Here is a 71414-nt window from a genome sequence, read left to right as displayed (position 1 = left end):
AGTGCCTTGTCCAATGCAAGCCTTTCAGTTGTTTGCAATAGAGCTGAACCAGTCCAGGGCAACAGACCCTGTCCTTTGTCTCTTGGAACTTCCTCAGTAGTTGGAATGCCTCATTATTAAACTTTATTGTAAGAAGACAGGGCAAGTAATGCCAGAAGAAATTCTGTCTCCATCTGAAGGTCATGACAAAAAAAATATATATATATATAAATAAATAAAATCTCTGACTAACAGGACAGCTACACTGAACATAATGAGATTCTTTGGCATTATTAATTTTTTGACATCACGGAAGTGTTTTATGTGGCAAAGTAAGTACAAAACAACCTTCCAAAGGACTGCTGAGAGAGAGAAGGCAGCAGGCAACCTAGGAACCCATTTCTGTATGTTTCTCATGTGCTGCAGGGTCAATCTGCAAGCCTCAAAGCCATTCCTGCGTAAGCTCCGCTAAAGTAGATGTTAACTACACAAAGCATGAATGTACCTCAGATGAATGCAGAAAATAGACTTCCTCATTAGCAAACATGAACACTGGTGAGACAAGAAAATACAATTTCATTTCATTTCATTTCATTTCATTTCATTTCATTTCATTTCATCAAGAATATTGTCCTTCAGTGTTTGAGGTCAAACAGAGCAGGAAGATGAAGCAACACCGTCTGCTGTCAAGCTGTTGAGTAGCTATGCAATTGCTTCTGCTGGTGCAAAGAAGAATTACCCTATCTTCTATATACAGCCTTTGCTAATAGTTGGCTTGTAGGTTTTATTGCTCTCCCTTCTGTGCTTCATAATAGAGAGAGAAAATAAACTCTTACATTCTTACAAGGGTCAGCGTACAGTGTTGCTCAGTGAAAAACTAGGGCTTCCAGTTGAGTGTGTAAGCCTTAGCTATGACAATAAGCACCACATATTGCAGCAGATGCTTTCATGAGGCCGTGGCTGAAGTAATGGCTGTGCAGTTTTCCACCTCCTCTCCCTGTCACATTGTTGCGAAACAAGGTTACTGCTGGATATTGAATGATCCCACTGTTCTGTCTCAGCATAGAAGCAAATTAACAAGTGCCATTCCAGGTGCTGAAGCAAACAGTGGGCAATCATGCTGTAGATAAATGTAGTGGGAAACATCAGATCAATACAGACAAATTTAGTGGGAAATGTCATCTGAGGGCCTGTTTCCAGGTAATGTAAACTTGCCCAGCTGAAGCACGTAAGCCCACCCCTGTAACCAATTTCAACTTGTAACTAATTAGGGAGCAGTGAGCCACATGCCTTTTTACAGCAACTGCCAGACGTATTAAAAAGATAATCTGTATAACTAGAAAGTCAAAGGAATGGCAGATTTGATTTCTTTATCTTGCCCTGGACTATCAACAGTGGTTCATTCATCCTCCTGCATGTGCTTCTCTTCTTTCTTTCCTATAGAATGGTTCCTTCGGGCTCTGTAGATGTTTGTGTAATTCCAAACCATAAAGAGATGCTACCAATTAACTAAGCAATTTGAAATTATCTCAGTGACATGAAGAACCTTGTCCTGAAAGCCAGACTCAGACAAGTTCTCTCACCATCTAACTCCTACATGGTTATTAATTATTAGAGGCTTCATGTTTAGGCTGTCTTGCAATCAGAAAAGTTAGTGCAAGAGCTTCAATTCTGTGACTTCTGCCACCTCAGCTAGGTAATTCCCATTCACATAGCCTATATAGAAAAGGGAGGGAAGAGAGGATGGAGGGAGTGAAGAAGCATCAGTAAAATAGATTTATACCCCTTCCTTGAGTGTGAAATAAATATCTCGGGCTTGAATTTGTTATTACTGACAAAAAAAAAAAAGTGAGTGACAGACTGCTGAAACAGCAGGGTTGCAGTAGTGTTTCTGGAAGACAGGGAAAACAAGATGTGCATTGCAGGGAGACACAATGTCCTGTGGGACCAACTATTATTACTGTAGCTGGAAAAAGAGAAGAAATACTATGTCTCGTCAGTTGCCTTGTCAATGACTGTATCTAACAGGCTCATATGGAAGCAGTTGTTTAGTCCTTCATTTGTGGGGTCCCATGTGTTGTTTATATATGCCTGTTTTTTTGTTTGTTTTCCTAATGCTACAGACACCACTGCTGTGCTCATACACAAATAAAAACCCAAGATACACTTTCTAACCTCTGTTCTGTGGCAGTCAGTAGCCACAGAGCATTCATGGTTTCAGCCAACTTTGTTGGAGAGATAACTAACTGGCTATGAACAACTGAGCAGGCATATTTATGGGCCAAAGGTAGAATGGTAGATGAATGGGAAAAATCCTGATAGTCCATAAAGGGTGTATTACTGGGAGATACCACCAGGTCAGCATCTATGGCTCCTGAACTGCTACGTTCATGCTCACAGAAGAAAGCCACTGCTTGGCCTGTGCTGAGGTGAGGAGATTCTGCACCCTCTCATGGATTTTCTCCCAGCTGAGATCCAAACTAGAATTCAACCTACTAGATAAGACCCAACAGTCACATCTCAGTTCCCCACTACAGTGAGATCATTTTATCTCTTTGTGTGCTTTTATATATAATGCCCTATTCATCATATCTTATAAAACCTTCATGTAAAGGCACAATGGTCTCTTCATCCTCCCCTATCAAACGACTGAATAGAAGCACACACATATAATTCCTATTTTATCCCTTGTGATATCTCAGTGAAACGAAGACCCTTATCCTGAAAGCCTGACTCAGACAAGTTCTCTTGAAACCAATTTCAGGGAATACATCTGTGGCATTTGTCTACCTGAGGCATCAGTCAGTTGTGGAACTTGTCAGATAACTAACAAAAATTATTTAGTGATAGTGAAAGTTTCTTATCAAAAGAAATAAAAAATTGCATGGGACATCAATCTCACATTTCAGCATTTAAAGGCAGCTAGCAATTGATAGGGGTGACAAAAACATTCTTTATGGTATTTCTTTCTGCAGTTGTATTCAACATGAGTTTTCATGCCTCCTGCTAAAATGTTTGATACTAGCCCCTAAGGAGACCTTCTGAATGAACTTTTCCATATATCTGATCTTATTCTGCATGTGAAGAACGCATTTCCTGAAGAACTGTTACAATTTTTTCTACTGAAATTTATCTAACAATCCTAAATTCATGTTGCATAAGAAGTCAAAATGTGAATCTTCTTGGTCATTCAGCTTGTGTTCTACAGCACAAAGTCACTCAAGTAACTGTTTTTGAGTAAGAATTTGTAACCTGTTTTGAAAAGCAGAGGGACTCCAAACAGATCTTGGTGACTTGTGATGTTGGAAAGTAAAAGGTGAAGCTACACTGTGAAAAGGTGAATCCCCCTGACTGGGAGAACAATGTAAGCAACTGACAGGTTCATCTGTTCCAAGAGATGATGAATCATATTCAGAAGTAGTCTATTCAGATGGTTCTTTGACAATCTAGGGACTAAGGAAGCAAATTTCCATAATTGGAATTTACATATGACATAGGAAAGGAAAGAGTGCGGGGGGAAAAAAAACCAACAAAAAGGCAGGTAGATGCTATCACCCAACTTATTGAAAAGAAAAATAAAGGGAATCTTATAGATGAGCTGAAAATTCCTAATGCCAAACATAAAGCTTTCAGGTAGACTCATTATGAGGCACATGAAATGGAAGCCCTTAAGACTACGACACAACAAATACATGCTGAATTCCTCATACTGATGAGTAGCTAACAAACGCTAATCAAATTTATTGTTTTAGCCAGAAACAATCACATTAGTAGAAAGGCAAGACACCACAGAAAAGATGAGCAAGCTGCTCATACCTTCATGTATAAAAGCTTACTTTGCTGCATTAAACTAATGAGCATCCCTCCCAACTAGTCATGCACATTTATATGAACCTCTACAGAAACAGCACCGACTCATTATTTTCATAGAATAATCTCCATTAACAGATACTAATTACTTTATGCTCCCATTAATATAAGGTAGGTTTCAACTCATGACTGACAGCAAAGAAACCCTCTCTCATATTGCTATAATGACATGTTGCCACTGCAGCTTTTGTGTGGAAGACCTATGTACATTTGAAACAACTGTAACTACTGTATAGTCAGAAGTATCAGTGACAAACATGACAAAATGCTGGCCTGGTCTCAAATCAGTTCAGGTGTTCCAGCAGTAACGTTCTTTAGCAACTATAAAAGAAATTCTAGACCAAAAATTGTATTTGCACAAGAAATTCTCATTCAAGATCATATACACTGATTTTACTACTGTCGATAGTCAAGCACATTAGACAAGTGCTAACACAAGTATGTTTTTACTTACCACATCTCCACATGAAATGTAGACATTGGTCTATTAGTTGTAGACCACTTACATGTATAAGCTAGACTTCACTATAGATTTGTTAAAATATGGTTTGTAGATGTCCTGTTGTGTGGAGGAATCGTTAAGTGAGGCAGGACATGTGAATGTTGAGCAGTTGGGAGACAATGGGCTGGTGAAGCACCGTACTCAACTCACATGAGCCTTGGCACGTATGCAGCTGGCTGAGAGCCAATCAGGCTCAAGGACACGATGCCCTTGGGCCATCGGGAAAGTCCCTAAGGTGGGACAGGTAGCCAAAAGAAGGAGGACCAGACTGAAAAGCCTGGGAAGTGTTAACCAATCCTGAGCTTAGTTTCTGCAATATGTATGAGTTGATTATGTTCAAACTAGATAAAAGACGACTGAGCTATCCATTAAAGTTGAAGTTCACTGTTCACTCATATTGAGCGTCTGGGTCTTCCTTCTGTTGGCAACACTGTTGTGCATCTACATTGGTGTCCTGGTTTCAGTTAGGACAGAGTTAATTTTCTTCCTAGTAGCTGGTAGGGTGCTGTCATAAATGGCTCAGGATTCAAATTAGGATTAAATAAAAAATAGGATTTATTAAAAGAATATAAAGGAATAGAGGTAAGCAAACAGCGCTGGGTGCACCGGGAGTCTCCGCTCCACCAGGACGCACACCAGTTACATCAAGCAGCTGATTTTTATGCACCTAGACTAATACATATTCATTACTACTTCTTAAAAATTGATTATTATAATTAGCTTCCGGGGTCCAGTTCCTCCTACTGGAGCATGCGCATCAGTCTCCTCTGGGGGTCTCTAGGGGTCTTTCATGCTGAAGGCTCGTAGTCTTCCTCTCACCCTTTGTACTTACTCGGCACTATTCCAAGTTTATGGAACACTCTCTGTACACTCTCCACAGGTCTTGCCTCCCAGCCATCCTTCAGCTTCTTTTTTCTTCCTCTTAATCTCTTGGCCCCCCTGGCCAGATATCAAGGATCCACATAGTACCTCATAACAGTCACCAGCAGTCACCAGTTATTATCAGTTGTTCTGAAACTCCCAAACAGCTTGACGACTCACGAGCAATTAAAACATTCTTTCCCAGCTATTCACAGTCATCTATATAACATCTATAGCAGTGTTAAATCAATCTCGAAGAAGACAGAAAAAAAAACTGTAACTGTTAGAACTAGAAGTCAGGAATAACAAAAGCAAACAGGTTCATAAATTTAAGGAGTGTTTTCTGAAGACTTGATAAATTGACTGGAATGAGGGGGAGACTGGGACACACTGCATCTGTGGTTCAAGAATTAAACTGCCAGTGCAGGGCCCAGAGGCAGACAGGATTCAAACAGAATTGTTCTTTATGGACACGAATTTATGGACACGAATTGGAATTGTTAAAACATTCCTCACAATCCCTTATCTTCTTTTTAATATCCCCAATTCGTGTCTCTTCTGTTATTAATAATTGGATTTCATCAGTTTGTTCTTGGAGGGTCCAATCCTTAAGCATCATAATTGACATATTCCCTTCCTTTTTTAATGAAGTTATTACCAATGTACTATTTATCACCCGGCGTATTAATAATGTAAAACAAGGTATCATACAAGGTACAAATAATAACGTCATTACACCACATAACAATAAAAATAACACTCTTTTAACCCATGGTCCACCAGGCAGCCATGAAAATAAATCCCATTCCATATCCTTCCAGGTTTGTGTTTGCTCGCTCACCTCCCCCTTCTCCTCCTCTGGGATGGGAGAGAGAAACGGGAAAGTGAAGCCTGTGAGTTGAGATAAAAACAAGAAAATAATAATAATAATAATAATAACAATAATAATAATAATAATAATAATAACAATAACAATAATAATGATGATAATATTACTACTAGTAATAATGTATACGAAACAAGTGATGCACAATGCAATTGCTCACCACCTGCTGTCCAATGCCCAACCCAACCCCGAGCAGTCCGGCCCTCCTCCCAGCCTGCCTGCTGGCAGGACAGTGAGAAGCTGAATTTGGCTTGGTCCTTGGCTTGGTGTAAGCACTGCTCTGTAACAATTAAAAACAATTAAAACATCAGCATATCACCAACATTCTTCTCATCCTAAACCAGAACATAACATTCTATCAGCTACTAGGAAGAAATACCCTTTTTATCAATCTTTAAACAGCAATTACTAAAGCTAAATTTTCCACAGACTTCTCCTTCTTGTGCTAGTAAATAATGCAAAGCTAGGCAATTTTGATACAAAGCAGTTCTCATCATTTATAACTATTTCTATTACAGCTAATAACCTAATTATTCTATTAAGTATATATACTGTGTATAGGACCGCAGGATCAGGCTGGGAGTGCAGCAGGAGCTGGGAGGGGACAGACCCAGAACAGCTGACCCAAACTAGCCAAAGGGGTATTCCATACCGTATGGGGTCATGCTAAATAATATATAGGGGTGGCTAGCCAGGGTGGGGGGGCCGGACTGCTCGGGGTTAGACTGGGCATCGGTCAGCGGGTGGTGAGCAATTGCATTGTGCATCACTTGTTTCGTACACATTATTATTATTAGTACTATTATCATCATTATTGTCTTTATTATTGTTGTTATTATTTTTCTATCTTAATAAGCTGTCTTTATCTCAACTCACAGGCTTCACTTTCCCATTTCTCTCCCCCATCCCAGAGAGGGACAGGGGAGGATGAGCGAACGGCTGTGTGGTGTTTAGCTGCCGGCTGGGTTAAACCACAACAGCTGGGCAGATACTGGGCAGTGAAACTTTAATACAGACTTTCCTTATATTTTTGCAAAACTACGGATTTTGACAAAATTCTTTCTAAGTTTGCATGTTTCTGTGGGGCTTTTATCTTCCAGAAGCCAAAGTATCAAGTCTCTCACACTTTGTCCAAGACAGATAACTATCATTACTCATTACTATCTTCTGAATCATCAGCCCTCCTCGTGGAATTGTTTCATTAGAATTCATAGATTAAATTGGTAGCAGAAGAGACATGATTTTCCACTTGTTAGCCTTTCATTACCTTAACTGAGGTATTTGATGCTTCACAGTTATCAAAAGATAAAGCTAAAAAAAATATTTTTTTAAGTGTTTTAGTGACTATTATTAGGAATTAATCTTAGGTTTGTGTTCAATAGATTAGCATAAAGGCAGAAAAGAAAACATGCCAATTGTTTCTTACAGGAAAACGCTCTTTTGATTTCAGTTACGTTACGTACTTGTGTTACTGTCTTTTCATGTGGAGGAACTACTCCTGTGAAATTACCTTCATTAGACAACGCTTCTTAGATTTCTGGATATTCTGAATAAATATACATGAAGAAGAAGGACTTATTTCTATCAAATTATTTCCCAGAACAGAAATGCAAAGATTTTCTTGGATTTTATGACTTTTTTGTCATTTCCCAATGTGCTGATTAGACTATGAATAGTTTGCGTAAGATAAGGGTGCAGAACAGATGATGCATGAAAATTCATACAATGTCATATTGATGCAGGGATTCATCCAAACCCCCTTAAGTATTTCAATTCACATGAGTGGACTTTGTATGAGGACCTTTAAAGGTTCAGGACCTTTAAAAGTGTACTGAAACAACAAATAATTGGAGAAAGAAAGACAACATCAGTGAAGAACAAACACAGAAAGATCCTCTTTTCTTGAAATGACTTCAAGACCAGAGGCATACGTCACATAAGAAGGGCAAAATCACTTTCTGGAACTTCCTCCTACATATTCATATTCTACCACATCAAGCCAGGTATTGCTACTTGTCTGTCTCAAACAGCGCTTTCTTCTGTGAACAGTTCATCTGAACTGAAAAACAGCAAAATACTGCACATATTTTTTAAAAATATTTGTTTGAGGTAGGTAGTAATATCAACATTGTTACTTGACATGTTCTATTGTTACCAGAAGCAAAATATAAATACCTTGGTTCATGCAGCATTTAAGAGAATCTCTTGCTGATCTCACACAACGTTTCACACTGTGGTGAAGTAATGGTGAGGTTACTTTACTGAATGATTTAGAACTGTCCACCTATAAACAGAGAAATAATAGGAAGATGCACTTGTTAACATACAAAAACTTATTTGAATGAAAAGCATCTCCAGCCTTCACAAACAATATTAAATTCACTCATTTTACCTTTTATTTTTTATTATTTTTTTTCCCCCTGAAAAGCACCAAAGTATTTACATGGCATAATGCAAACATATTTGTAAAATTGCCTCCTTGAAAAACACAGTTTGCTTGGCCTTCTCGGTTTAATTTCAAAACTAGAGACTTCCCAGCAGCTTCTCTCTTCCTCAGAGAAGCACATCCTTGGCTCACAGTTCTTGTCAACTTGCTTCCTACTCCTAAGTAAGGAACAGACTTATTTCCCTACTCCAAGCACTGATTATATCAACAGACAGCCCGTTTGCGCTAGACCAATAGCTCTGATAGCCAATTGCTACTCGCACTGCTTTAAATGCTAAAACGTAAATGCCCTCAAATGACTGGTAGTGTTCCCTAGTGCCAGTTACGGGCTAGAGCGTTCACGTGACCCCAACAAGTCTCACTGTCCACTTCTTTAGGATATTTGGCAGTATGATGGCAAAGAATGTGAAGAGAAAATGTATGTCAGTGAGATGAAGAGACTGTATCTGTTGCTAAATATTGTGTGATTGTTTCAGCGAGGACATGGAAAGTTGACATCACTGGACAATTCAGAGTGAGAACGGTACATAGCATATGTTGCACAAGAAGCAGCATAGAAGGAACCTGCACTTGCCAGCATAGATCAATAGGGAACCCCTGATTGAGCTAAGCATGAAAACTAGGTACACAGTGGGAGTGGTGATGGACCAATGGAGACAAAAAAATATAATTCTTTGAGCCTGTGAGGATGGCATCAGAAAGACAAAGCTCATCTGAAGTTAAAACTAGCAAGAGACGAGAAAGGCAACACAAGCAGATTCTGTAAGTACATTACTAACAAAATAAAAGCTAAGGTAAATATGAGCCTGCAGCTTCACAGGCAGAGAACCGTGATGAAGGACACAGAAAAGACTGAGGTACTCACTGAAAGTTCTGTCTCAGTTTTCACTGGGAAATCAGGCTTTTCATGCTTATGACCCCTTTAGCGGGGTCGTGGGGAGTGAATCTGGTACCCCCAGTTAAAGATCACTTAAGAATACCTGATACCAAGAAATACAGTGGGTCTTGAGGAAATGCATCTGAGGATGCTGAGGGAACTGGCTGATACCACTTGCATGGTGGTTCCCATTTTCCTTCAAAGGTCACAGCAACTTGGCAGCGCCCTGACAGGGAAAACGCAAACGTCACACACATCTTCAAGAAAGGCAAGGAGGATGATACAGGGAGTTACAGACCAGCCACCTAACCTTGGTCCATATCTCAGGAATTTTTCCCCCAAAGCTTGAGGTGCCCTTACAGAATCATTTGACCCCTCTGCTGACTTAAAAGGAAAGACACGCTGCAGGAGGGGCAGAGCTAAGTAAGACAGCCTGATCTGCACCCTGCATAACAACTAGTGCAACTAAGAAAATGTGACGTGTGCTAGTAGTAGGAGACTCTCTACTGAGAGGTAGAGAGGCACCCATCTGCCTACCTGAACTGCTCTTGAGAGAAGTCTGCTGCTTACCTTAGTCTGCAGGGGCTCATATCAGAGATATCACCAAGAGGTCTCATACAACCTAATGACTATTATCCGCTACTGCTGTTTTACGGGGGCGACGGTGTTGCAGCTAGGAGCTGTCTGAGGAATATCATGAGGTATTACAGAGCCCTGGGAGCAACAGTGAAGGACTCTGGAGCACAGGTAGTCATCACAGTCAAAAGGAAGAGGATTGAAAGGCCCAATCAAATCTGGCAAATCAACAGATGGTTACAGGACTGGTGTCACAGACAGGGGTTCGGCTACTTAAACCACGGGACTCACTTTGAGAAACCTAGACTGCTGGGAGCTGATGGGGTAAACCTGTCAGAGAAGGGGAAGAGTATCTTTAGCCATAGGCTTGCCAAGCTTCCGAAGAGGGCCTTAAACAAGAGTTGCCAGGTGACCTCAGTCCATCCCACTCCTCCCAGTTTGATGGCAGTGTCAGCGATAGATGCACAGAACCTGGAGAAGGGTCACAGGCCACCAGGAGAGCACATGAAAAGCAGCACAAAGGAATTCCAGCCACCCCACCAGTAAGTCAGCTTCATCAAGGGCTCAGCTTAAACATCTCTGTGCTAACACACATAGCATGGGGAATAAACAAGAGGAGTTGGAGATGTATGCAAGCCTGCAGGGCTGTGACCTAACTGCCATTACATGGTGAGATGGCTTCCATGGCTAGAGTGTTGGAATGGAAGGATACAGGCTCTTTAGAAGGAAAGGCAGGAGAGATGAGGAGGGGGTGTTGCCCTCTCTGTCAATGAGCCTCTGGAAAATATAGAACTCTCCCTGGGGATGTATGAGGAGCTGGCAGAGAGCTTATGGGTTGGGATTACAGGGAGGGCAGGGACAGGGGACATTATAGTGGGGTCTGCTACAAGCCATCTGATCAGGAAGACCAAGCAGATGAGGAAGACCAAGCAGATGAGGCCCTCTATAGACACACAGAAGCAGCCTCATGGTCACAAGCCCTGATCCGGGAGACTTCAACCACCCTGATATCTGTTGGAAGGACAGCACAGCAGGGCACAGGCAATCCAGGAGGTTCCTGGAACATACTGACGATGACATTCTTCTCCAAGTGATAGAGGAGCCAATGAAGAGAGGTGCTGTGCCAGATCGCATTTCCACCAACAAGGAAGGGCTGGTGGGGAATGTGAAACTTAAGGGCAGTCTTGGCTGCAGTGACCATGAAATAGTGGAGGCTAAGATCCATAGGGCAATGAAGAGGGCACATGGCAAATTCACTACCCTGGACTTCAGGAGAACAGACAGTGCCCTCTTCAGGGATCTGCTTGCTAGAGTACCATTAAATAAAGCCCTGCAGGGAAGAGGGTCCGAAGAAAACTGGTTAATATTGAAGGATCACCTGCTCCAAGCTCAGGAATGATGCATCCCAACAAAGAGGGCAAAAATGCCAGGAGGTGGGCATGGATGAACAAGAAGGAACACCTGCAGAGCTATCACCTACCTGGCATTACATGCTGAGATGGCTTTCATGACTGGAATGTTGGAACAGACAGATACAGGTTCTTTAGGAAGGAAAGGGAGAGGAGATGTGTCAGAGTTCATCTGAACTGAAAAACAGCAAAATCCTGCATATATTTCAAAAACATACTTCCCTATCAGACGACTGAATAGAAACACACAAATGATTATACTTTTATCCCTTGTCTCCTTCAGGCTGCTTATCACTTCCTGCCATTTTCTTTACGTTACACACTGCCAGTGGAGTTCTCACACACTTTCCTTTGTCTCCAGCTCCGCTTTCATCACTGTCCTCAAGACTTGCTCTCTTTTCCCCTGGATTCAATGCTCTCTTTCCTCCATACACATGCTTCCCTCCCTCAGTCTTTCCTCTAGTCCTCTCTTTTCCTCTATGTATTATTTCTTGAAGGCTCTTCCCAGCCCCTCTTTCTTGGCTTCCTCTCTCTCCTTTGACACTACTTTCTTCTCCCATCCTCCCTTTTTCTGCTAGCTGCCCCTTCCCAAACAAAGGTCCCATGTGGCAAAAGCAGTGCTTCCACACCTGTACTCCTGTGTAAACTACAGTGTCTACACCTTTGTTAGAACACAAGATGGATATGTCTGTCAAGTATCTCAAAGCAAAAGTATTGCTATTGCCACTGCCTCTGTGCAGTCCAGACATATAAGCTGTCCAAGACTTTAACTGTCACAGGAATCAGTATCAACTTAAAACCAGGTAAGACCAGAGCTAAAACCTTCAGTAGACCCACATTCTCCTGAGGAAGCAGCAGTAGTACACGCATGATAACCTAGGGCATCTCAAACAGCATCAAGCTCCTGTGTTTGGTACCTATATCCCTCACCCGGTTTCCTGTCTGCTCTGCTATTGCCTTAATATTCAGCTGGGGGGAAGATAAAGAACTTCCCTCTCACCAACTTTTATTATGTGCATGAAACAAACCAGTGCTTTTGAATGCCCGTGACAGAATACTATTCTTCAAAGCAAAACTGCAAAGTCCGAAATATATGCAGGACTCTGGATAACAAAAATGTATTAGTCCCTTATAAACAATGCCACTCCAATACTTCCACTCCAATATCATCTCTTCCTTGCAGTCCTGCAACAGGAGGCATGCAAAGGAGAGCATGACTTTGCAACAGCAATAAAACAGGTTTAATGAGGATTAGAAATCCATTTGAGAAAAGGCAGAAGAGTTTCTAGAAAAAAATGAACCCAAATAAAATCCATACACATAACAGGAGTGACTATATTCTTTTTTGAGGAAAAAAAAAAAAAAAAGCATCACACTTCTACACTTAAAAAACAAAACCAAACCAAACCTGCAAAATTAAGAAAAAAAAGACACAATTTTTGATACTCCTCTGGATTTACTCTTGAAAATGATGGGTTAATGGAAAACTGTTTTTAGTGTGAGTAAAATCGGAATGAAAAGTAAACTGCTGATGCTGAAGACAGCCCAGTCCAATCCAGACATCACTTTCCTAAATTCCAGATCAGCCCTAATATCTACATTGGACGTGGAAGTCAGGTCCTTGCCAGGCACAGAGTGGTCAGCCAAAGTCATTCCTGACCATGGGATTCCTCCACCAAAGGTATCAGGACCTCATGAAATCAGTCCCATGAGTCTTCCTGTTATTTCACTTTATTGAAATTCAGATTACTTTCATTTCAGTGCTGGAGTGAGGTCTCAAGAACTTGTCAAAAAACATAGCCTTTCAAGATACAAAAAATACTTGATTTTCACATATCTATGTGAGTGTTTGTACATAGATGGGTGTGGATGGAATTATGAATTCCTAGTATGGTTAGTATACTGCGTGAAAAAAAACCCTGTCCTTTAAATACAGTATGTATATCGGGAAAAACATTGTTACTCAGTGCCTAGTATGATTAGATCCATCTGCAGAACAACAAATAATTATGGGTGCCATTCCCTATTTTGTTATGAAAACCAAAATACGCTCTCCTGTCTAGTGTAGAGTTTTTCCACATCTTTGAAAATTACTTTTGTGAGAACAGAGTTGAAAACCTGCAGCCTTCCAAGTTGTAAAGAAGTGGTTATCAAAACCTGTTTCAGCCACTGACCTGCTTGCAGAGCCAGGAGACACTAGAAAAATTCTATTGCTTAAATTTTTGGGTTGACATATTTTTTCATCCCAACTACTGCCAAAAATGAAGGAACAGTACACTCTCACTTGTGCAAGGAAGCAAGGCAATAGAGATTCATTTGTGTATAGCTCCTGCGGCACTTTTACAGACTGTTTGCTGCAGGGCCAGACTGCATTTGGGGCTTGTTTATAGGGCCTGCCTAAATCAAACTGCCTACACAGTTTCTCTTTTCTCCTCTTAAGAAGTGAATAAATTTATACAAGACTTGATCCGTCTGAGTTGTGAAAGTTTTGCCAAGGTAGATGGCAGGTGCTGTACTACAAGGGACAGAAAACAGTTGCAGAATGTCAGCAACATTATTTGATCTGTCTATAACACAGGACCTGCAATACTGAAAAGCTCTGATTCAGTAACTGTGGTAAGAGATGGATACCTAACCTCAATTTTTGTTCAAAGAAATTGGTAGTATTTTTTTTTAATGAAAATTTAGTGAATATCATTCAAAATACCAAGAATGGTTGCTTATAGTCACCTAAAAACTAATCTTAACCCTGTGTGCTCATTCCACAAAAACTTCCTGACCTAAACTATCACTCATAAATGGAATATCTGAGAAGCTTCCTGAACAAACCAAAGGGAAGGATCATCCAGTTCTAATAGAAATACACTGTTCTTTCAGTGTACTGAAATTCAGATTGCATATGTTTCACTAGTGCAGTAAAGACTCAAGGAGCAGCAATAAAAATGTTCTGCTCCAATCCTGCACCTGGGTCAGAACAGTTCAGAGCACAGATACAGACTGATGAGAAGCATGACATGAGCCAGCCATGTGCCATATGAGCTGCATCAAAATAAGTGTGGCCAGTGGGTTGAGGGAAGTGATTCTCCTGTACTCTGTTCTTGTGAGATCCCACAAGGAGTGCTGTGTTCAGCTCTGGGGCCCCCAATATAAGAAGGACATGGAGCTATTAGAATGAGTCCAGAGGAAGGCCACTAGGATGAGCAAAGGGCTGCAGCACCTCTCCTACAAAGGCAGGCTGAGGGTGTTGGGGTTGTTGAGTCTGGAGAGGAGAAGGCTCTGGGGAGACATTATAGTGGCTTTCCAGTATCTAAAGGGGGCCTACAGGAAAGCTGGTGAGGGACTTTTTCAGGTAGGGTTGTAACAGGACAAGGAGTTATGGCTTTAAACTAAAAGAGGGTAGATTTAGATTAGATATAAGGAAGACATTCTTCACTCTGAAGGTGATGAGGCACTGGAACATGTTGCCCAGAAAAGTTGTGGATACCCATTCCTGGAAATGTTTAAGGCCAGGCTGGATGGGGCTTTGGGCAACCTAGTCTAGTGGAAGGTGTCCCTGCCCAGGGCAGGGTGTGTGGAAAGTGGTGATTTTTAAGGCCACTTCCAGGCCAAACCATTCTATAATTCTGTGATTCTAAAATAGAAAAATCCCTACTATTTCCTGATGTGACTATTTAAGTACATTCATCAAGGTTATTGGTTATATCCCTATCACATACTATGTACATATGTTAATGTAGAAATAAATGATGAAGCTATGTGGTTTTCAGGATATTGGAGGCAATTTTCTGTTATTAAAATATTTTCCCTGTATTTATAAAGATGTATAGCATCTTTGTGGAATGTAATTCCTTGTGGTTTAAGATTTAAATTTAAGTTGAAAATTCAGAAAGGGACATCACCAGGTAATAGTGCTGGTGCACATATTCACTGGATGGCCAGAAGTCTTCCCATGCCAAAGTAACAGACGCCAAAGTAATAGAATCATAGAATATCCCAAGTTGGAAGGGACCCACAAAGATCACTGAGTCCAATTCACTCCACACAGGTCTACCCAAAAATGCAGACCATATGACTAAGAGCATAATCCAAATGCTTCCTAAACTCTGACAGGCTGGGTACTGTGACTACGTCCCTGGGGAGCCAGTGTACAACCACCTTCTTAGTGAAGAACCTTTTCCTGATACACAACCTGCACTTCCCCATTGCAGCTTGACTCCATTCCCTTGTGTCCTATCGCTGGTCACCAGAGAGAAGAGATCAGTGTGTGCCCCTCCACTCCCCTTTGAAAGGAAGCTGTGGCAAGGTCTTCCCTCAGCATCCTCCTTTCCAGGCTGAACAAATCAAGTGACCTCAACCGCTCCTCATATGTCTTCCCCTCTAGGCCCTTCACCATCTTCGTAGCCCTCCTCTGGACACTTTCCAATAGTTTCATGTCCTTTTTGTACTGTGGTGCCCAGAACTGCACGCAGTACTTGAGGTGAGGCTGCACCAGCTCAGAGTAGAGCAGGACAATCACTTCCCTGGACTGACTAGAGATGCTGTGCTTGATGCACACCAGGATACGGTTGGCCCTCCTGACTGCCAGGGCACACTGCTGGCTCATATGAAAAAATCACAGAATCATCTAGGTTGGAAGAGACCTCCAAGATCACCTAGTCCAGTCTCTGACCTCACACTAACAAGTCCTCCACTAAACCATATCACTAAGCTCTACATCTAAACGTCTTTTAAAGACCTTCAGGGATGGTAACTCAACCACTTCCCTGGGCAGCCCATTCCAATGCCTAGCAACCCTTTCGGTAAACAAGTTTTCCCTAATATCCAAGCTAAACCTCCCCTGAGAGCAACTTTAGCCCATTCCCCCTTGTCCCATCACTGGGCACATGGGAGAACAGACCAATCTCCGCCTTGCTACAGACTCCTTTAAGGTACCTTTAGAGAACCATAAGGTCACCCCTGAGCCTCCTCTTCTCCAGGCTGAACAATCCCAGCTCCCTCAGCCGCTCCGTATAAGATTTTTCTCCAGACCCCTCACCAACTTCGTTGCCCTTCTCTGGACTCTCTCGAGCACCTCAATGTCCTTCTCGTAGTGAGGGGCCCAAAACTGAACACAGTACTCAAAGTGCGGCCTCACCAGAGCTGAGTACAGGGGGACAATCACTTCCCTAGTCCTGCTGGCCACACTGTTTCTTATACAAGCCAGTATGCTGTTGGCCTTTCTGAGCACACTGCTCGTTCATATTCAGCCAACTATCAACCAATATTCCCAGGTCCTTCTCTGCCAGGCAGCTTTCCAACCACTCATCTCTCAGCCTGTAGCTCTGCTTGGGGTTGTTGTGCCTCAGGTGCAGGACCCTGCACTTGGCCTTGTTGAACTTCATACAGTTGGTGTCAACCCATTGGTCCAGACTATCAAGATACTCCTGCAGAGCCTTCCTACCCTCGAGCAGATTGACACATGCACCTAACTTGGTGTTTTCTGCAAACTTACTGAGGGTGCACTTGATCCTCTCATGCAGATCATCGATAAAGATATTAAAGAACACTGGCCCTAATACTGAGCCCTTGGAGACTCCACTAGTGACTGGCCTCCAACTGGATTTAACTCCATTCACCATGACTCTTTGGGCCTGGCTATCCATCCAGTTTTTAACCCAACAAAGCATACACCAGTCCAAGCCATGGGCAGCCAGTTTCTTCAGGAGAATGCTGTGGGAAACGGTGTCAAAAGCCTTACTGAGATCAAAGTAGACCACATCCACAGCCTTTCCCTCATCCACTACGCGTGTCACTTTGTCATAGGAAATCAGGTTCATTAAGCAGGACTTGTCTTTGATAAACCCATGCTGACTGGGTCTGATCACCTGGTTGACCTGCAGCCTTATATTGAACTTGCTATTAGCCACATCCCCCCAGCTCCCTCTCTGTGGGGTTGCTCTCCAGCCTCTGGTCCCCCAGTCTGTATGTATAGCTAGGGTTGCCCCTTCCCAGGTGCAGGACCTGGCACTTGCTCTTGTTAAACTTCATACAATTGGGGATTGCCCAGCTCTCCAATTTGTCCAGATCTCTGCAAGAGATCCCTCAACAGTCAACAGATCCTCACAGTTTAGTATCATCAGAAAACTTACTCAAAACACCTTCTAGTCCTACATCCAACTCATTTATGAAAGCATTGAAAAGAGCAGGCCCTAAAATGGAGCTCTGGGGGATCCCACTGGTGACTGGCCACCAGCCTCATGTAACCCCATTTACCATAACATTTTGAGCCCTACCAATCAGCTAACTGTTTACCCTTTGTATTATGTTTTTATCTAGCTGTATGCTGGACATTTTGTCCAGTAGGATCCTATGAGAAACCGTATCGAAAGCTTTACTGAAATCCAAAAAGATTTTATCAGCGGGTTTCCCTTGATTGACTAGATGGGTGACCTTACTGTAAAAGGAAATTAAATTTGTTAAGCAGGACCTACTCCTCGTGAAACCATGTTGGCTGTGACCTATGATTGCATTGTCCCCCATGTGTGTTTCAGTAACTCCCATGATAATCTTCTCTATAATTTTGCACTGACATGAGACTGACAGGCCTGCAGTTACCAGGGTCTTCTTTGTTGCCTTTCCTGAAAATTGGCACATTTGCCAGCTTCCAGCCAACTGAACCTCTCCAGATTCCCAAGACCAGTAAAAAATAATTGAGAGAGGTCCCACGATGATATCAGCCAGCTCCCTGAGCACCCTGAGATGAATCCCACGAGGCCCCATGGACTTGTATGGATCCAAGTGGAGCAGCAAATCCTGCACATGTTCAGGATTGGCTGGGAGTTTATCATTGTCACAGTCCTCCAGCTCAGGCCACCCAGGGTCCCAAAGCCCATCCTGAGTGTTGAAGACAGAGGCAAAGAAGGCATTAAACGTCTCTGCTTTGCCTATGCCATTGTCTGTGAGGTACCATCAAGTAGTGGACCTATGTTTTCTCTGGTCCTCCTTTTTCTGATCACATACTTTAAAAAGCCCTTTTTATTGTCTCCCATGGTCCTGGCCAGCTTCAACTCTAATTGGGCTTTGGCCTCATGAATTTTCTCCCTACAAATGTGAACAGTGTCCCTGTAGTCCTTCCATGTTGCCTGACCTTGCTTCCAGCAGCCATACACTTTCTTTTTGTGCCTAAGCTCCAGAAGAAGATCCCTGGTCAGCCAAACTGACCTTCTGGCCTTGCTTGACTTCTGATATTTTGGAATTGCCTGATCCTGTGCTTTTAGGAGGTGGTGCTTAAAGATGGACCAGCACTGATGGACGCTGATGTCTTCTAAAGCAGTTTCCCTGGGGATCTTATTAACTAGTTCCCTGAGCAGCCTCAAGTCTGCTCTCCCCATATCCAGGGTTGAAGTTTTGGTGGTAGTTTTCCTCCTGTCACCAAACATTTTATACTTGACCACTTCACACTTACTATGGCCAAGACAGCCACTTCACGTGCAAGACCCTCTCTATTTTTTAAGTTGAAAAAAAGAAGGAAAAAAATTGAACTAAAATTTCCCAGGAAGCTCAACTAAAATGGCCAGAAGCCTTACCAATAGCTTTACTGGAAGTTAGGTCAGCCTCCAGAGCTGAAGAAAAAGTTAGCCCATTTGAATTGTATGGCAAACCACACCCGGTAAATGATATGGTGACAGAAGGGAGGCAACTGCATGTGAGAAGAGAAGGTTGAATAAGACAGTATTTGCTGTTTTTGTCTGCTGTGTTCTCACCTCTTCATAGATACATACAGTAGCAACTACTGATACCATTGGATCACAGAATCACAGACTGGCTGAGGTTGGAGAGATCTCTGAAGATTATCTAGTCCAACCCTCTGTCCAAGCATGATCACATAGAGGACATTGCACAGGATGACATCCAGGTGGGTTCTGAATATCTCCAGAGAAGGATACTCCACAACCTCTCTGGGATGTTCTGGTACACCCATTCTGACCTGGACATCTAGTGCTGATCCAAATGTGGAAAGACAAGCCTCTAAAGCAAAAGTGGAAATGATCCTATAGAATCTTGAGAAAAGAAGACTGAGAGGGGATCTTATTAATGTTTACAGATATCTTAAGTGTGGGAGACAGAGGGATTTGGGCAACCTCTTTTCAGTGGTTTGTGGAGACAGGACAAGGGGCAATGTCCAAAAAATGTATCACAGGTAGTTCTGCACCAACACGCGAAAGAACTTCTTCATGGTAAGGGTGATGGAGCACTGGAACAGGCTGCCCAGGGTGGTTGTGGAGTCTCCTTCTCCAGAGATATTCAAGGTCCACCTGGTTGTCTACCTGGGCAACCTGCTCTAGGGAACCTTCTTTGGCAGGTGGTTGGACCTGATGATTTCTTGAGGTCACTTCCAACCCCTACAATTCTGTGATTCTGTGATTCTGTGATCTTAGAATCATAGAATGGTTTGGATTGGAAGGGACCTTAAAGATCATCTCATAACAGCTGCCATGGGCAGGGACACCTTCCACTAGAGCAGGTTACTCAAAGCCCCATCCAAACTGAACTTGAACACTTCCAGGGACGGGACATCTACAGCTTCTCTGGGCAACTTATTCCAGTCTCTAACCAAGCTCTGAGTAAAGAGTTTGTTCCGAATGTCTAATCTAATTTACTCTCTCTTAGTTTAAAGTCATTACTCCACACCAACTCTGTAATGAAAGTAGAAGGGATCAAATCATGGATTCACTACGCTGTGTGTTAGAGGACGCACGGCCGAAAGCATGACAGACACCAGTAGAGTCAGATCATGCTCCCTTTTATTGCCCGAATAGCCTAACTTTTATAGTGAACTTAACAGGGGCGGACAGTATTTCACACACGATTATTGGTCAAAAGCACTCAGACAAACAACTACAAGAAAACAACCCCACCTGCAAGAAAACAACCCCCTTGTGATTAGCAGTCACGTAGACCTTGTCCTTGAAGCCAGCTGCTGGTAACAATATTTTTCTGAATTCCTCAGTTGGGCGACGTGGGAACACTGTCGTGGGAACTTCTCATAGTTGCCCTGGTAGCTTGGTTTGCTCAGCTACAGCAGGCCATGGGATTTGCTAAGGCCTAGTCCTGGTTGCTTAAAGCAAGCTCAGATCGAACAACTGTTCCACGGACTCATGTCCACGCCCTTTGTGCCAATTCCCAACACTTGTGTAAAAGCAGCATTACCAGAAGAGTAGAAGTGAGACCTATCATCAGAAGGAGCACAAGAGACTTAGTGGCAAGTTGAACCAACCAAGGACTTGACATTGCTGTTTAAAAAGACAAAATGATCTTTATTCTGGTTATATTTTCCTTAACAGGGCTGACGTACATTTCCCATTCTTGGATGCAGAATTCTACAGATCAGTCAGTTTTAAACTTAACCCATTTAGCGAATATATCATGTTCAGTGTGCACCCATGTACCTGCCTCAGCACACAACAAAACTCCTACCTATGCTATACCACTCACTGTGAACAAGACAGATGTATGGCAATCAGCAAACTCGAGCAATGATATTATTACTTCCCCATCAGTTTTCTTCTATCTCTGCATATCCTGTTGAAAGAGAAAATCTGTCATGTATATACTCGCTTCATAGAAGTAGGGAGAATGTTGCCCAGGGACCATATGTAGGTTCGTGGAACCTGACTGGAAAATGTCAAAATACTATTACAGTTGAAACTACCAATTACACTATCATAAGAAATGATGGAACTACAAGTGGGTCTATCAGCCTTCATTGGTGGATATTCCTGGGATGAGCATATTGGCTATGTGGTCCATGAGCATGTAAAGCATTTCTTCCTAGGTGGTAGAGAAGTTGTGCCTTGAGGGCCATAATTTCAGAAGTTAGGTTTCCTAAACATTCAGAGATAAAGAGTGGCCTAAGACCGCAGGCTATCTTTATGACACCTCTGGAAAAATGAGGAATTTATAATCCTCTTTCAAACAGAAATATCTGGCTTCATCCTTTGTGGAGGGCTTTAATGCTTTCATGGGGAATAACAGAAAGGGAAATAATAAACATTTCTACAACACTTGTAAACAATTTCTGTGGCACTAGAAATTATAAGCAATGCCACTACCGATGTTCTCAGACGAATATGAACAGAAATAGAACAAGAACCCCAAACAGCTTTGGAAAATTGTCTTTCCTTAGAGATGCTACTCGCAACTCAGGGAGGTGTTTGTGCTATGATAAACTGCAGCTACCGTGTCTATGTAAATGAGAAGATGCACATTCAGACAGATACAACTGAACCCGGAAAGCATCACATTTGTTTCACCAAGTGTCTCTTAATAATGGACTAGATTTTTCCTGGCTCTGGTCATGGCTGCTGGAATTTGAATGATTAAAACCACTGTTTTTAGTTGTCTTATTAATGGAGGAACCCACAGTGGAGCAGCTGGATCTGGCCTGATGGACGCTGTTGCCCACAGAGAGCCTGTGCAGGAGCAGACTCAGTGCTTGACCTGCAGCCTGTGGAGAGGAGGCCATGCAAGAGCAGGGGATCTGCCGGGAGTTGCCACCCATGGGGGACCCCTGTTGGAGGAGCTTGCTTCTGAAGAATGGAGTCCATGGTACAGATCCATATTGGAACAGTTCTTGAAGAACTGCTGTCTGTGGAAGGCCCATGTAAGATCAGTTCAAGAGAGTTCATTGTGCGAGGGACCCTGCAATGGAGCAGGGGAAGAGAGTAACCATGAAGGAGTGGTAGAGATTGAACGCAGCCCCAATTCCCCATTTCCCTGCACCTCTTAAGGGGAGAACGTAAAAGATGGTGAATGGGGGGAAAGGTGTTTTTAGTTTGTATTTAGTTTCCCACTTTTCTAGTCTGCTAGTGATAGGCAACAAATTATATTAATCTCCCTATACCAAGTTTGTTTTGCCCATGATGATAATTGGTGAGTGATATTCCTATCCTGACCTCAACCTTGAGCCCTTTCCATCATATTTTCTCCCCCTCTTCCTTTAGGAAGGGGAGTGAGAGGGTGGCTGCAGTGGAGTTCACCTGGCCAGCTGAGTAAAATCACCACAAAAACATACCCATCAAAAAGCAAAAGCATGGAAAAGTGGGATTTGAAGCTTCCCCCTGCTATTCCTCTGAAATGCACGTGCTCAACAGATACAAGTTAGATGAAATAAAACAGTCAAACAGAAGCAGCTAGAATGACAGTTTCACAAGTTAACTGTGTATAACAGCTGGAGATTCAAGTCAGAGATGTAACTGCTGTGCAAAAGATCACTAAGTAACTGATTCTGTAAAATTATATAATTAATCAATTAAAAGACTTTAGTGTAGATTCTGTCTCTGTATGCTTGTTTGTCAGGTAGACCAGGTATGAATATATGGATAACAATCATAACAGATACATACACAAATACAGAAAACAGTGTCTTTGGGTATACATATCTAAATATCTATATATCTATATAACATTTACAAAATCCTTCCTATAAACCTTTAACAGTATATACTATGTATATTGCTACACAAAGGTTACAGCTTCCCTTGGGTCACACAAATCAGTTGCACTATTGTTTAAAATGTGCAGGCTGCTAGAAATCTTTGCTCACGATCCTCTACAACCTTCTCCTCCTCTCCAGATGCTCCTCCTTGTTTAACTCACACCCTGGTGTTCACAGTTCTATTTCTCACACGTTTTCTTCCGCACTCCCCACTGCTGTGCTTCTGCCTTTCTGTTACTATGGTTTTCCTTAGGTGCTGCAGTCTTGGCTGCTGGGCTCAACTGTGCCTTGTGACAGTGCTGCCAGAGCTGGCTGGAACCAGCTTTGTCCAGCACAGGGCTGCCCCAGCTTTTCCTCAGAAGCCATTGGAGACCCACCAAGGCAAGCACCTGGGCACCTACATCTGGTCCAGTTGTACAGAGATGCATGAATTTTTACACCTGAGCATTTTGTGGTCCAGAGGCAGCAGGAAGCCAGTCTGAAGGAGACCTGAGAAGATGGGAGTGTTTTAAAAACAAACAAAAAAACCACACACACAGAGCCAATCACAGAGCGATGCCAAAACACATGGATTACAAAGCTTCATGAAATGGCTGCTCCTCAGCGTGGAATGCGGACTGAAACAAAATGGTGCCTTCCTATGTAGGTAGGTAGGTGGGAGAGTTTCCTCGCCTGGCCAACCCTCTGGACTGGTCAATGGGCGGATTAGCCCTGCCCTTCAACCGTGGATGATCCTTTTCCCCACTGTGGCATGCAGACTGCCAAGTGCTGCCATCTGGCGGCACGGAAGAGCTGCAGGACAGAGGTGCAGATCTATGGAGCAGTGGTAGCAGCAGAAACAGCAGCTAATACTGGTATCTTAGACTTGTTCAAAACTGACTGGAAGGAGGTTCTACTGATGTGCATCATGTGTAATTGAAGAGCCTAAATCTGTAAACACAAGAGAAAGGCTAACCATGAATTTTGGAGAGAACACACATATGTTGGCACCCCAGTGATGTCACAGCTCCAAATGTGAACTAAGTCAAGGAACAAGCAAGCAACTGGTCTCTGTGAAAAGCTTAGCATGACAGTGGCTTCTTTCTTGAATGAGACACGCCTTCTATAACCCTTCATACAACATCCGCGTTTGTTCTGTGGAGGAAAGGTTTAGAACTTGCACTATGTGTTGCTTTACAGTCCACTTTCACCTTCCTGACCTCTGCCTACTTTTGGGCTGGTCAATATTTGGTCAGATTTGGTTAGCTTCTCCACTCTCTACATACCAAAGGCTTCTCCCAAGACATTCACCATTGCTGTGGATCGATCCCTGTGGAATAAAAATGTCAGAGAAATTTCTCCGCATGTTACCTATAAGGTCCTGTGGTGAGCACTTTACAATCCCTGGAGTATGCCACTCATCTAGCTCTCTTTGCCGACCACCTTTAGAGGGGTGGGAGGAGACACTGCGGGGCACAGCAGAAGAGTTTGTATTGTGCCTTTTTGACACTCCTCAAGCAGAGGAGTGCCTGACCCTGTAGTCTGGCCCAAACCCTGGAGAACACCTATGTATTGCAAGGTGTTGGATATCAAATGGGATCATACTTCTTGGAAGGCAATGCAGGTGTTGACGGGGTGCTGAGAGCTTTTGAATTGGATGGGTGTTTTTTCCATGTCTGTATCAAGTGCTACCACACCAGTGACTGGAATGCTCCGAGCTTGGAACATTATATGGGAGCATGAGTGTGTCACTACTACAAAACGAGAGGGGGAGCCTTCAGAGTTCATAGTCAAATGCACCACTGGTTCCCAAAGGTGTGCTTTTCGGTGTCAGAACCAATGGCAATTGTCTGTATTCCACAGCAGACACTCGAGGCCTTTTCTGTTTGTCATGCTGCCCTGCCTGTCAGCAGGCTAGGAGTGCACAAGAAGCTGGGAGGCAACACAGGCAGGACAGCTGACTGCAGCTGGGTCAAAAGGGATGTCCCGTACACTATGACTATGCTCAGCACTAGAAACCAGGGCAAAGAAGTGGTGTGGGGAAGATGTTCATGGTTAGGGTGCTTCTCACGGCTCCTGAGCTGTCTCCCTGCAGGCTGCAGCTTCCCTCAGGGCCTATTGACCCTCTCTCTCTTCTCCTTTTACAGGCTGCACTGCAGAGAAGCCTCAGCTCCAGTGCCTAGAACACCTTCAGCTCCCTTCCTGCTTCTCCTCCTGTCCTCTTCCTTCTCCTTGTCTTCCTCCTCCTGCTGCTTCTCTTCCTCCTGCTCCTCCTCCTTGTACTCCTCACATCCTGGTGTTCACGGCTCTGTTTCTCACACTTTTGCTTCCGCACTCCCCACTGCTGGGCAGCGTTTTGTCTTTTTTTGCCCTTCCTTTACTATGGTTTCCCTCAGGCGCTGCCATTTTGGCTGTCAGGTTCAGCTGTGCCCTGTGATGATGCTGCCAGAGCTGGCTGGAACCGGCTTTGTCCAGCACAGGGCTGCCCCAGCTTTTCCTCAGAGGTCAGCTGTGGCCCTCCGGTGCCAGCACTTGGGCAGCTACATCTGGTCCAGTTGTATAGAAATGTATGTATTTTTACAGCTGAGCACTTCCTGTTCCAGAGGAAACAGGCAGCCAGTCAGAGGGAGACCTGAGAAGATGAGAGTGTTTAAAAAAACCCCATGCACTAAGCCAATCACAGAGTGATGCCAAAACACGTGGATTACGGTGCTTCACAAAATGGCAACTCCTCAGCATGGAATGCAGACTGAAAAAAAATGATGCCTCCCTATGTAGGTAGGTGGAAAGGATTTCTGGTCCTGGCCCACCCCAGTGGTGGGTGGGCAAATGGGTGGTGTAATGCTGTCCTTCACCCACAGCCCTTTCCCCACCCACAGCATGCAGACTGCCCAGTGCTGCCATCTGGTGGCTTGGAAGAGCTGCAGGCAGTGGCGCAGCTATGTGGAGCGGCAAGAGGGGGGGCAGTGGTGGCAGCAGCATCAGCAAAGGCAGTATCTGCACCTACTGTGGTCCTCGGCATCTCTGCAGCCAAGTAGTAGGAGGTGCTCCTGCTGTGCATCATGAATAATGAAAAGGACTTGAAAGTGTAAATCCGGGGAGTGGGGCTAGCCAAGGGTTCTGGGGAGGGGTTGATTGCGCTTTTCAAGATTGGAAGGTGGCCAATTCCTGTGCTTGGCAGGAAAGGTGAGGGAAGAAGTGACCTGCATATCGTGGCTGTGTTTATGTGGTGCAATGTCCTGTGTTACTGATACAGATGCCCTGTGAATGCTTGTGTCCAGGTGTCTTCTTTTCTGAGTGTCGCAAGTCACCGACAAGTCCCCAGGTCTTCCAGCAGGGATGGATGGGGGCTTAACTTTGCCTTTCATGGCTTAAAGCCAAAGCTACTGCTCGGCGGCTAGTACAGGTGATCTAAATGATAAACTCACATAGTTTTGTTTTTCTTGCCATAGGTAAAAGAACTCTATATTCAATGATGAGTATTTTCCTGTCGTGAAGGTACATACTTGGAATGGTGTATCAGGAGGAGCATCTTTGAATTTAACAGCACCTTCACCCTGTGGTTATGTAGTGGTTGTTGTTAGCTAGGTCAGAGTACTGAATGGGTTTCAAAATATCACCATCAAATCAGTGTGCTCTCTGTGGGCTGTAGCTTCCCTCAGGACATCATCCCACTCCTCATCCCACTCCTCACTCCCGCTCCTACTCTAACCTTGGCTTTTGCACATCTTTTTCTTACACATTGTCCATATAACTCTCCACTGCTGAACAGACTATTCCTTTTTGTCTCTCCTTTCAGATAACCTCTCGCAGTGCCTGCTGCCAGCACATGGGCATAGACCAAGTAGGGTTCTATAAAGATGTATGCTGTATATATTTCTCTACCTGTACACATCCAGGTCCAAAGGAAGCAGGCATCAATCAGATTTCTCAGAAGACTACTGTTTTTTTTTTTTTTTTTTTTTTTTTTTTTTTTTTTTTTTTTTTTTTCCCTAGAGGCGGCTTGGCCAAAAGCAAGTGGCACAAAAACATTTGGGTTGGGTACTTTCATGAAACAGTGGCTCCTCACTGTGAAGTGTGTACGGAAACAAAATGGTGTGCCCTGCTGCAGATGGGTGGGAAGGATTGCCAGTCCTGGCCCATCCCACCTGCAGGTGCACCATTTATCAGTGTACTCCTATGCTTCACTGATGAAGCATAGGAGATTTTTCACCATTTCCCACCTGCAATGTAGTATATCCAACACTTCCAGCTGGTGGATTGAAAGAGCTGCAGGATGCAAATGGCTATATGGAGCTGCTCTAAAAGCAGAAGCAGTAGGTGCACCTCATGAAGTGCCTGTGATCTGATTGGATGCTTATTACCACGTGCTCTACAGCACAACACTATAGATAAATAGGTCTGAAGCAGAGAATTCAGAGAATGGAATAGGTTTAGTTAGGGGTTTAGAGATAAAATGAGGAAGTGCCGCTGGTACCGGCAGTGTCAGCACTGGGCCAAAACTGGCGTTTACTCAGAGGCCACCGGCAGCCCCCGGTGCCAGCACCTGGGCATACAGCCGGCACGGGTCTCTAGAAGTCTATGTACACCTACATCTGAGCACTTCCCAGTCTGGAAGCAGGCACCCAATCAGAGGGAGGCCTGAGCAGACAACAGGGTTTTAATAAGAAACGCCACTAAGCCAATCAGAGAGCGGTACAAAACCAGGTGGGTTGGGTCCTTTCACAAAATGGCGGCTGCTCACTGTGGAATGCGGACCGAAACAAAATGGTGCCCGCTGCTGCGGGTGGGTGGGAGGCATTGCCTGTCCTGGCCCGTCCCACCTCTGGGAGAGCCACTCAGCAGTTTAGTCCTGCCCTTCACAAAGGGCCCTTTCCCCGCCCTGCCACGCGGTGTATGCCCAGCGCCTCCAGCTGGTGGCTTGGAAGAGCTGCAGACACGGCTCTGTGGAGCTGCGCTAGCAGCAGAAGCAGCAGCTGCGCCTGCTGCAGTGTTCATGATCTGACCGGCCGCTTGGTAGCAGGTGTTCCACAGCATATCATGCGTAGTCAAGTGGGCCTGCAGCTGTGAGTCTGGGGAGTGGAAAGGGTTTAGCGATCAGCTTTGGTGGAGGGCGTGTTGGCGCATTTCACGATAACCAGGTGGACTGTTCCTGCTCTTTGCAGGGGATGTGAGAATACGAGTGGCCTGCACATCGTGACTGTGCCTATGGGGCTTGAAGTGCTGTGGCACTGATGTCTCCTGCATGCTTCCGTCAAGGTGCCTTCATTTTTTCTCGGTGCTACAAGTCAGCTGCTTGTCTGCCCCGGTCTTTCAGCAGGGCTGCGTGAGGGGCTAACCTTGCCTTTCATGGCTTAAAGCCACACATAGCACTGAAGATGCCGGGCCAAATTACCTGAGTTTCCACAGCCTCCAAGAGGGTACAGCAACGTAACAACAGGACTCAAAGGCCCAGACGCTGCAGGGGCTCTTCTGATGGGACATGTTCTGAAAAGAGACTGCAAAGCTGCTAGAGCAGAAGACAGTGGAGGACAGCTTGCTCTGCCCATGCACGGTGCCCTGCACGCTCTTGTGCTTGCTCTCTGGGAGCTGCAGCTTCCCTCAGGACACATTGACCTCCTCTGGCGTGGTCTCTCGCACGGGCTGCGCTGCATTAAGAAATGGCTTCTGGTGGCTGGAAGACCTCCTACTCTTTCTCCTCCTCCTGCTCCTCCTCCCGCTCCTCCTTCTCTTCCTCCTGCACCTCCTTCTCCTCCCCTTGTGCCAGCTGGCCCTCCAAAGCTCGAATCCCCTTTGTACAGCCGCTCTGACTGTCACCTTGGCGTTTGCATAGCTGTTTCTCACACTTTTTCTTCCTCACCCCGAAGTGCTGAGCAGCATTTTGCCCTGCTTGGGTGCCTTTTCACGACAACCTTTCTCCCGAGGCCGCGCCTACTTGGCTGCTAGGCTCTGCCATGCATTGCGGCAGTGCCGCTGGTACCGGCAGTGTCAGCACTGGGCCAAAACTGGCGTTTACTCAGAGGCCACCGGCAGCCCCCGGTGCCAGCACCTGGGCATACAGCCGGCACGGGTCTCTAGAAGTCTATGTACACCTACATCTGAGCACTTCCCAGTCTGGAAGCAGGCACCCAATCAGAGGGAGGCCTGAGCAGACAACAGGGTTTTAATAAGAAACGCCACTAAGCCAATCAGAGAGCGGTACAAAACCAGGTGGGTTGGGTCCTTTCACAAAATGGCGGCTGCTCACTGTGGAATGCGGACCGAAACAAAATGGTGCCCGCCGCTGCGGGTGGGTGGGAGGCATTGCCTGTCCTGGCCCGTCCCACCTCTGGGAGAGCCACTCAGCAGTTTAGTCCTGCCCTTCACAAAGGGCCCTTTCCCCGCCCTGCCACGCGGTGTATGCCCAGCGCCTCCAGCTGGTGGCTTGGAAGAGCTGCAGACACGGCTCTGTGGAGCTGCGCTAGCAGCAGAAGCAGCAGCTGCGCCTGCTGCAGTGTTCATGATCTGACCGGCCGCTTGGTAGCAGGTGTTCCACAGCATATCATGCGTAGTCAAGTGGGCCTGCAGCTGTGAGTCTGGGGAGTGGAAAGGGTTTAGCGATCAGCTTTGGTGGAGGGCGTGTTGGCGCATTTCACGATAACCAGGTGGACTGTTCCTGCTCTTTGCAGGGGATGTGAGAATACGAGTGGCCTGCACATCGTGACTGTGCCTATGGGGCTTGAAGTGCTGTGGCACTGATGTCTCCTGCATGCTTCCGTCAAGGTGCCTTCATTTTTTCTCGGTGCTACAAGTCAGCTGCTTGTCTGCCCCGGTCTTTCAGCAGGGCTGCGTGAGGGGCTAACCTTGCCTTTCATGGCTTAAAGCCACACATAGCACTGAAGATGCCGGGCCAAATTACCTGAGTTTCCACAGCCTCCAAGAGGGTACAGCAACGTAACAACAGGACTCAAAGGCCCAGACGCTGCAGGGGCTCTTCTGATGGGACATGTTCTGAAAAGAGACTGCAAAGCTGCTAGAGCAGAAGACAGTGGAGGACAGCTTGCTCTGCCCATGCACGGTGCCCTGCACGCTCTTGTGCTTGCTCTCTGGGAGCTGCAGCTTCCCTCAGGACACATTGACCTCCTCTGGCGTGGTCTCTCGCACGGGCTGCGCTGCATTAAGAAATGGCTTCTGGTGGCTGGAAGACCTCCTACTCTTTCTCCTCCTCCTGCTCCTCCTCCCGCTCCTCCTTCTCTTCCTCCTGCACCTCCTTCTCCTCCCCTTGTGCCAGCTGGCCCTCCAAAGCTCGAATCCCCTTTGTACAGCCGCTCTGACTGTCACCTTGGCGTTTGCATAGCTGTTTCTCACACTTTTTCTTCCTCACCCCGAAGTGCTGAGCAGCATTTTGCCCTGCTTGGGTGCCTTTTCACGACAACCTTTCTCCCGAGGCCGCGCCTACTTGGCTGCTAGGCTCTGCCATGCATTGCGGCAGTGCCGCTGGTACCGGCAGTGTCAGCACTGGGCCAAAACTGGCGTTTACTCAGAGGCCACCGGCAGCCCCCGGTGCCAGCACCTGGGCATACAGCCGGCACGGGTCTCTAGAAGTCTATGTACACCTACATCTGAGCACTTCCCAGTCTGGAAGCAGGCACCCAATCAGAGGGAGGCCTGAGCAGACAACAGGGTTTTAATAAGAAACGCCACTAAGCCAATCAGAGAGCGGTACAAAACCAGGTGGGTTGGGTCCTTTCACAAAATGGCGGCTGCTCACTGTGGAATGCGGACCGAAACAAAATGGTGCCCGCCGCTGCGGGTGGGTGGGAGGCATTGCCTGTCCTGGCCTGTCCCACCTCTGGGAGAGCCACTCAGCAGTTTAGTCCTGCCCTTCACAAAGGGCCCTTTCCCCGCCCTGCCACGCGGTGTATGCCCAGCGCCTCCAGCTGGTGGCTTGGAAGAGCTGCAGACACGGCTCTGTGGAGCTGCGCTAGCAGCAGAAGCAGCAGCTGCGCCTGCTGCAGTGTTCATGATCTGACCGGCCGCTTGGTAGCAGGTGTTCCACAGCATATCATGCGTAGTCAAGTGGGCCTGCAGCTGTGAGTCTGGGGAGTGGAAAGGGTTTAGCGATCAGCTTTGGTGGAGGGCGTGTTGGCGCATTTCACGATAACCAGGTGGACTGTTCCTGCTCTTTGCAGGGGATGTGAGAATACGAGTGGCCTGCACATCGTGACTGTGCCTATGGGGCTTGAAGTGCTGTGGCACTGATGTCTCCTGCATGCTTCCGTCAAGGTGCCTTCATTTTTTCTCGGTGCTACAAGTCAGCTGCTTGTCTGCCCCGGTCTTTCAGCAGGGCTGCGTGAGGGGCTAACCTTGCCTTTCATGGCTTAAAGCCACACATAGCACTGAAGATGCCGGGCCAAATTACCTGAGTTTCCACAGCCTCCAAGAGGGTACAGCAACGTAACAACAGGACTCAAAGGCCCAGACGCTGCAGGGGCTCTTCTGATGGGACATGTTCTGAAAAGAGACTGCAAAGCTGCTAGAGCAGAAGACAGTGGAGGACAGCTTGCTCTGCCCATGCACGGTGCCCTGCACGCTCTTGTGCTTGCTCTCTGGGAGCTGCAGCTTCCCTCAGGACACATTGACCTCCTCTGGCGTGGTCTCTCGCACGGGCTGCGCTGCATTAAGAAATGGCTTCTGGTGGCTGGAAGACCTCCTACTCTTTCTCCTCCTCCTGCTCCTCCTCCCGCTCCTCCTTCTCTTCCTCCTGCACCTCCTTCTCCTCCCCTTGTGCCAGCTGGCCCTCCAAAGCTCGAATCCCCTTTGTACAGCCGCTCTGACTGTCACCTTGGCATTTGCATAGCTGTTTCTCACACTTTTTCTTCCTCACCCCGAAGTGCTGAGCAGCATTTTGCCCTGTTTGGGTGCCTTTTCACGACAACCTTTCTCCCGAGGCTGCGCCTACTTGGCTGCTAGGCTCTGCCATGCATTGCGGCAGTGCCGCTGGTACCGGCAGTGTCAGCACTGGGCCAAAACTGGCGTTTACTCAGAGGCCACCGGCAGCCCCCGGTGCCAGCACCTGGGCATACAGCCGGCACGGGTCTCTAGAAGTCTATGTACACCTACATCTGAGCACTTCCCAGTCTGGAAGCAGGCACCCAATCAGAGGGAGGCCTGAGCAGACAACAGGGTTTTAATAAGAAACGCCACTAAGCCAATCAGAGAGCGGTACAAAACCAGGTGGGTTGGGTCCTTTCACAAAATGGCGGCTGCTCACTGTGGAATGCGGACCGAAACAAAATGGTGCCCGCCGCTGCGGGTGGGTGGGAGGCATTGCCTGTCCTGGCCCGTCCCACCTCTGGGAGAGCCACTCAGCAGTTTAGTCCTGCCCTTCACAAAGGGCCCTTTCCCCGCCCTGCCACGCGGTGTATGCCCAGCGCCTCCAGCTGGTGGCTTGGAAGAGCTGCAGACACGGCTCTGTGGAGCTGCGCTAGCAGCAGAAGCAGCAGCTGCGCCTGCTGCAGTGTTCATGATCTGACCGGCCGCTTGGTAGCAGGTGTTCCACAGCATATCATGCGTAGTCAAGTGGGCCTGCAGCTGTGAGTCTGGGGAGTGGAAAGGGTTTAGCGATCAGCTTTGGTGGAGGGCGTGTTGGCGCATTTCACGATAACCAGGTGGACTGTTCCTGCTCTTTGCAGGGGATGTGAGAATACGAGTGGCCTGCACATCGTGACTGTGCCTATGGGGCTTGAAGTGCTGTGGCACTGATGTCTCCTGCATGCTTCCGTCAAGGTGCCTTCATTTTTTCTCGGTGCTACAAGTCAGCTGCTTGTCTGCCCCGGTCTTTCAGCAGGGCTGCGTGAGGGGCTAACCTTGCCTTTCATGGCTTAAAGCCACACATAGCACTGAAGATGCCGGGCCAAATTACCTGAGTTTCCACAGCCTCCAAGAGGGTACAGCAACGTAACAACAGGACTCAAAGGCCCAGACGCTGCAGGGGCTCTTCTGATGGGACATGTTCTGAAAAGAGACTGCAAAGCTGCTAGAGCAGAAGACAGTGGAGGACAGCTTGCTCTGCCCATGCACGGTGCCCTGCACGCTCTTGTGCTTGCTCTCTGGGAGCTGCAGCTTCCCTCAGGACACATTGACCTCCTCTGGCGTGGTCTCTCGCACGGGCTGCGCTGCATTAAGAAATGGCTTCTGGTGGCTGGAAGACCTCCTACTCTTTCTCCTCCTCCTGCTCCTCCTCCCGCTCCTCCTTCTCTTCCTCCTGCACCTCCTTCTCCTCCCCTTGTGCCAGCTGGCCCTCCAAAGCTCGAATCCCCTTTGTACAGCCGTTCTGACTGTCACCTTGGCGTTTGCATAGCTGTTTCTCACACTTTTTCTTCCTCACCCCGAAGTGCTGAGCAGCATTTTGCCCTGTTTGGGTGCCTTTTCACGACAACCTTTCTCCCGAGGCCGCGCCTACTTGGCTGCTAGGCTCCGCCATGCATTGCGGCAGTGCCGCTGGTACCGGCAGTGTCAGCACTGGGCCAAAACTGGCGTTTACTCAGAGGCCACCGGCAGCCCCCGGTGCCAGCACCTGGGCATACAGCCGGCACGGGTCTCTAGAAGTCTATGTACACCTACATCTGAGCACTTCCCAGTCTGGAAGCAGGCACCCAATCAGAGGGAGGCCTGAGCAGACAACAGGGTTTTAATAAGAAACGCCACTAAGCCAATCAGAGAGCGGTACAAAACCAGGTGGGTTGGGTCCTTTCACAAAATGGCGGCTGCTCACTGTGGAATGCGGACCGAAACAAAATGGTGCCCGCCGCTGCGGGTGGGTGGGAGGCATTGCCTGTCCTGGCCCGTCCCACCTCTGGGAGAGCCACTCAGCAGTTTAGTCCTGCCCTTCACAAAGGGCCCTTTCCCCGCCCTGCCACGCGGTGTATGCCCAGCGCCTCCAGCTGGTGGCTTGGAAGAGCTGCAGACACGGCTCTGTGGAGCTGCGCTAGCAGCAGAAGCAGCAGCTGCGCCTGCTGCAGTGTTCATGATCTGACCGGCCGCTTGGTAGCAGGTGTTCCACAGCATATCATGCGTAGTCAAGTGGGCCTGCAGCTGTGAGTCTGGGGAGTGGAAAGGGTTTAGCGATCAGCTTTGGTGGAGGGCGTGTTGGCGCATTTCACGATAACCAGGTGGACTGTTCCTGCTCTTTGCAGGGGATGTGAGAATACGAGTGGCCTGCACATCGTGACTGTGCCTATGGGGCTTGAAGTGCTGTGGCACTGATGTCTCCTGCATGCTTCCGTCAAGGTGCCTTCATTTTTTCTCGGTGCTACAAGTCAGCTGCTTGTCTGCCCCGGTCTTTCAGCAGGGCTGCGTGAGGGGCTAACCTTGCCTTTCATGGCTTAAAGCCACACATAGCACTGAAGATGCCGGGCCAAATTACCTGAGTTTCCACAGCCTCCAAGAGGGTACAGCAACGTAACAACAGGACTCAAAGGCCCAGACGCTGCAGGGGCTCTTCTGATGGGACATGTTCTGAAAAGAGACTGCAAAGCTGCTAGAGCAGAAGACAGTGGAGGACAGCTTGCTCTGCCCATGCACGGTGCCCTGCACGCTCTTGTGCTTGCTCTCTGGGAGCTGCAGCTTCCCTCAGGACACATTGACCTCCTCTGGCGTGGTCTCTCGCACGGGCTGCGCTGCATTAAGAAATGGCTTCTGGTGGCTGGAAGACCTCCTACTCTTTCTCCTCCTCCTGCTCCTCCTCCCGCTCCTCCTTCTCTTCCTCCTGCACCTCCTTCTCCTCCCCTTGTGCCAGCTGGCCCTCCAAAGCTCGAATCCCCTTTGTACAGCCGCTCTGACTGTCACCTTGGCGTTTGCATAGCTGTTTCTCACACTTTTTCTTCCTCACCCCGAAGTGCTGAGCAGCATTTTGCCCTGTTTGGGTGCCTTTTCACGACAAGCTTTCTCCCGAGGCCGCGCCTACTTGGCTGCTAGGCTCCGCCATGCATTGCGGCAGTGCCGCTGGTACCGGCAGTGTCAGCACTGGGCCAAAACTGGCGTTTACTCAGAGGCCACCGGCAGCCCCCGGTGCCAGCACCTGGGCATACAGCCGGCACGGGTCTCTAGAAGTCTATGTACACCTACATCTGAGCACTTCCCAGTCTGGAAGCAGGCACCCAATCAGAGGGAGGCCTGAGCAGACAACAGGGTTTTAATAAGAAACGCCACTAAGCCAATCAGAGAGCGGTACAAAACCAGGTGGGTTGGGTCCTTTCACAAAATGGCGGCTGCTCACTGTGGAATGCGGACCGAAACAAAATGGTGCCCGCCGCTGCGGGTGGGTGGGAGGCATTGCCTGTCCTGGCCCGTCCCACCTCTGGGAGAGCCACTCAGCAGTTTAGTCCTGCCCTTCACAAAGGGCCCTTTCCCCGCCCTGCCACGCGGTGTATGCCCAGCGCCTCCAGCTGGTGGCTTGGAAGAGCTGCAGACACGGCTCTGTGGAGCTGCGCTAGCAGCAGAAGCAGCAGCTGCGCCTGCTGCAGTGTTCATGATCTGACCGGCCGCTTGGTAGCAGGTGTTCCACAGCATATCATGCGTAGTCAAGTGGGCCTGCAGCTGTGAGTCTGGGGAGTGGAAAGGGTTTAGCGATCAGCTTTGGTGGAGGGCGTGTTGGCGCATTTCACGATAACCAGGTGGACTGTTCCTGCTCTTTGCAGGGGATGTGAGAATACGAGTGGCCTGCACATCGTGACTGTGCCTATGGGGCTTGAAGTGCTGTGGCACTGATGTCTCCTGCATGCTTCCGTCAAGGTGCCTTCATTTTTTCTCGGTGCTACAAGTCAGCTGCTTGTCTGCCCCGGTCTTTCAGCAGGGCTGCGTGAGGGGCTAACCTTGCCTTTCATGGCTTAAAGCCACACATAGCACTGAAGATGCCGGGCCAAATTACCTGAGTTTCCACAGCCTCCAAGAGGGTACAGCAACGTAACAACAGGACTCAAAGGCCCAGACGCTGCAGGGGCTCTTCTGATGGGACATGTTCTGAAAAGAGACTGCAAAGCTGCTAGAGCAGAAGACAGTGGAGGACAGCTTGCTCTGCCCATGCACGGTGCCCTGCACGCTCTTGTGCTTGCTCTCTGGGAGCTGCAGCTTCCCTCAGGACACATTGACCTCCTCTGGCGTGGTCTCTCGCACGGGCTGCGCTGCATTAAGAAATGGCTTCTGGTGGCTGGAAGACCTCCTACTCTTTCTCCTCCTCCTGCTCCTCCTCCCGCTCCTCCTTCTCTTCCTCCTGCACCTCCTTCTCCTCCCCTTGTGCCAGCTGGCCCTCCAAAGCTCGAATCCCCTTTGTACAGCCGCTCTGACTGTCACCTTGGCATTTGCATAGCTGTTTCTCACACTTTTTCTTCCTCACCCCGAAGTGCTGAGCAGCATTTTGCCCTGTTTGGGTGCCTTTTCACGACAACCTTTCTCCCGAGGCCGCGCCTACTTGGCTGCTAGGCTCTGCCATGCATTGCGGCAGTGCCGCTGGTACCGGCAGTGTCAGCACTGGGCCAAAACTGGCGTTTACTCAGAGGCCACCGGCAGCCCCCGGTGCCAGCACCTGGGCATACAGCCGGCACGGGTCTCTAGAAGTCTATGTACACCTACATCTGAGCACTTCCCAGTCTGGAAGCAGGCACCCAATCAGAGGGAGGCCTGAGCAGACAACAGGGTTTTAATAAGAAACGCCACTAAGCCAATCAGAGAGCGGTACAAAACCAGGTGGGTTGGGTCCTTTCACAAAATGGCGGCTGCTCACTGTGGAATGCGGACCGAAACAAAATGGTGCCCGCCGCTGCGGGTGGGTGGGAGGCATTGCCTGTCCTGGCCCGTCCCACCTCTGGGAGAGCCACTCAGCAGTTTAGTCCTGCCCTTCACAAAGGGCCCTTTCCCCGCCCTGCCACGCGGTGTATGCCCAGCGCCTCCAGCTGGTGGCTTGGAAGAGCTGCAGACACGGCTCTGTGGAGCTGCGCTAGCAGCAGAAGCAGCAGCTGCGCCTGCTGCAGTGTTCATGATCTGACCGGCCGCTTGGTAGCAGGTGTTCCACAGCATATCATGCGTAGTCAAGTGGGCCTGCAGCTGTGAGTCTGGGGAGTGGAAAGGGTTTAGCGATCAGCTTTGGTGGAGGGCGTGTTGGCGCATTTCACGATAACCAGGTGGACTGTTCCTGCTCTTTGCAGGGGATGTGAGAATACGAGTGGCCTGCACATCGTGACTGTGCCTATGGGGCTTGAAGTGCTGTGGCACTGATGTCTCCTGCATGCTTCCGTCAAGGTGCCTTCATTTTTTCTCGGTGCTACAAGTCAGCTGCTTGTCTGCCCCGGTCTTTCAGCAGGGCTGCGTGAGGGGCTAACCTTGCCTTTCATGGCTTAAAGCCACACATAGCACTGAAGATGCCGGGCCAAATTACCTGAGTTTCCACAGCCTCCAAGAGGGTACAGCAACGTAACAACAGGACTCAAAGGCCCAGACGCTGCAGGGGCTCTTCTGATGGGACATGTTCTGAAAAGAGACTGCAAAGCTGCTAGAGCAGAAGACAGTGGAGGACAGCTTGCTCTGCCCATGCACGGTGCCCTGCACGCTCTTGTGCTTGCTCTCTGGGAGCTGCAGCTTCCCTCAGGACACATTGACCTCCTCTGGCGTGGTCTCTCGCACGGGCTGCGCTGCATTAAGAAATGGCTTCTGGTGGCTGGAAGACCTCCTACTCTTTCTCCTCCTCCTGCTCCTCCTCCCGCTCCTCCTTCTCTTCCTCCTGCACCTCCTTCTCCTCCCCTTGTGCCAGCTGGCCCTCCAAAGCTCGAATCCCCTTTGTACAGCCGCTCTGACTGTCACCTTGGCGTTTGCATAGCTGTTTCTCACACTTTTTCTTCCTCACCCCGAAGTGCTGAGCAGCATTTTGCCCTGTTTGGGTGCCTTTTCACGACAACCTTTCTCCCGAGGCCGCGCCTACTTGGCTGCTAGGCTCCGCCATGCATTGCGGCAGTGCCGCTGGTACCGGCAGTGTCAGCACTGGGCCAAAACTGGCGTTTACTCAGAGGCCACCGGCAGCCCCCGGTGCCAGCACCTGGGCATACAGCCGGCACGGGTCTCTAGAAGTCTATGTACACCTACATCTGAGCACTTCCCAGTCTGGAAGCAGGCACCCAATCAGAGGGAGGCCTGAGCAGACAACAGGGTTTTAATAAGAAACGCCACTAAGCCAATCAGAGAGCGGTACAAAACCAGGTGGGTTGGGTCCTTTCACAAAATGGCGGCTGCTCACTGTGGAATGCGGACCGAAACAAAATGGTGCCCGCCGCTGCGGGTGGGTGGGAGGCATTGCCTGTCCTGGCCCGTCCCACCTCTGGGAGAGCCACTCAGCAGTTTAGTCCTGCCCTTCACAAAGGGCCCTTTCCCCGCCCTGCCACGCGGTGTATGCCCAGCGCCTCCAGCTGGTGGCTTGGAAGAGCTGCAGACACGGCTCTGTGGAGCTGCACTAGCAGCAGAAGCAGCAGCTGCGCCTGCTGCAGTGTTCATGATCTGACCGGCCGCTTGGTAGCAGGTGTTCCACAGCATATCATGCGTAGTCAAGTGGGCCTGCAGCTGTGAGTCTGGGGAGTGGAAAGGGTTTAGCGATCAGCTTTGGTGGAGGGCGTGTTGGCGCATTTCACGATAACCAGGTGGACTGTTCCTGCTCTTTGCAGGGGATGTGAGAATACGAGTGGCCTGCACATCGTGACTGTGCCTATGGGGCTTGAAGTGCTGTGGCACTGATGTCTCCTGCATGCTTCCGTCAAGGTGCCTTCATTTTTTCTCGGTGCTACAAGTCAGCTGCTTGTCTGCCCCGGTCTTTCAGCAGGGCTGCGTGAGGGGCTAACCTTGCCTTTCATGGCTTAAAGCCACACATAGCACTGAAGATGCCGGGCCAAATTACCTGAGTTTCCACAGCCTCCAAGAGGGTACAGCAACGTAACAACAGGACTCAAAGGCCCAGACGCTGCAGGGGCTCTTCTGATGGGACATGTTCTGAAAAGAGACTGCAAAGCTGCTAGAGCAGAAGACAGTGGAGGACAGCTTGCTCTGCCCATGCACGGTGCCCTGCACGCTCTTGTGCTTGCTCTCTGGGAGCTGCAGCTTCCCTCAGGACACATTGACCTCCTCTGGCGTGGTCTCTCGCACGGGCTGCGCTGCATTAAGAAATGGCTTCTGGTGGCTGGAAGACCTCCTACTCTTTCTCCTCCTCCTGCTCCTCCTCCCGCTCCTCCTTCTCTTCCTCCTGCACCTCCTTCTCCTCCCCTTGTGCCAGCTGGCCCTCCAAAGCTCGAATCCCCTTTGTACAGCCGCTCTGACTGTCACCTTGGCGTTTGCATAGCTGTTTCTCACACTTTTTCTTCCTCACCCCGAAGTGCTGAGCAGCATTTTGCCCTGTTTGGGTGCCTTTTCACGACAACCTTTCTCCCGAGGCCGCGCCTACTTGGCTGCTAGGCTCCGCCATGCATTGCGGCAGTGCCGCTGGTACCGGCAGTGTCAGCACTGGGCCAAAACTGGCGTTTACTCAGAGGCCACCGGCAGCCCCCGGTGCCAGCACCTGGGCATACAGCCGGCACGGGTCTCTAGAAGTCTATGTACACCTACATCTGAGCACTTCCCAGTCTGGAAGCAGGCACCCAATCAGAGGGAGGCCTGAGCAGACAACAGGGTTTTAATAAGAAACGCCACTAAGCCAATCAGAGAGCGGTACAAAACCAGGTGGGTTGGGTCCTTTCACAAAATGGCGGCTGCTCACTGTGGAATGCGGACCGAAACAAAATGGTGCCCGCCGCTGCGGGTGGGTGGGAGGCATTGCCTGTCCTGGCCCGTCCCACCTCTGGGAGAGCCACTCAGCAGTTTAGTCCTGCCCTTCACAAAGGGCCCTTTCCCCGCCCTGCCACGCGGTGTATGCCCAGCGCCTCCAGCTGGTGGCTTGGAAGAGCTGCAGACACGGCTCTGTGGAGCTGCGCTAGCAGCAGAAGCAGCAGCTGCGCCTGCTGCAGTGTTCATGATCTGACCGGCCGCTTGGTAGCAGGTGTTCCACAGCATATCATGCGTAGTCAAGTGGGCCTGCAGCTGTGAGTCTGGGGAGTGGAAAGGGTTTAGCGATCAGCTTTGGTGGAGGGCGTGTTGGCGCATTTCACGATAACCAGGTGGACTGTTCCTGCTCTTTGCAGGGGATGTGAGAATACGAGTGGCCTGCACATCGTGACTGTGCCTATGGGGCTTGAAGTGCTGTGGCACTGATGTCTCCTGCATGCTTCCGTCAAGGTGCCTTCATTTTTTCTCGGTGCTACAAGTCAGCTGCTTGTCTGCCCCGGTCTTTCAGCAGGGCTGCGTGAGGGGCTAACCTTGCCTTTCATGGCTTAAAGCCACACATAGCACTGAAGATGCCGGGCCAAATTACCTGAGTTTCCACAGCCTCCAAGAGGGTACAGCAACGTAACAACAGGACTCAAAGGCCCAGACGCTGCAGGGGCTCTTCTGATGGGACATGTTCTGAAAAGAGACTGCAAAGCTGCTAGAGCAGAAGACAGTGGAGGACAGCTTGCTCTGCCCATGCACGGTGCCCTGCACGCTCTTGTGCTTGCTCTCTGGGAGCTGCAGCTTCCCTCAGGACACATTGACCTCCTCTGGCGTGGTCTCTCGCACGGGCTGCGCTGCATTAAGAAATGGCTTCTGGTGGCTGGAAGACCTCCTACTCTTTCTCCTCCTCCTGCTCCTCCTCCCGCTCCTCCTTCTCTTCCTCCTGCACCTCCTTCTCCTCCCCTTGTGCCAGCTGGCCCTCCAAAGCTCGAATCCCCTTTGTACAGCCGCTCTGACTGTCACCTTGGCGTTTGCATAGCTGTTTCTCACACTTTTTCTTCCTCACCCCGAAGTGCTGAGCAGCATTTTGCCCTGTTTGGGTGCCTTTTCACGACAACCTTTCTCCCGAGGCCGCGCCTACTTGGCTGCTAGGCTCCGCCATGCATTGCGGCAGTGCCGCTGGTACCGGCAGTGTCAGCACTGGGCCAAAACTGGCGTTTACTCAGAGGCCACCGGCAGCCCCCGGTGCCAGCACCTGGGCATACAGCCGGCACGGGTCTCTAGAAGTCTATGTACACCTACATCTGAGCACTTCCCAGTCTGGAAGCAGGCACCCAATCAGAGGGAGGCCTGAGCAGACAACAGGGTTTTAATAAGAAACGCCACTAAGCCAATCAGAGAGCGGTACAAAACCAGGTGGGTTGGGTCCTTTCACAAAATGGCGGCTGCTCACTGTGGAATGCGGACCGAAACAAAATGGTGCCCGCCGCTGCGGGTGGGTGGGAGGCATTGCCTGTCCTGGCCCGTCCCACCTCTGGGAGAGCCACTCAGCAGTTTAGTCCTGCCCTTCACAAAGGGCCCTTTCCCCGCCCTGCCACGCGGTGTATGCCCAGCGCCTCCAGCTGGTGGCTTGGAAGAGCTGCAGACACGGCTCTGTGGAGCTGCACTAGCAGCAGAAGCAGCAGCTGCGCCTGCTGCAGTGTTCATGATCTGACCGGCCGCTTGGTAGCAGGTGTTCCACAGCATATCATGCGTAGTCAAGTGGGCCTGCAGCTGTGAGTCTGGGGAGTGGAAAGGGTTTAGCGATCAGCTTTGGTGGAGGGCGTGTTGGCGCATTTCACGATAACCAGGTGGACTGTTCCTGCTCTTTGCAGGGGATGTGAGAATACGAGTGGCCTGCACATCGTGACTGTGCCTATGGGGCTTGAAGTGCTGTGGCACTGATGTCTCCTGCATGCTTCCGTCAAGGTGCCTTCATTTTTTCTCGGTGCTACAAGTCAGCTGCTTGTCTGCCCCGGTCTTTCAGCAGGGCTGCGTGAGGGGCTAACCTTGCCTTTCATGGCTTAAAGCCACACATAGCACTGAAGATGCCGGGCCAAATTACCTGAGTTTCCACAGCCTCCAAGAGGGTACAGCAACGTAACAACAGGACTCAAAGGCCCAGACGCTGCAGGGGCTCTTCTGATGGGACATGTTCTGAAAAGAGACTGCAAAGCTGCTAGAGCAGAAGACAGTGGAGGACAGCTTGCTCTGCCCATGCACGGTGCCCTGCACGCTCTTGTGCTTGCTCTCTGGGAGCTGCAGCTTCCCTCAGGACACATTGACCTCCTCTGGCGTGGTCTCTCGCACGGGCTGCGCTGCATTAAGAAATGGCTTCTGGTGGCTGGAAGACCTCCTACTCTTTCTCCTCCTCCTGCTCCTCCTCCCGCTCCTCCTTCTCTTCCTCCTGCACCTCCTTCTCCTCCCCTTGTGCCAGCTGGCCCTCCAAAGCTCGAATCCCCTTTGTACAGCCGCTCTGACTGTCACCTTGGCGTTTGCATAGCTGTTTCTCACACTTTTTCTTCCTCACCCCGAAGTGCTGAGCAGCATTTTGCCCTGTTTGGGTGCCTTTTCACGACAACCTTTCTCCCGAGGCCGCGCCTACTTGGCTGCTAGGCTCCGCCATGCATTGCGGCAGTGCCGCTGGTACCGGCAGTGTCAGCACTGGGCCAAAACTGGCGTTTACTCAGAGGCCACCGGCAGCCCCCGGTGCCAGCACCTGGGCATACAGCCGGCACGGGTCTCTAGAAGTCTATGTACACCTACATCTGAGCACTTCCCAGTCTGGAAGCAGGCACCCAATCAGAGGGAGGCCTGAGCAGACAACAGGGTTTTAATAAGAAACGCCACTAAGCCAATCAGAGAGCGGTACAAAACCAGGTGGGTTGGGTCCTTTCACAAAATGGCGGCTGCTCACTGTGGAATGCGGACCGAAACAAAATGGTGCCCGCCGCTGCGGGTGGGTGGGAGGCATTGCCTGTCCTGGCCCGTCCCACCTCTGGGAGAGCCACTCAGCAGTTTAGTCCTGCCCTTCACAAAGGGCCCTTTCCCCGCCCTGCCACGCGGTGTATGCCCAGCGCCTCCAGCTGGTGGCTTGGAAGAGCTGCAGACACGGCTCTGTGGAGCTGCACTAGCAGCAGAAGCAGCAGCTGCGCCTGCTGCAGTGTTCATGATCTGACCGGCCGCTTGGTAGCAGGTGTTCCACAGCATATCATGCGTAGTCAAGTGGGCCTGCAGCTGTGAGTCTGGGGAGTGGAAAGGGTTTAGCGATCAGCTTTGGTGGAGGGCGTGTTGGCGCATTTCACGATAACCAGGTGGACTGTTCCTGCTCTTTGCAGGGGATGTGAGAATACGAGTGGCCTGCACATCGTGACTGTGCCTATGGGGCTTGAAGTGCTGTGGCACTGATGTCTCCTGCATGCTTCCGTCAAGGTGCCTTCATTTTTTCTCGGTGCTACAAGTCAGCTGCTTGTCTGCCCCGGTCTTTCAGCAGGGCTGCGTGAGGGGCTAACCTTGCCTTTCATGGCTTAAAGCCACACATAGCACTGAAGATGCCGGGCCAAATTACCTGAGTTTCCACAGCCTCCAAGAGGGTACAGCAACGTAACAACAGGACTCAAAGGCCCAGACGCTGCAGGGGCTCTTCTGATGGGACATGTTCTGAAAAGAGACTGCAAAGCTGCTAGAGCAGAAGACAGTGGAGGACAGCTTGCTCTGCCCATGCACGGTGCCCTGCACGCTCTTGTGCTTGCTCTCTGGGAGCTGCAGCTTCCCTCAGGACACATTGACCTCCTCTGGCGTGGTCTCTCGCATGGGCTGCGCTGCATTAAGAAATGGCTTCTGGTGGCTGGAAGACCTCCTACTCTTTCTCCTCCTCCTGCTCCTCCTCCCGCTCCTCCTTCTCTTCCTCCTGCACCTCCTTCTCCTCCCCTTGTGCCAGCTGGCCCTCCAAAGCTCGAATCCCCTTTGTACAGCCGCTCTGACTGTCACCTTGGCGTTTGCATAGCTGTTTCTCACACTTTTTCTTCCTCACCCCGAAGTGCTGAGCAGCATTTTGCCCTGTTTGGGTGCCTTTTCACGACAACCTTTCTCCCGAGGCCGCGCCTACTTGGCTGCTAGGCTCTGCCATGCATTGCGGCAGTGCCGCTGGTACCGGCAGTGTCAGCACTGGGCCAAAACTGGCGTTTACTCAGAGGCCACCGGCAGCCCCCGGTGCCAGCACCTGGGCATACAGCCGGCACGGGTCTCTAGAAGTCTATGTACACCTACATCTGAGCACTTCCCAGTCTGGAAGCAGGCACCCAATCAGAGGGAGGCCTGAGCAGACAACAGGGTTTTAATAAGAAATGCCACTAAGCCAATCAGAGAGCGGTACAAAACCAGGTGGGTTGGGTCCTTTCACAAAATGGCGGCTGCTCACTGTGGAATGCGGACCGAAACAAAATGGTGCCCGCCGCTGCGGGTGGGTGGGAGGCATTGCCTGTCCTGGCCCGTCCCACCTCTGGGAGAGCCACTCAGCAGTTTAGTCCTGCCCTTCACAAAGGGCCCTTTCCCCGCCCTGCCACGCGGTGTATGCCCAGCGCCTCCAGCTGGTGGCTTGGAAGAGCTGCAGACACGGCTCTGTGGAGCTGCGCTAGCAGCAGAAGCAGCAGCTGCGCCTGCTGCAGTGTTCATGATCTGACCGGCCGCTTGGTAGCAGGTGTTCCACAGCATATCATGCGTAGTCAAGTGGGCCTGCAGCTGTGAGTCTGGGGAGTGGAAAGGGTTTAGCGATCAGCTTTGGTGGAGGGCGTGTTGGCGCATTTCACGATAACCAGGTGGACTGTTCCTGCTCTTTGCAGGGGATGTGAGAATACGAGTGGCCTGCACATCGTGACTGTGCCTATGGGGCTTGAAGTGCTGTGGCACTGATGTCTCCTGCATGCTTCCGTCAAGGTGCCTTCATTTTTTCTCGGTGCTACAAGTCAGCTGCTTGTCTGCCCCGGTCTTTCAGCAGGGCTGCGTGAGGGGCTAACCTTGCCTTTCATGGCTTAAAGCCACACATAGCACTGAAGATGCCGGGCCAAATTACCTGAGTTTCCACAGCCTCCAAGAGGGTACAGCAACGTAACAACAGGACTCAAAGGCCCAGACGCTGCAGGGGCTCTTCTGATGGGACATGTTCTGAAAAGAGACTGCAAAGCTGCTAGAGCAGAAGACAGTGGAGGACAGCTTGCTCTGCCCATGCACGGTGCCCTGCACGCTCTTGTGCTTGCTCTCTGGGAGCTGCAGCTTCCCTCAGGACACATTGACCTCCTCTGGCGTGGTCTCTCGCATGGGCTGCGCTGCATTAAGAAATGGCTTCTGGTGGCTGGAAGACCTCCTACTCTTTCTCCTCCTCCTGCTCCTCCTCCCGCTCCTCCTTCTCTTCCTCCTGCACCTCCTTCTCCTCCCCTTGTGCCAGCTGGCCCTCCAAAGCTCGAATCCCCTTTGTACAGCCGCTCTGACTGTCACCTTGGCGTTTGCATAGCTGTTTCTCACACTTTTTCTTCCTCACCCCGAAGTGCTGAGCAGCATTTTGCCCTGTTTGGGTGCCTTTTCACGACAACCTTTCTCCCGAGGCCGCGCCTACTTGGCTGCTAGGCTCCGCCATGCATTGCGGCAGTGCCGCTGGTACCGGCAGTGTCAGCACTGGGCCAAAACTGGCGTTTACTCAGAGGCCACCGGCAGCCCCCGGTGCCAGCACCTGGGCATACAGCCGGCACGGGTCTCTAGAAGTCTATGTACACCTACATCTGAGCACTTCCCAGTCTGGAAGCAGGCACCCAATCAGAGGGAGGCCTGAGCAGACAACAGGGTTTTAATAAGAAACGCCACTAAGCCAATCAGAGAGCGGTACAAAACCAGGTGGGTTGGGTCCTTTCACAAAATGGCGGCTGCTCACTGTGGAATGCGGACCGAAACAAAATGGTGCCCGCCGCTGCGGGTGGGTGGGAGGCATTGCCTGTCCTGGCCCGTCCCACCTCTGGGAGAGCCACTCAGCAGTTTAGTCCTGCCCTTCACAAAGGGCCCTTTCCCCGCCCTGCCACGCGGTGTATGCCCAGCGCCTCCAGCTGGTGGCTTGGAAGAGCTGCAGACACGGCTCTGTGGAGCTGCGCTAGCAGCAGAAGCAGCAGCTGCGCCTGCTGCAGTGTTCATGATCTGACCGGCCGCTTGGTAGCAGGTGTTCCACAGCATATCATGCGTAGTCAAGTGGGCCTGCAGCTGTGAGTCTGGGGAGTGGAAAGGGTTTAGCGATCAGCTTTGGTGGAGGGCGTGTTGGCGCATTTCACGATAACCAGGTGGACTGTTCCTGCTCTTTGCAGGGGATGTGAGAATACGAGTGGCCTGCACATCGTGACTGTGCCTATGGGGCTTGAAGTGCTGTGGCACTGATGTCTCCTGCATGCTTCCGTCAAGGTGCCTTCATTTTTTCTCGGTGCTACAAGTCAGCTGCTTGTCTGCCCCGGTCTTTCAGCAGGGCTGCGTGAGGGGCTAACCTTGCCTTTCATGGCTTAAAGCCACACATAGCACTGAAGATGCCGGGCCAAATTACCTGAGTTTCCACAGCCTCCAAGAGGGTACAGCAACGTAACAACAGGACTCAAAGGCCCAGACGCTGCAGGGGCTCTTCTGATGGGACATGTTCTGAAAAGAGACTGCAAAGCTGCTAGAGCAGAAGACAGTGGAGGACAGCTTGCTCTGCCCATGCACGGTGCCCTGCACGCTCTTGTGCTTGCTCTCTGGGAGCTGCAGCTTCCCTCAGGACACATTGACCTCCTCTGGCGTGGTCTCTCGCACGGGCTGCGCTGCATTAAGAAATGGCTTCTGGTGGCTGGAAGACCTCCTACTCTTTCTCCTCCTCCTGCTCCTCCTCCCGCTCCTCCTTCTCTTCCTCCTGCACCTCCTTCTCCTCCCCTTGTGCCAGCTGGCCCTCCAAAGCTTGAATCCCCTTTGTACAGCCGCTCTGACTGTCACCTTGGCGTTTGCATAGCTGTTTCTCACACTTTTTCTTCCTCACCCCGAAGTGCTGAGCAGCATTTTGCCCTGTTTGGGTGCCTTTTCACGACAACCTTTCTCCCGAGGCCGCGCCTACTTGGCTGCTAGGCTCCGCCATGCATTGCGGCAGTGCCGCTGGTACCGGCAGTGTCAGCACTGGGCCAAAACTGGCGTTTACTCAGAGGCCACCGGCAGCCCCCGGTGCCAGCACCTGGGCATACAGCCGGCACGGGTCTCTAGAAGTCTATGTACACCTACATCTGAGCACTTCCCAGTCTGGAAGCAGGCACCCAATCAGAGGGAGGCCTGAGCAGACAACAGGGTTTTAATAAGAAATGCCACTAAGCCAATCAGAGAGCGGTACAAAACCAGGTGGGTTGGGTCCTTTCACAAAATGGCGGCTGCTCACTGTGGAATGCGGACCGAAACAAAATGGTGCCCGCCGCTGCGGGTGGGTGGGAGGCATTGCCTGTCCTGGCCCGTCCCACCTCTGGGAGAGCCACTCAGCAGTTTAGTCCTGCCCTTCACAAAGGGCCCTTTCCCCGCCCTGCCACGCGGTGTATGCCCAGCGCCTCCAGCTGGTGGCTTGGAAGAGCTGCAGACACGGCTCTGTGGAGCTGCGCTAGCAGCAGAAGCAGCAGCTGCGCCTGCTGCAGTGTTCATGATCTGACCGGCCGCTTGGTAGCAGGTGTTCCACAGCATATCATGCGTAGTCAAGTGGGCCTGCAGCTGTGAGTCTGGGGAGTGGAAAGGGTTTAGCGATCAGCTTTGGTGGAGGGCGTGTTGGCGCATTTCACGATAACCAGGTGGACTGTTCCTGCTCTTTGCAGGGGATGTGAGAATACGAGTGGCCTGCACATCGTGACTGTGCCTATGGGGCTTGAAGTGCTGTGGCACTGATGTCTCCTGCATGCTTCCGTCAAGGTGCCTTCATTTTTTCTCGGTGCTACAAGTCAGCTGCTTGTCTGCCCCGGTCTTTCAGCAGGGCTGCGTGAGGGGCTAACCTTGCCTTTCATGGCTTAAAGCCACACATAGCACTGAAGATGCCGGGCCAAATTACCTGAGTTTCCACAGCCTCCAAGAGGGTACAGCAACGTAACAACAGGACTCAAAGGCCCAGACGCTGCAGGGGCTCTTCTGATGGGACATGTTCTGAAAAGAGACTGCAAAGCTGCTAGAGCAGAAGACAGTGGAGGACAGCTTGCTCTGCCCATGCACGGTGCCCTGCACGCTCTTGTGCTTGCTCTCTGGGAGCTGCAGCTTCCCTCAGGACACATTGACCTCCTCTGGCGTGGTCTCTCGCACGGGCTGCGCTGCATTAAGAAATGGCTTCTGGTGGCTGGAAGACCTCCTACTCTTTCTCCTCCTCCTGCTCCTCCTCCCGCTCCTCCTTCTCTTCCTCCTGCACCTCCTTCTCCTCCCCTTGTGCCAGCTGGCCCTCCAAAGCTCGAATCCCCTTTGTACAGCCGCTCTGACTGTCACCTTGGCGTTTGCATAGCTGTTTCTCACACTTTTTCTTCCTCACCCCGAAGTGCTGAGCAGCATTTTGCCCTGTTTGGGTGCCTTTTCACGACAACCTTTCTCCCGAGGCCGCGCCTACTTGGCTGCTAGGCTCTGCCATGCATTGCGGCAGTGCCGCTGGTACCGGCAGTGTCAGCACTGGGCCAAAACTGGCGTTTACTCAGAGGCCACCGGCAGCCCCCGGTGCCAGCACCTGGGCATACAGCCGGCACGGGTCTCTAGAAGTCTATGTACACCTACATCTGAGCACTTCCCAGTCTGGAAGCAGGCACCCAATCAGAGGGAGGCCTGAGCAGACAACAGGGTTTTAATAAGAAACGCCACTAAGCCAATCAGAGAGCGGTACAAAACCAGGTGGGTTGGGTCCTTTCACAAAATGGCGGCTGCTCACTGTGGAATGCGGACCGAAACAAAATGGTGCCCGCCGCTGCGGGTGGGTGGGAGGCATTGCCTGTCCTGGCCCGTCCCACCTCTGGGAGAGCCACTCAGCAGTTTAGTCCTGCCCTTCACAAAGGGCCCTTTCCCCGCCCTGCCACGCGGTGTATGCCCAGCGCCTCCAGCTGGTGGCTTGGAAGAGCTGCAGACACGGCTCTGTGGAGCTGCGCTAGCAGCAGAAGCAGCAGCTGCGCCTGCTGCAGTGTTCATGATCTGACCGGCCGCTTGGTAGCAGGTGTTCCACAGCATATCATGCGTAGTCAAGTGGGCCTGCAGCTGTGAGTCTGGGGAGTGGAAAGGGTTTAGCGATCAGCTTTGGTGGAGGGCGTGTTGGCGCATTTCACGATAACCAGGTGGACTGTTCCTGCTCTTTGCAGGGGATGTGAGAATACGAGTGGCCTGCACATCGTGACTGTGCCTATGGGGCTTGAAGTGCTGTGGCACTGATGTCTCCTGCATGCTTCCGTCAAGGTGCCTTCATTTTTTCTCGGTGCTACAAGTCAGCTGCTTGTCTGCCCCGGTCTTTCAGCAGGGCTGCGTGAGGGGCTAACCTTGCCTTTCATGGCTTAAAGCCACACATAGCACTGAAGATGCCGGGCCAAATTACCTGAGTTTCCACAGCCTCCAAGAGGGTACAGCAACGTAACAACAGGACTCAAAGGCCCAGACGCTGCAGGGGCTCTTCTGATGGGACATGTTCTGAAAAGAGACTGCAAAGCTGCTAGAGCAGCAGACAGTGGAGGACAGCTTGCTCTGCCCATGCACGGTGCCCTGCACGCTCTTGTGCTTGCTCTCTGGGAGCTGCAGCTTCCCTCAGGACACATTGACCTCCTCTGGCGTGGTCTCTCGCACGGGCTGCGCTGCATTAAGAAATGGCTTCTGGTGGCTGGAAGACCTCCTACTCTTTCTCCTCCTCCTGCTCCTCCTCCCGCTCCTCCTTCTCTTCCTCCTGCACCTCCTTCTCCTCCCCTTGTGCCAGCTGGCCCTCCAAAGCTCGAATCCCCTTTGTACAGCCGCTCTGACTGTCACCTTGGCGTTTGCATAGCTGTTTCTCACACTTTTTCTTCCTCACCCCGAAGTGCTGAGCAGCATTTTGCCCTGTTTGGGTGCCTTTTCACGACAACCTTTCTCCCGAGGCCGCGCCTACTTGGCTGCTAGGCTCCGCCATGCATTGCGGCAGTGCCGCTGGTACCGGCAGTGTCAGCACTGGGCCAAAACTGGCGTTTACTCAGAGGCCACCGGCAGCCCCCGGTGCCAGCACCTGGGCATACAGCCGGCACGGGTCTCTAGAAGTCTATGTACACCTACATCTGAGCACTTCCCAGTCTGGAAGCAGGCACCCAATCAGAGGGAGGCCTGAGCAGACAACAGGGTTTTAATAAGAAACGCCACTAAGCCAATCAGAGAGCGGTACAAAACCAGGTGGGTTGGGTCCTTTCACAAAATGGCGGCTGCTCACTGTGGAATGCGGACCGAAACAAAATGGTGCCCGCCGCTGCGGGTGGGTGGGAGGCATTGCCTGTCCTGGCCCGTCCCACCTCTGGGAGAGCCACTCAGCAGTTTAGTCCTGCCCTTCACAAAGGGCCCTTTCCCCGCCCTGCCACGCGGTGTATGCCCAGCGCCTCCAGCTGGTGGCTTGGAAGAGCTGCAGACACGGCTCTGTGGAGCTGCGCTAGCAGCAGAAGCAGCAGCTGCGCCTGCTGCAGTGTTCATGATCTGACCGGCCGCTTGGTAGCAGGTGTTCCACAGCATATCATGCGTAGTCAAGTGGGCCTGCAGCTGTGAGTCTGGGGAGTGGAAAGGGTTTAGCGATCAGCTTTGGTGGAGGGCGTGTTGGCGCATTTCACGATAACCAGGTGGACTGTTCCTGCTCTTTGCAGGGGATGTGAGAATACGAGTGGCCTGCACATCGTGACTGTGCCTATGGGGCTTGAAGTGCTGTGGCACTGATGTCTCCTGCATGCTTCCGTCAAGGTGCCTTCATTTTTTCTCGGTGCTACAAGTCAGCTGCTTGTCTGCCCCGGTCTTTCAGCAGGGCTGCGTGAGGGGCTAACCTTGCCTTTCATGGCTTAAAGCCACACATAGCACTGAAGATGCCGGGCCAAATTACCTGAGTTTCCACAGCCTCCAAGAGGGTACAGCAACGTAACAACAGGACTCAAAGGCCCAGACGCTGCAGGGGCTCTTCTGATGGGACATGTTCTGAAAAGAGACTGCAAAGCTGCTAGAGCAGAAGACAGTGGAGGACAGCTTGCTCTGCCCATGCACGGTGCCCTGCACGCTCTTGTGCTTGCTCTCTGGGAGCTGCAGCTTCCCTCAGGACACATTGACCTCCTCTGGCGTGGTCTCTCGCACGGGCTGCGCTGCATTAAGAAATGGCTTCTGGTGGCTGGAAGACCTCCTACTCTTTCTCCTCCTCCTGCTCCTCCTCCCGCTCCTCCTTCTCTTCCTCCTGCACCTCCTTCTCCTCCCCTTGTGCCAGCTGGCCCTCCAAAGCTCGAATCCCCTTTGTACAGCCGCTCTGACTGTCACCTTGGCGTTTGCATAGCTGTTTCTCACACTTTTTCTTCCTCACCCCGAAGTGCTGAGCAGCATTTTGCCCTGTTTGGGTGCCTTTTCACGACAACCTTTCTCCCGAGGCCGCGCCTACTTGGCTGCTAGGCTCTGCCATGCATTGCGGCAGTGCCGCTGGTACCGGCAGTGTCAGCACTGGGCCAAAACTGGCGTTTACTCAGAGGCCACCGGCAGCCCCCGGTGCCAGCACCTGGGCATACAGCCGGCACGGGTCTCTAGAAGTCTATGTACACCTACATCTGAGCACTTCCCAGTCTGGAAGCAGGCACCCAATCAGAGGGAGGCCTGAGCAGACAACAGGGTTTTAATAAGAAACGCCACTAAGCCAATCAGAGAGCGGTACAAAACCAGGTGGGTTGGGTCCTTTCACAAAATGGCGGCTGCTCACTGTGGAATGCGGACCGAAACAAAATGGTGCCCGCCGCTGCGGGTGGGTGGGAGGCATTGCCTGTCCTGGCCCGTCCCACCTCTGGGAGAGCCACTCAGCAGTTTAGTCCTGCCCTTCACAAAGGGCCCTTTCCCCGCCCTGCCACGCGGTGTATGCCCAGCGCCTCCAGCTGGTGGCTTGGAAGAGCTGCAGACACGGCTCTGTGGAGCTGCGCTAGCAGCAGAAGCAGCAGCTGCGCCTGCTGCAGTGTTCATGATCTGACCGGCCGCTTGGTAGCAGGTGTTCCACAGCATATCATGCGTAGTCAAGTGGGCCTGCAGCTGTGAGTCTGGGGAGTGGAAAGGGTTTAGCGATCAGCTTTGGTGGAGGGCGTGTTGGCGCATTTCACGATAACCAGGTGGACTGTTCCTGCTCTTTGCAGGGGATGTGAGAATACGAGTGGCCTGCACATCGTGACTGTGCCTATGGGGCTTGAAGTGCTGTGGCACTGATGTCTCCTGCATGCTTCCGTCAAGGTGCCTTCATTTTTTCTCGGTGCTACAAGTCAGCTGCTTGTCTGCCCCGGTCTTTCAGCAGGGCTGCGTGAGGGGCTAACCTTGCCTTTCATGGCTTAAAGCCACACATAGCACTGAAGATGCCGGGCCAAATTACCTGAGTTTCCACAGCCTCCAAGAGGGTACAGCAACGTAACAACAGGACTCAAAGGCCCAGACGCTGCAGGGGCTCTTCTGATGGGACATGTTCTGAAAAGAGACTGCAAAGCTGCTAGAGCAGAAGACAGTGGAGGACAGCTTGCTCTGCCCATGCACGGTGCCCTGCACGCTCTTGTGCTTGCTCTCTGGGAGCTGCAGCTTCCCTCAGGACACATTGACCTCCTCTGGCGTGGTCTCTCGCACGGGCTGCGCTGCATTAAGAAATGGCTTCTGGTGGCTGGAAGACCTCCTACTCTTTCTCCTCCTCCTGCTCCTCCTCCCGCTCCTCCTTCTCTTCCTCCTGCACCTCCTTCTCCTCCCCTTGTGCCAGCTGGCCCTCCAAAGCTCGAATCCCCTTTGTACAGCCGCTCTGACTGTCACCTTGGCGTTTGCATAGCTGTTTCTCACACTTTTTCTTCCTCACCCCGAAGTGCTGAGCAGCATTTTGCCCTGCTTGGGTGCCTTTTCACGACAAGCTTTCTCCCGAGGCCGCGCCTACTTGGCTGCTAGGCTCTGCCATGCATTGCGGCAGTGCCGCTGGTACCGGCAGTGTCAGCACTGGGCCAAAACTGGCGTTTACTCAGAGGCCACCGGCAGCCCCCGGTGCCAGCACCTGGGCATACAGCCGGCACGGGTCTCTAGAAGTCTATGTACACCTACATCTGAGCACTTCCCAGTCTGGAAGCAGGCACCCAATCAGAGGGAGGCCTGAGCAGACAACAGGGTTTTAATAAGAAACGCCACTAAGCCAATCAGAGAGCGGTACAAAACCAGGTGGGTTGGGTCCTTTCACAAAATGGCGGCTGCTCACTGTGGAATGCGGACCGAAACAAAATGGTGCCCGCCGCTGCGGGTGGGTGGGAGGCATTGCCTGTCCTGGCCCGTCCCACCTCTGGGAGAGCCACTCAGCAGTTTAGTCCTGCCCTTCACAAAGGGCCCTTTCCCCGCCCTGCCACGCGGTGTATGCCCAGCGCCTCCAGCTGGTGGCTTGGAAGAGCTGCAGACACGGCTCTGTGGAGCTGCGCTAGCAGCAGAAGCAGCAGCTGCGCCTGCTGCAGTGTTCATGATCTGACCGGCCGCTTGGTAGCAGGTGTTCCACAGCATATCATGCGTAGTCAAGTGGGCCTGCAGCTGTGAGTCTGGGGAGTGGAAAGGGTTTAGCGATCAGCTTTGGTGGAGGGCGTGTTGGCGCATTTCACGATAACCAGGTGGACTGTTCCTGCTCTTTGCAGGGGATGTGAGAATACGAGTGGCCTGCACATCGTGACTGTGCCTATGGGGCTTGAAGTGCTGTGGCACTGATGTCTCCTGCATGCTTCCGTCAAGGTGCCTTCATTTTTTCTCGGTGCTACAAGTCAGCTGCTTGTCTGCCCCGGTCTTTCAGCAGGGCTGCGTGAGGGGCTAACCTTGCCTTTCATGGCTTAAAGCCACACATAGCACTGAAGATGCCGGGCCAAATTACCTGAGTTTCCACAGCCTCCAAGAGGGTACAGCAACGTAACAACAGGACTCAAAGGCCCAGACGCTGCAGGGGCTCTTCTGATGGGACATGTTCTGAAAAGAGACTGCAAAGCTGCTAGAGCAGAAGACAGTGGAGGACAGCTTGCTCTGCCCATGCACGGTGCCCTGCACGCTCTTGTGCTTGCTCTCTGGGAGCTGCAGCTTCCCTCAGGACACATTGACCTCCTCTGGCGTGGTCTCTCGCACGGGCTGCGCTGCATTAAGAAATGGCTTCTGGTGGCTGGAAGACCTCCTACTCTTTCTCCTCCTCCTGCTCCTCCTCCCGCTCCTCCTTCTCTTCCTCCTGCACCTCCTTCTCCTCCCCTTGTGCCAGCTGGCCCTCCAAAGCTCGAATCCCCTTTGTACAGCCGCTCTGACTGTCACCTTGGCGTTTGCATAGCTGTTTCTCACACTTTTTCTTCCTCACCCCGAAGTGCTGAGCAGCATTTTGCCCTGTTTGGGTGCCTTTTCACGACAACCTTTCTCCCGAGGCCGCGCCTACTTGGCTGCTAGGCTCTGCCATGCATTGCGGCAGTGCCGCTGGTACCGGCAGTGTCAGCACTGGGCCAAAACTGGCGTTTACTCAGAGGCCACCGGCAGCCCCCGGTGCCAGCACCTGGGCATACAGCCGGCACGGGTCTCTAGAAGTCTATGTACACCTACATCTGAGCACTTCCCAGTCTGGAAGCAGGCACCCAATCAGAGGGAGGCCTGAGCAGACAACAGGGTTTTAATAAGAAACGCCACTAAGCCAATCAGAGAGCGGTACAAAACCAGGTGGGTTGGGTCCTTTCACAAAATGGCGGCTGCTCACTGTGGAATGCGGACCGAAACAAAATGGTGCCCGCCGCTGCGGGTGGGTGGGAGGCATTGCCTGTCCTGGCCCGTCCCACCTCTGGGAGAGCCACTCAGCAGTTTAGTCCTGCCCTTCACAAAGGGCCCTTTCCCCGCCCTGCCACGCGGTGTATGCCCAGCGCCTCCAGCTGGTGGCTTGGAAGAGCTGCAGACACGGCTCTGTGGAGCTGCGCTAGCAGCAGAAGCAGCAGCTGCGCCTGCTGCAGTGTTCATGATCTGACCGGCCGCTTGGTAGCAGGTGTTCCACAGCATATCATGCGTAGTCAAGTGGGCCTGCAGCTGTGAGTCTGGGGAGTGGAAAGGGTTTAGCGATCAGCTTTGGTGGAGGGCGTGTTGGCGCATTTCACGATAACCAGGTGGACTGTTCCTGCTCTTTGCAGGGGATGTGAGAATACGAGTGGCCTGCACATCGTGACTGTGCCTATGGGGCTTGAAGTGCTGTGGCACTGATGTCTCCTGCATGCTTCCGTCAAGGTGCCTTCATTTTTTCTCGGTGCTACAAGTCAGCTGCTTGTCTGCCCCGGTCTTTCAGCAGGGCTGCGTGAGGGGCTAACCTTGCCTTTCATGGCTTAAAGCCACACATAGCACTGAAGATGCCGGGCCAAATTACCTGAGTTTCCACAGCCTCCAAGAGGGTACAGCAACGTAACAACAGGACTCAAAGGCCCAGACGCTGCAGGGGCTCTTCTGATGGGACATGTTCTGAAAAGAGACTGCAAAGCTGCTAGAGCAGCAGACAGTGGAGGACAGCTTGCTCTGCCCATGCACGGTGCCCTGCACGCTCTTGTGCTTGCTCTCTGGGAGCTGCAGCTTCCCTCAGGACACATTGACCTCCTCTGGCGTGGTCTCTCGCACGGGCTGCGCTGCATTAAGAAATGGCTTCTGGTGGCTGGAAGACCTCCTACTCTTTCTCCTCCTCCTGCTCCTCCTCCCGCTCCTCCTTCTCTTCCTCCTGCACCTCCTTCTCCTCCCCTTGTGCCAGCTGGCCCTCCAAAGCTCGAATCCCCTTTGTACAGCCGCTCTGACTGTCACCTTGGCGTTTGCATAGCTGTTTCTCACACTTTTTCTTCCTCACCCCGAAGTGCTGAGCAGCATTTTGCCCTGTTTGGGTGCCTTTTCACGACAACCTTTCTCCCGAGGCCGCGCCTACTTGGCTGCTAGGCTCCGCCATGCATTGCGGCAGTGCCGCTGGTACCGGCAGTGTCAGCACTGGGCCAAAACTGGCGTTTACTCAGAGGCCACCGGCAGCCCCCGGTGCCAGCACCTGGGCATACAGCCGGCACGGGTCTCTAGAAGTCTATGTACACCTACATCTGAGCACTTCCCAGTCTGGAAGCAGGCACCCAATCAGAGGGAGGCCTGAGCAGACAACAGGGTTTTAATAAGAAACGCCACTAAGCCAATCAGAGAGCGGTACAAAACCAGGTGGGTTGGGTCCTTTCACAAAATGGCGGCTGCTCACTGTGGAATGCGGACCGAAACAAAATGGTGCCCGCCGCTGCGGGTGGGTGGGAGGCATTGCCTGTCCTGGCCCGTCCCACCTCTGGGAGAGCCACTCAGCAGTTTAGTCCTGCCCTTCACAAAGGGCCCTTTCCCCGCCCTGCCACGCGGTGTATGCCCAGCGCCTCCAGCTGGTGGCTTGGAAGAGCTGCAGACACGGCTCTGTGGAGCTGCGCTAGCAGCAGAAGCAGCAGCTGCGCCTGCTGCAGTGTTCATGATCTGACCGGCCGCTTGGTAGCAGGTGTTCCACAGCATATCATGCGTAGTCAAGTGGGCCTGCAGCTGTGAGTCTGGGGAGTGGAAAGGGTTTAGCGATCAGCTTTGGTGGAGGGCGTGTTGGCGCATTTCACGATAACCAGGTGGACTGTTCCTGCTCTTTGCAGGGGATGTGAGAATACGAGTGGCCTGCACATCGTGACTGTGCCTATGGGGCTTGAAGTGCTGTGGCACTGATGTCTCCTGCATGCTTCCGTCAAGGTGCCTTCATTTTTTCTCGGTGCTACAAGTCAGCTGCTTGTCTGCCCCGGTCTTTCAGCAGGGCTGCGTGAGGGGCTAACCTTGCCTTTCATGGCTTAAAGCCACACATAGCACTGAAGATGCCGGGCCAAATTACCTGAGTTTCCACAGCCTCCAAGAGGGTACAGCAACGTAACAACAGGACTCAAAGGCCCAGACGCTGCAGGGGCTCTTCTGATGGGACATGTTCTGAAAAGAGACTGCAAAGCTGCTAGAGCAGAAGACAGTGGAGGACAGCTTGCTCTGCCCATGCACGGTGCCCTGCACGCTCTTGTGCTTGCTCTCTGGGAGCTGCAGCTTCCCTCAGGACACATTGACCTCCTCTGGCGTGGTCTCTCGCACGGGCTGCGCTGCATTAAGAAATGGCTTCTGGTGGCTGGAAGACCTCCTACTCTTTCTCCTCCTCCTGCTCCTCCTCCCGCTCCTCCTTCTCTTCCTCCTGCACCTCCTTCTCCTCCCCTTGTGCCAGCTGGCCCTCCAAAGCTCGAATCCCCTTTGTACAGCCGCTCTGACTGTCACCTTGGCGTTTGCATAGCTGTTTCTCACACTTTTTCTTCCTCACCCCGAAGTGCTGAGCAGCATTTTGCCCTGTTTGGGTGCCTTTTCACGACAACCTTTCTCCCGAGGCCGCGCCTACTTGGCTGCTAGGCTCTGCCATGCATTGCGGCAGTGCCGCTGGTACCGGCAGTGTCAGCACTGGGCCAAAACTGGCGTTTACTCAGAGGCCACCGGCAGCCCCCGGTGCCAGCACCTGGGCATACAGCCGGCACGGGTCTCTAGAAGTCTATGTACACCTACATCTGAGCACTTCCCAGTCTGGAAGCAGGCACCCAATCAGAGGGAGGCCTGAGCAGACAACAGGGTTTTAATAAGAAACGCCACTAAGCCAATCAGAGAGCGGTACAAAACCAGGTGGGTTGGGTCCTTTCACAAAATGGCGGCTGCTCACTGTGGAATGCGGACCGAAACAAAATGGTGCCCGCCGCTGCGGGTGGGTGGGAGGCATTGCCTGTCCTGGCCCGTCCCACCTCTGGGAGAGCCACTCAGCAGTTTAGTCCTGCCCTTCACAAAGGGCCCTTTCCCCGCCCTGCCACGCGGTGTATGCCCAGCGCCTCCAGCTGGTGGCTTGGAAGAGCTGCAGACACGGCTCTGTGGAGCTGCGCTAGCAGCAGAAGCAGCAGCTGCGCCTGCTGCAGTGTTCATGATCTGACCGGCCGCTTGGTAGCAGGTGTTCCACAGCATATCATGCGTAGTCAAGTGGGCCTGCAGCTGTGAGTCTGGGGAGTGGAAAGGGTTTAGCGATCAGCTTTGGTGGAGGGCGTGTTGGCGCATTTCACGATAACCAGGTGGACTGTTCCTGCTCTTTGCAGGGGATGTGAGAATACGAGTGGCCTGCACATCGTGACTGTGCCTATGGGGCTTGAAGTGCTGTGGCACTGATGTCTCCTGCATGCTTCCGTCAAGGTGCCTTCATTTTTTCTCGGTGCTACAAGTCAGCTGCTTGTCTGCCCCGGTCTTTCAGCAGGGCTGCGTGAGGGGCTAACCTTGCCTTTCATGGCTTAAAGCCACACATAGCACTGAAGATGCCGGGCCAAATTACCTGAGTTTCCACAGCCTCCAAGAGGGTACAGCAACGTAACAACAGGACTCAAAGGCCCAGACGCTGCAGGGGCTCTTCTGATGGGACATGTTCTGAAAAGAGACTGCAAAGCTGCTAGAGCAGAAGACAGTGGAGGACAGCTTGCTCTGCCCATGCACGGTGCCCTGCACGCTCTTGTGCTTGCTCTCTGGGAGCTGCAGCTTCCCTCAGGACACATTGACCTCCTCTGGCGTGGTCTCTCGCACGGGCTGCGCTGCATTAAGAAATGGCTTCTGGTGGCTGGAAGACCTCCTACTCTTTCTCCTCCTCCTGCTCCTCCTCCCGCTCCTCCTTCTCTTCCTCCTGCACCTCCTTCTCCTCCCCTTGTGCCAGCTGGCCCTCCAAAGCTCGAATCCCCTTTGTACAGCCGCTCTGACTGTCACCTTGGCGTTTGCATAGCTGTTTCTCACACTTTTTCTTCCTCACCCCGAAGTGCTGAGCAGCATTTTGCCCTGTTTGGGTGCCTTTTCACGACAACCTTTCTCCCGAGGCCGCGCCTACTTGGCTGCTAGGCTCTGCCATGCATTGCGGCAGTGCCGCTGGTACCGGCAGTGTCAGCACTGGGCCAAAACTGGCGTTTACTCAGAGGCCACCGGCAGCCCCCGGTGCCAGCACCTGGGCATACAGCCGGCACGGGTCTCTAGAAGTCTATGTACACCTACATCTGAGCACTTCCCAGTCTGGAAGCAGGCACCCAATCAGAGGGAGGCCTGAGCAGACAACAGGGTTTTAATAAGAAACGCCACTAAGCCAATCAGAGAGCGGTACAAAACCAGGTGGGTTGGGTCCTTTCACAAAATGGCGGCTGCTCACTGTGGAATGCGGACCGAAACAAAATGGTGCCCGCCGCTGCGGGTGGGTGGGAGGCATTGCCTGTCCTGGCCCGTCCCACCTCTGGGAGAGCCACTCAGCAGTTTAGTCCTGCCCTTCACAAAGGGCCCTTTCCCCGCCCTGCCACGCGGTGTATGCCCAGCGCCTCCAGCTGGTGGCTTGGAAGAGCTGCAGACACGGCTCTGTGGAGCTGCGCTAGCAGCAGAAGCAGCAGCTGCGCCTGCTGCAGTGTTCATGATCTGACCGGCCGCTTGGTAGCAGGTGTTCCACAGCATATCATGCGTAGTCAAGTGGGCCTGCAGCTGTGAGTCTGGGGAGTGGAAAGGGTTTAGCGATCAGCTTTGGTGGAGGGCGTGTTGGCGCATTTCACGATAACCAGGTGGACTGTTCCTGCTCTTTGCAGGGGATGTGAGAATACGAGTGGCCTGCACATCGTGACTGTGCCTATGGGGCTTGAAGTGCTGTGGCACTGATGTCTCCTGCATGCTTCCGTCAAGGTGCCTTCATTTTTTCTCGGTGCTACAAGTCAGCTGCTTGTCTGCCCCGGTCTTTCAGCAGGGCTGCGTGAGGGGCTAACCTTGCCTTTCATGGCTTAAAGCCACACATAGCACTGAAGATGCCGGGCCAAATTACCTGAGTTTCCACAGCCTCCAAGAGGGTACAGCAACGTAACAACAGGACTCAAAGGCCCAGACGCTGCAGGGGCTCTTCTGATGGGACATGTTCTGAAAAGAGACTGCAAAGCTGCTAGAGCAGAAGACAGTGGAGGACAGCTTGCTCTGCCCATGCACGGTGCCCTGCACGCTCTTGTGCTTGCTCTCTGGGAGCTGCAGCTTCCCTCAGGACACATTGACCTCCTCTGGCGTGGTCTCTCGCACGGGCTGCGCTGCATTAAGAAATGGCTTCTGGTGGCTGGAAGACCTCCTACTCTTTCTCCTCCTCCTGCTCCTCCTCCCGCTCCTCCTTCTCTTCCTCCTGCACCTCCTTCTCCTCCCCTTGTGCCAGCTGGCCCTCCAAAGCTCGAATCCCCTTTGTACAGCCGCTCTGACTGTCACCTTGGCGTTTGCATAGCTGTTTCTCACACTTTTTCTTCCTCACCCCGAAGTGCTGAGCAGCATTTTGCCCTGTTTGGGTGCCTTTTCACGACAACCTTTCTCCCGAGGCCGCGCCTACTTGGCTGCTAGGCTCTGCCATGCATTGCGGCAGTGCCGCTGGTACCGGCAGTGTCAGCACTGGGCCAAAACTGGCGTTTACTCAGAGGCCACCGGCAGCCCCCGGTGCCAGCACCTGGGCATACAGCCGGCACGGGTCTCTAGAAGTCTATGTACACCTACATCTGAGCACTTCCCAGTCTGGAAGCAGGCACCCAATCAGAGGGAGGCCTGAGCAGACAACAGGGTTTTAATAAGAAACGCCACTAAGCCAATCAGAGAGCGGTACAAAACCAGGTGGGTTGGGTCCTTTCACAAAATGGCGGCTGCTCACTGTGGAATGCGGACCGAAACAAAATGGTGCCCGCCGCTGCGGGTGGGTGGGAGGCATTGCCTGTCCTGGCCCGTCCCACCTCTGGGAGAGCCACTCAGCAGTTTAGTCCTGCCCTTCACAAAGGGCCCTTTCCCCGCCCTGCCACGCGGTGTATGCCCAGCGCCTCCAGCTGGTGGCTTGGAAGAGCTGCAGACACGGCTCTGTGGAGCTGCGCTAGCAGCAGAAGCAGCAGCTGCGCCTGCTGCAGTGTTCATGATCTGACCGGCCGCTTGGTAGCAGGTGTTCCACAGCATATCATGCGTAGTCAAGTGGGCCTGCAGCTGTGAGTCTGGGGAGTGGAAAGGGTTTAGCGATCAGCTTTGGTGGAGGGCGTGTTGGCGCATTTCACGATAACCAGGTGGACTGTTCCTGCTCTTTGCAGGGGATGTGAGAATACGAGTGGCCTGCACATCGTGACTGTGCCTATGGGGCTTGAAGTGCTGTGGCACTGATGTCTCCTGCATGCTTCCGTCAAGGTGCCTTCATTTTTTCTCGGTGCTACAAGTCAGCTGCTTGTCTGCCCCGGTCTTTCAGCAGGGCTGCGTGAGGGGCTAACCTTGCCTTTCATGGCTTAAAGCCACACATAGCACTGAAGATGCCGGGCCAAATTACCTGAGTTTCCACAGCCTCCAAGAGGGTACAGCAACGTAACAACAGGACTCAAAGGCCCAGACGCTGCAGGGGCTCTTCTGATGGGACATGTTCTGAAAAGAGACTGCAAAGCTGCTAGAGCAGAAGACAGTGGAGGACAGCTTGCTCTGCCCATGCACGGTGCCCTGCACGCTCTTGTGCTTGCTCTCTGGGAGCTGCAGCTTCCCTCAGGACACATTGACCTCCTCTGGCGTGGTCTCTCGCACGGGCTGCGCTGCATTAAGAAATGGCTTCTGGTGGCTGGAAGACCTCCTACTCTTTCTCCTCCTCCTGCTCCTCCTCCCGCTCCTCCTTCTCTTCCTCCTGCACCTCCTTCTCCTCCCCTTGTGCCAGCTGGCCCTCCAAAGCTCGAATCCCCTTTGTACAGCCGCTCTGACTGTCACCTTGGCGTTTGCATAGCTGTTTCTCACACTTTTTCTTCCTCACCCCGAAGTGCTGAGCAGCATTTTGCCCTGCTTGGGTGCCTTTTCACGACAACCTTTCTCCCGAGGCCGCGCCTACTTGGCTGCTAGGCTCTGCCATGCATTGCGGCAGTGCCGCTGGTACCGGCAGTGTCAGCACTGGGCCAAAACTGGCGTTTACTCAGAGGCCACCGGCAGCCCCCGGTGCCAGCACCTGGGCATACAGCCGGCACGGGTCTCTAGAAGTCTATGTACACCTACATCTGAGCACTTCCCAGTCTGGAAGCAGGCACCCAATCAGAGGGAGGCCTGAGCAGACAACAGGGTTTTAATAAGAAACGCCACTAAGCCAATCAGAGAGCGGTACAAAACCAGGTGGGTTGGGTCCTTTCACAAAATGGCGGCTGCTCACTGTGGAATGCGGACCGAAACAAAATGGTGCCCGCCGCTGCGGGTGGGTGGGAGGCATTGCCTGTCCTGGCCCGTCCCACCTCTGGGAGAGCCACTCAGCAGTTTAGTCCTGCCCTTCACAAAGGGCCCTTTCCCCGCCCTGCCACGCGGTGTATGCCCAGCGCCTCCAGCTGGTGGCTTGGAAGAGCTGCAGACACGGCTCTGTGGAGCTGCGCTAGCAGCAGAAGCAGCAGCTGCGCCTGCTGCAGTGTTCATGATCTGACCGGCCGCTTGGTAGCAGGTGTTCCACAGCATATCATGCGTAGTCAAGTGGGCCTGCAGCTGTGAGTCTGGGGAGTGGAAAGGGTTTAGCGATCAGCTTTGGTGGAGGGCGTGTTGGCGCATTTCACGATAACCAGGTGGACTGTTCCTGCTCTTTGCAGGGGATGTGAGAATACGAGTGGCCTGCACATCGTGACTGTGCCTATGGGGCTTGAAGTGCTGTGGCACTGATGTCTCCTGCATGCTTCCGTCAAGGTGCCTTCATTTTTTCTCGGTGCTACAAGTCAGCTGCTTGTCTGCCCCGGTCTTTCAGCAGGGCTGCGTGAGGGGCTAACCTTGCCTTTCATGGCTTAAAGCCACACATAGCACTGAAGATGCCGGGCCAAATTACCTGAGTTTCCACAGCCTCCAAGAGGGTACAGCAACGTAACAACAGGACTCAAAGGCCCAGACGCTGCAGGGGCTCTTCTGATGGGACATGTTCTGAAAAGAGACTGCAAAGCTGCTAGAGCAGAAGACAGTGGAGGACAGCTTGCTCTGCCCATGCACGGTGCCCTGCACGCTCTTGTGCTTGCTCTCTGGGAGCTGCAGCTTCCCTCAGGACACATTGACCTCCTCTGGCGTGGTCTCTCGCACGGGCTGCGCTGCATTAAGAAATGGCTTCTGGTGGCTGGAAGACCTCCTACTCTTTCTCCTCCTCCTGTTCCTCCTCCCGCTCCTCCTTCTCTTCCTCCTGCACCTCCTTCTCCTCCCCTTGTGCCAGCTGGCCCTCCAAAGCTCGAATCCCCTTTGTACAGCCGCTCTGACTGTCACCTTGGCATTTGCATAGCTGTTTCTCACACTTTTTCTTCCTCACCCCGAAGTGCTGAGCAGCATTTTGCCCTGTTTGGGTGCCTTTTCACGACAACCTTTCTCCCGAGGCCGCGCCTACTTGGCTGCTAGGCTCTGCCATGCATTGCGGCAGTGCCGCTGGTACCGGCAGTGTCAGCACTGGGCCAAAACTGGCGTTTACTCAGAGGCCACCGGCAGCCCCCGGTGCCAGCACCTGGGCATACAGCCGGCACGGGTCTCTAGAAGTCTATGTACACCTACATCTGAGCACTTCCCAGTCTGGAAGCAGGCACCCAATCAGAGGGAGGCCTGAGCAGACAACAGGGTTTTAATAAGAAACGCCACTAAGCCAATCAGAGAGCGGTACAAAACCAGGTGGGTTGGGTCCTTTCACAAAATGGCGGCTGCTCACTGTGGAATGCGGACCGAAACAAAATGGTGCCCGCCGCTGCGGGTGGGTGGGAGGCATTGCCTGTCCTGGCCCGTCCCACCTCTGGGAGAGCCACTCAGCAGTTTAGTCCTGCCCTTCACAAAGGGCCCTTTCCCCGCCCTGCCACGCGGTGTATGCCCAGCGCCTCCAGCTGGTGGCTTGGAAGAGCTGCAGACACGGCTCTGTGGAGCTGCGCTAGCAGCAGAAGCAGCAGCTGCGCCTGCTGCAGTGTTCATGATCTGACCGGCCGCTTGGTAGCAGGTGTTCCACAGCATATCATGCGTAGTCAAGTGGGCCTGCAGCTGTGAGTCTGGGGAGTGGAAAGGGTTTAGCGATCAGCTTTGGTGGAGGGCGTGTTGGCGCATTTCACGATAACCAGGTGGACTGTTCCTGCTCTTTGCAGGGGATGTGAGAATACGAGTGGCCTGCACATCGTGACTGTGCCTATGGGGCTTGAAGTGCTGTGGCACTGATGTCTCCTGCATGCTTCCGTCAAGGTGCCTTCATTTTTTCTCGGTGCTACAAGTCAGCTGCTTGTCTGCCCCGGTCTTTCAGCAGGGCTGCGTGAGGGGCTAACCTTGCCTTTCATGGCTTAAAGCCACACATAGCACTGAAGATGCCGGGCCAAATTACCTGAGTTTCCACAGCCTCCAAGAGGGTACAGCAACGTAACAACAGGACTCAAAGGCCCAGACGCTGCAGGGGCTCTTCTGATGGGACATGTTCTGAAAAGAGACTGCAAAGCTGCTAGAGCAGAAGACAGTGGAGGACAGCTTGCTCTGCCCATGCACGGTGCCCTGCACGCTCTTGTGCTTGCTCTCTGGGAGCTGCAGCTTCCCTCAGGACACATTGACCTCCTCTGGCGTGGTCTCTCGCACGGGCTGCGCTGCATTAAGAAATGGCTTCTGGTGGCTGGAAGACCTCCTACTCTTTCTCCTCCTCCTGCTCCTCCTCCCGCTCCTCCTTCTCTTCCTCCTGCACCTCCTTCTCCTCCCCTTGTGCCAGCTGGCCCTCCAAAGCTCGAATCCCCTTTGTACAGCCGCTCTGACTGTCACCTTGGCGTTTGCATAGCTGTTTCTCACACTTTTTCTTCCTCACCCCGAAGTGCTGAGCAGCATTTTGCCCTGTTTGGGTGCCTTTTCACGACAACCTTTCTCCCGAGGCCGCGCCTACTTGGCTGCTAGGCTCTGCCATGCATTGCGGCAGTGCCGCTGGTACCGGCAGTGTCAGCACTGGGCCAAAACTGGCGTTTACTCAGAGGCCACCGGCAGCCCCCGGTGCCAGCACCTGGGCATACAGCCGGCACGGGTCTCTAGAAGTCTATGTACACCTACATCTGAGCACTTCCCAGTCTGGAAGCAGGCACCCAATCAGAGGGAGGCCTGAGCAGACAACAGGGTTTTAATAAGAAACGCCACTAAGCCAATCAGAGAGCGGTACAAAACCAGGTGGGTTGGGTCCTTTCACAAAATGGCGGCTGCTCACTGTGGAATGCGGACCGAAACAAAATGGTGCCCGCCGCTGCGGGTGGGTGGGAGGCATTGCCTGTCCTGGCCCGTCCCACCTCTGGGAGAGCCACTCAGCAGTTTAGTCCTGCCCTTCACAAAGGGCCCTTTCCCCGCCCTGCCACGCGGTGTATGCCCAGCGCCTCCAGCTGGTGGCTTGGAAGAGCTGCAGACACGGCTCTGTGGAGCTGCGCTAGCAGCAGAAGCAGCAGCTGCGCCTGCTGCAGTGTTCATGATCTGACCGGCCGCTTGGTAGCAGGTGTTCCACAGCATATCATGCGTAGTCAAGTGGGCCTGCAGCTGTGAGTCTGGGGAGTGGAAAGGGTTTAGCGATCAGCTTTGGTGGAGGGCGTGTTGGCGCATTTCACGATAACCAGGTGGACTGTTCCTGCTCTTTGCAGGGGATGTGAGAATACGAGTGGCCTGCACATCGTGACTGTGCCTATGGGGCTTGAAGTGCTGTGGCACTGATGTCTCCTGCATGCTTCCGTCAAGGTGCCTTCATTTTTTCTCGGTGCTACAAGTCAGCTGCTTGTCTGCCCCGGTCTTTCAGCAGGGCTGCGTGAGGGGCTAACCTTGCCTTTCATGGCTTAAAGCCACACATAGCACTGAAGATGCCGGGCCAAATTACCTGAGTTTCCACAGCCTCCAAGAGGGTACAGCAACGTAACAACAGGACTCAAAGGCCCAGACGCTGCAGGGGCTCTTCTGATGGGACATGTTCTGAAAAGAGACTGCAAAGCTGCTAGAGCAGAAGACAGTGGAGGACAGCTTGCTCTGCCCATGCACGGTGCCCTGCACGCTCTTGTGCTTGCTCTCTGGGAGCTGCAGCTTCCCTCAGGACACATTGACCTCCTCTGGCGTGGTCTCTCGCACGGGCTGCGCTGCATTAAGAAATGGCTTCTGGTGGCTGGAAGACCTCCTACTCTTTCTCCTCCTCCTGCTCCTCCTCCCGCTCCTCCTTCTCTTCCTCCTGCACCTCCTTCTCCTCCCCTTGTGCCAGCTGGCCCTCCAAAGCTCGAATCCCCTTTGTACAGCCGCTCTGACTGTCACCTTGGCGTTTGCATAGCTGTTTCTCACACTTTTTCTTCCTCACCCCGAAGTGCTGAGCAACATTTTGCCCTGTTTGGGTGCCTTTTCACGACAACCTTTCTCCCGAGGCCGCGCCTACTTGGCTGCTAGGCTCTGCCATGCATTGCGGCAGTGCCGCTGGTACCGGCAGTGTCAGCACTGGGCCAAAACTGGCGTTTACTCAGAGGCCACCGGCAGCCCCCGGTGCCAGCACCTGGGCATACAGCCGGCACGGGTCTCTAGAAGTCTATGTACACCTACATCTGAGCACTTCCCAGTCTGGAAGCAGGCACCCAATCAGAGGGAGGCCTGAGCAGACAACAGGGTTTTAATAAGAAACGCCACTAAGCCAATCAGAGAGCGGTACAAAACCAGGTGGGTTGGGTCCTTTCACAAAATGGCGGCTGCTCACTGTGGAATGCGGACCGAAACAAAATGGTGCCCGCCGCTGCGGGTGGGTGGGAGGCATTGCCTGTCCTGGCCCGTCCCACCTCTGGGAGAGCCACTCAGCAGTTTAGTCCTGCCCTTCACAAAGGGCCCTTTCCCCGCCCTGCCACGCGGTGTATGCCCAGCGCCTCCAGCTGGTGGCTTGGAAGAGCTGCAGACACGGCTCTGTGGAGCTGCGCTAGCAGCAGAAGCAGCAGCTGCGCCTGCTGCAGTGTTCATGATCTGACCGGCCGCTTGGTAGCAGGTGTTCCACAGCATATCATGCGTAGTCAAGTGGGCCTGCAGCTGTGAGTCTGGGGAGTGGAAAGGGTTTAGCGATCAGCTTTGGTGGAGGGCGTGTTGGCGCATTTCACGATAACCAGGTGGACTGTTCCTGCTCTTTGCAGGGGATGTGAGAATACGAGTGGCCTGCACATCGTGACTGTGCCTATGGGGCTTGAAGTGCTGTGGCACTGATGTCTCCTGCATGCTTCCGTCAAGGTGCCTTCATTTTTTCTCGGTGCTACAAGTCAGCTGCTTGTCTGCCCCGGTCTTTCAGCAGGGCTGCGTGAGGGGCTAACCTTGCCTTTCATGGCTTAAAGCCACACATAGCACTGAAGATGCCGGGCCAAATTACCTGAGTTTCCACAGCCTCCAAGAGGGTACAGCAACGTAACAACAGGACTCAAAGGCCCAGACGCTGCAGGGGCTCTTCTGATGGGACATGTTCTGAAAAGAGACTGCAAAGCTGCTAGAGCAGAAGACAGTGGAGGACAGCTTGCTCTGCCCATGCACGGTGCCCTGCACGCTCTTGTGCTTGCTCTCTGGGAGCTGCAGCTTCCCTCAGGACACATTGACCTCCTCTGGCGTGGTCTCTCGCACGGGCTGCGCTGCATTAAGAAATGGCTTCTGGTGGCTGGAAGACCTCCTACTCTTTCTCCTCCTCCTGCTCCTCCTCCCGCTCCTCCTTCTCTTCCTCCTGCACCTCCTTCTCCTCCCCTTGTGCCAGCTGGCCCTCCAAAGCTCGAATCCCCTTTGTACAGCCGCTCTGACTGTCACCTTGGCGTTTGCATAGCTGTTTCTCACACTTTTTCTTCCTCACCCCGAAGTGCTGAGCAGCATTTTGCCCTGTTTGGGTGCCTTTTCACGACAACCTTTCTCCCGAGGCCGCGCCTACTTGGCTGCTAGGCTCTGCCATGCATTGCGGCAGTGCCGCTGGTACCGGCAGTGTCAGCACTGGGCCAAAACTGGCGTTTACTCAGAGGCCACCGGCAGCCCCCGGTGCCAGCACCTGGGCATACAGCCGGCACGGGTCTCTAGAAGTCTATGTACACCTACATCTGAGCACTTCCCAGTCTGGAAGCAGGCACCCAATCAGAGGGAGGCCTGAGCAGACAACAGGGTTTTAATAAGAAACGCCACTAAGCCAATCAGAGAGCGGTACAAAACCAGGTGGGTTGGGTCCTTTCACAAAATGGCGGCTGCTCACTGTGGAATGCGGACCGAAACAAAATGGTGCCCGCCGCTGCGGGTGGGTGGGAGGCATTGCCTGTCCTGGCCCGTCCCACCTCTGGGAGAGCCACTCAGCAGTTTAGTCCTGCCCTTCACAAAGGGCCCTTTCCCCGCCCTGCCACGCGGTGTATGCCCAGCGCCTCCAGCTGGTGGCTTGGAAGAGCTGCAGACACGGCTCTGTGGAGCTGCGCTAGCAGCAGAAGCAGCAGCTGCGCCTGCTGCAGTGTTCATGATCTGACCGGCCGCTTGGTAGCAGGTGTTCCACAGCATATCATGCGTAGTCAAGTGGGCCTGCAGCTGTGAGTCTGGGGAGTGGAAAGGGTTTAGCGATCAGCTTTGGTGGAGGGCGTGTTGGCGCATTTCACGATAACCAGGTGGACTGTTCCTGCTCTTTGCAGGGGATGTGAGAATACGAGTGGCCTGCACATCGTGACTGTGCCTATGGGGCTTGAAGTGCTGTGGCACTGATGTCTCCTGCATGCTTCCGTCAAGGTGCCTTCATTTTTTCTCGGTGCTACAAGTCAGCTGCTTGTCTGCCCCGGTCTTTCAGCAGGGCTGCGTGAGGGGCTAACCTTGCCTTTCATGGCTTAAAGCCACACATAGCACTGAAGATGCCGGGCCAAATTACCTGAGTTTCCACAGCCTCCAAGAGGGTACAGCAACGTAACAACAGGACTCAAAGGCCCAGACGCTGCAGGGGCTCTTCTGATGGGACATGTTCTGAAAAGAGACTGCAAAGCTGCTAGAGCAGAAGACAGTGGAGGACAGCTTGCTCTGCCCATGCACGGTGCCCTGCACGCTCTTGTGCTTGCTCTCTGGGAGCTGCAGCTTCCCTCAGGACACATTGACCTCCTCTGGCGTGGTCTCTCGCACGGGCTGCGCTGCATTAAGAAATGGCTTCTGGTGGCTGGAAGACCTCCTACTCTTTCTCCTCCTCCTGTTCCTCCTCCCGCTCCTCCTTCTCTTCCTCCTGCACCTCCTTCTCCTCCCCTTGTGCCAGCTGGCCCTCCAAAGCTCGAATCCCCTTTGTACAGCCGCTCTGACTGTCACCTTGGCGTTTGCATAGCTGTTTCTCACACTTTGTCTTCCTCACCCTGAAGTGCTGAGCAGCATTTTGCCCTGTTTGGGTGCCTTTTCACGACAACCTTTCTCCTGAGGCCGCGCCTACTTGGCTGCTAGGCTCCGCCATGCATTGCGGCAGTGCCGCTGGTACCGGCAGTGTCAGCACTGGGCCAAAACTGGCGTTTACTCAGAGGCCACCGGCAGCCCCCGGTGCCAGCACCTGGGCATACAGCCAGTACGGGTCTCTAGAAGTGTATGTACACCTACATCTGAGCACTTCCCAGTCTGGAAGCAGGCACCCAATCAGAGGGAGGCCTGAGCAGACTACATGTTTCTCATTTTGTATTTGTTGTGCATTATGTATATTAACATTCTCATAGCTATTATATTCGGTGCAGTATGGATTATTCCGTACTTTATGGATATGCCCTACCTGAGTCTGTAATATTGCCCCCTACGTTTCTATCAATGTTGTTTAAAAGGCACGTTTGATCAAACTGTATATTCCTACCAGGATTATGTGTAGGGAGCTCAGCTCCAAAATATATTCCATCCCAGCATTGAGTATGATCGGTCATTTTTTAGAAATCTAGAGAATCCAGACACAGTTGCTGCTGGGAATAGCAATCAGGGATAAGGTCTTTTCAGTCTTTCTAGGCATCTGGGTGCAAATCCAACTATTATTTCTAGACAGAATTTGAGAGATATTCTGGATTAATTGGAAATGCTGTTTTTCTCTTCCATCATATCACTAATCCATTGAGAATAGGTATTACTAAAATAAACTTAAAATACATAATATATATACATATACACGCCCATAATAATTAAGAAATAATTAAGAAAAACAATAAAAATCGCAAACTAATAAGGATTCTTCTGGGGGTGGGGGGGGTGGGGGGGAGCGGGAAATAAATACCTCCCTTTCTCCCACTTCCAGGGAGTGTTCCCTGGAAACACTCCAGTTCTGTGTAATCCAATCCCTTTTACTCATTAATTCATTAAGAATTCTTCTAAGAAGAAGTTAAAGGTTTACAATAGATAGGTTTAGCAGTTTTAATATTAAAAATCTTTGTTAATTCAGTCTCTTAGGTATCAGGGTTAACTGATGCTTTTACCCATGTATGAATCATAGAAACATAGAATCATATAATACCCTAGTTGGAAGGGACCCATAAAGATCATCGAGTCCAACTCCTGGCACCGCACAAGTCTACCCAAAAGTTTTAACCATGTGACTAAGTGCACAGTCCAATCATTTTTTAAATACAGACAGGCTTGGTGAAGTGACTACTTTACTGGGGAGCCCGTTCCAGTGTGCAACCACCCTCTTGGTGAAGCACCTCTTCCTGATGTCAAGCCTAAACTTCCTCTGCCTCAGCTTAACACCATTCTGTCAGGTCCTACCACTGGTATTTACAGAGAGTATGTTGCCTGCCTCTCCACTCCCCCTCACGAGGAGGTTGTAGACCATGATGAGGTCCACCCTCAGCCTCTTCTTCTCCAGGCTGAACAGGCCCAGTGACCTCAGCCACTCCTCGTATGTCTTCCACTCTAGGTCCTTCACCATCTTCGTAGCCCTCCTCTGGATACTCTCCAACAGTTTAATGTCCTTCTTGTACATTGCCCACCTTGTACATCTTGCACACACATTACTCGAGATGAGGCTGGACCAGTGCAGACCAGTAAAGCAGGAGAATCACCTCCCTCGACCGACTAGCAATGCTGTACTTGATGCACCCCAGGATACGGTTGGCCCTCCTGGCTGCCAGGGCACACTGCTGGATCATATTCAAATTGCTGTCAACCACAACCCCCAGATCCCTCTCTGCAGGGCTGCTTTCCAGTGCCTCGTCACCCAGTCTGTACGTAAATACAGGGTTGCCTCGTCCCAGGTGCAGGATCCGGCACTTGCTTTTGTTACATTTCATGTGGTTGGTGATTGCCCTGCTCTCCAATCTGTCCAGGTCTCTCTGCAAGGCTTTTCCATCCTCACCTGAGTCCACAACTCCTCCAAGTTTGGTGTCATCAGCAAATTTGCTCAAACACCTTCTAGTCCTACATCCAAATCGTTTATAAAAACACTGAAGAGGACTGGTCCTAAAGTGGAGCCTTGAGGGGCCCCACTAGTGATCATCCACCA

Source organism: Anas platyrhynchos, chromosome Z, assembly GCF_047663525.1.
Source record: "Anas platyrhynchos isolate ZD024472 breed Pekin duck chromosome Z, IASCAAS_PekinDuck_T2T, whole genome shotgun sequence".
NCBI lineage: Eukaryota > Metazoa > Chordata > Aves > Anseriformes > Anatidae > Anas > Anas platyrhynchos.
Note: the sequence above shows the minus strand (reverse complement) of the source record.